The sequence below is a fragment of the Gopherus flavomarginatus genome, chromosome 3 (assembly GCF_025201925.1).
Source record: "Gopherus flavomarginatus isolate rGopFla2 chromosome 3, rGopFla2.mat.asm, whole genome shotgun sequence".
Taxonomy (NCBI): Eukaryota; Metazoa; Chordata; order Testudines; family Testudinidae; genus Gopherus; species Gopherus flavomarginatus.
Window position 1 is genome coordinate 145991578 of NC_066619.1, and position 72089 is coordinate 146063666.

Here is a 72089-nt window from a genome sequence, read left to right on the forward strand (position 1 = left end):
GATCTAAGCTAGTAATTAAGCTTAGAAGTGTTCAAGCAGGTCCCCACATATGTACTCTAAAGTTCAAAGTGGGGGGAAAATCCTTGACGGGGCAGTTAGGGATCTGGGGCAAAAATCTGTCTGGAGATTGGTCCTGCTTTGAGCAGGGGGTTGGACCTGATGACCTCCTAAGGTCCCTTCTAACCCTGATATTCTATGATTCATGAAAATGTCTGTTAGTCCAAATGTAGCACAGAGGATTGTTTGTCTGAAAAACTGTATCAGTGAGTATTATTGCTGTGTGCTATTCGTCAATTGTATTATTCATTTTTCACCTGTTTCAAAAGTCATAGTTGTCAAATCCAGGAGAAGAAACAATACCATGTGAGTTACGGGACCAATTACAGAGCAGGAATAATGACTAGCAAACAGTCAAAGTAATCAGTTAGTTAAGAACCTATGTGGGCTGGAGCCTGTGGACAAGTTCTAACTCAGTGATACTCACACCTCAGTGGCTCAGGAGCCAAATTAGCATCAGTGTTACCCAAAAGAGCCACAGGCAGGGGAATTCATTGTTTCATTGACTATAGTGCTATATATTCAGTCACATGGTGTTTTAACATCAAGTGTTGCAAAGTGCCACAAGAGACACATGAAAAAGTCCCTTGCAGCTAACGAGCCTGAGTCTGAGTTTCACTACTCCGGCTCCACATCATTAAGGTTAAGCGGAGCTATTTGTACAACAGGCTGGCTTTCATAGTGCTCTAACATCCATGTCCATAAATACATTGCTTTGAAGACAGTTGTACCCTCTCAGGGGCAAGGATAGTTAGTGGTACCTGTGACAGGTTCCCCCCGGGGTGCCACCTGGAACTGGGGTACCACTGAGCCCCCTGACCCACCAGCCTGGGCTGCCTCTCACACTGTGCTGCTGTGACAAACTGCAAAAGCCTCCAAGCGGCACTTTCGCCAGCATTCACACAGGTAGGGACACACTCAGCTGCAGTTACATACACACAGGTTCTTTAACCAGCCCCTGCATGGCACAGCTAAGGCACCTCCCAGTTCCTAAGGCATGCACCACCTCTGGAGTGTAAACCCAAACTTATACCATCCTGACTCCTCCCTCAATCTGGAGAAGGATATGCAACAGTTTTCTGCTCCAAGTTATGACTTCGACACACACTGGTTTTAGACAAAGCAAAAACAAGTTTCTTAACTACAAAAGATAGATTTTAAGTGATTATAAGTGATAGCAAACAGATCAAAGCAGATTACCTAGTAAATAAACAAAACCACAAACTGAGTTTAACATACTAGCTAGGTCAGATATGAATTAGCAAATTATCACGCTGAGTGATAAACAGGCTGGCAGATTCTTAAGGCACAAGCTGCCTTGGTTTTGCAGCTTGGGTTTCCCCAGGTTTTCATACATAGGCCAGAAATCCCTTCAGCTTCAGACCGTCACTTCCCCCCCACCCCCGTTCAGTCTTTATTCCTCAGGTGTTTCTAGGCGTGTTGTTGCAGAGAGAAGGAGGACCCTCCATTATGTCATTTTCCCCCTTTTATATCTTCTTCCCACTTGCTGGAAAGCTCTTTTGCTGTGATCTGGGTCAAACAGTTCCTGTCGTGCAGTGCTCCTCTGAGAGGTTTCTACTGTACACAGTTCCTGGGGTAATCCCTGTGCTTGTGTGCATTTCCTCAATCAGCCATTAGCATTGTTTGGCCTTTTTACTGTTGTACTTGGCAGGCTGCTTGTGGGTGTTTTCAACCTCATAACATGTTTCAGTGACACATACCTAGCCAAACTTCATAACTTCACATACGACAATAGCACATACAATCCAATGAGATATTAATGGTTAGCAGATCAAAACTTTTACGATACCTCACAAGGCATACTTTGTACAAAATATATCCTAACTACATGAAAGTGGTAAATATTGGGGGTCATATTTGGGGTCATACATTATCTGGAAAATATGTAGGAATAAAAGAATGCCTGTGCAAATTATGACTGGTGAACAAACAGAAAAAAAGGGTCACTTTTTGGGACAATTTATCTGCAACAAATAATTCAGCCAGTTCTACACATCACTTCTGAATTTGAGCCTTTGGTTCCAAATTTGTAGGTCGCCTCTAATTTGATTAAACAAAAATAAAATGTTGCTAATGTACAGCAGCAGACATTTTGTCTAAACACAGAAACTTTGAGTTGTTGGATGAGATTGGCAAAACCTCTCTTTTGTTCGACTGTTTTTCTCCCATTGTGGAAACAAGTCTGAATTTATTAAGAAATGTTTTAATTCTGCTTCTAATCTGTTGTTTTAAAGGGAGCTTTTTGCATGGATTGGAGTCAGACTGAAATCAGGAACAATTCAAGGAGTTTTCAAAATAAGCACAGAACAAAAAGGGCAAGACAAAATCCCAGGGTGGGTCTGTCATATGCAAATCAATAAACAAGAAGCGTTAATGGCTGATGATTGGTAGAATAGGCACAAGGGACAAGTGCAGGTCCTCTTGCAGTTGACATTAGCAAACTGTTAACAATGCACATTTCTTTGTACAGTATTTACATAGCTTAATGGAGTTTTAAAAGGTCACAATCCAAGCTGTAGACACTTTGGAACTGTGAATTACATACAATTGCATTGCTGAATTCTTAATTATATCTTTAAAGGGTTTACACCCAAAGGAACTTTCATAGCAAAGCGTAGATTGTCTGGCTTGACTTCCTCGTTATAGTTCCAAGTACATGGAACCCACACACAGGCTTCTGGCAGAGATGAAACTGAACCTGTGTCCTCTGCTTGCAAGACTGATGGACTAGGAAGTACTCACCCCAATAATGCTAATGAATCTCATTAGCATCAGGCATCTGATTCAATGTTAACTTATACAAAGGGGGCTGCACCATAGCAGAAAATTAGTGTTTGCATTAGGTGCACAAATGCTAAAGCAAGCCTTGTTTGATACTGGTTATTTTGAGGCTTGGCTAAAGCATGCCTTGCCATGTTTTAGACAGTTGTTGAAATCTTTGGTCTGGATAGAAGCAGGTAATTCTGCTGTAATATTCTATTTGAATAACTAAGACTTGGCTGGTGCATAAAACTCGAGCCATTCCATGTATGAACTGCACTGTGTAGCATATGTGTAATGCATGGAAGTCAGATACATACACTGAGACCATAGTTGTCAACACGGTTGAAACCTGAGATCTTCAGCGCCAAAAGAACAGGCTCCTGCCAGCAGAGCTAAAGGAGCTGCATTAGTCTGCTGAGCAAAGCAGACCACATATTCCCTAGGGATTGTCACTAGCAGGTAGCACGATCTCACACACAGGCTAGTGTATTATATATATATATAAACTGCTGTAAGGCCCAGGCATGCAAAGTTTGATATGTGGCCAGCCTGTGCTGTGCTATATACAATGTGTGTTGCCTTTCAGACGACAGGCTTGTTCCTGATGTATGAGTCAGTTCCAGCTGCCATCAGGGAGCCATGTTGCATGTGGGTGTTTTGTACAGCAACAGCTCAAAAGAACCAATTCAGTTCCCCAGCAGCTGTCTCTGTCTACGCACAACACTGCCTCAAGACTGAGCTAGACACAGAGGCAAACTGAAATACTAGTTGTAAAATATTCCAGGCCAGATCCTCTGTTGGTGTCAATCCACATAGTGTCTTTGTCTCCAGCAGAATTACACCAATTGACAGTAGCTGAGGATCTGGCTTTCCAGGTTTGGCCCATGCCCAAGCAGTGCTAGCCAACAGCTTGCATGATGGCAGCTTATCCCAAACACATCAGTTTCACTACTTATTAACTTTTTAGCTGACTCAGTTTTCACAATGAAATCCACAAAGGCATTACTTCACACAGACTATGGAAGACAACTTTGAAATCCCCCAGTCAATCCCAACTGTCCACAAACCAGTAGACATGGGGAATGTCTACATTGCAAAGAAAAACCCGTGGCACTGAGTCTCAGAGCCTTGGTCTATTAACTCAGGCTCATGGGACTAAAAATTGTAGAGTAGATGTTCCCACTTGGCCTGGAGCCCAGGCTCCAAGACCCACCCCCCTCACTGAGATTCAGCATTTCTACACCACTATATTTAATCCCATGAGCCAGAGTCAATTGACCCAGGCTCTGAGGCTGGGTTTTTCTTTGCAGTGTAGATATACCCTATGTAAACTTTGGTCCTGTCCCAGGTCACAAAAGTGGACAACAAATCATCCCCTCAGAAGCAAGACAACGTGCTCAACAGAATATGTTGTGTTAAGGGGCTGTATGACGCTCCAGGAAAATTTTGAAACTGCCAAATTGGTCGTATGAATTCAACTGTAAAGGAAATAATAGTTTTATAGTTTATTTCAGTTTCAGTTGGTTGTGATGGTGACAAAGAATCACCCTCTTAGGGGTTCTCTATATGGGAAAACTAACTAGAATTGCAGTTGTGGAATAAATTATTCTGCAATAGCTATTTCAGAATAGCTCCCTGGGTGAACACTCTCTTCAAGAACAAGTGATTTTATTCCAGAATAACTACTCCGCTTTGCAAGGGCACTAATTATTCTGGAAAAAAGTGATTTCTATTCTGGAATAGAGTGTCTAAATGGGGAGTTTTGCGGTTACTGGGCCTACAAATTTGCTCTAATTGAGAGCTTAACTGTAGAAAGCAAGTGACAATTCATAAAATGTCACAATAACTATAAGAACAAATGTTGATGGGGAAAAGATACAAAAGGGAGACAAACTGAATTAGTCCAAACAGAAAGGCCTCCTGATATAACTCAAGGACTGTGCTGAAATCATGCTTAGCAAAATCAGATGTGGAACCAGAAATTAATGAACAAAATGAACATATATTAGGCCTAATTAGTGGACAAATAATGAGATAGACTATTCCACTCATCACTCCATTTTGGGGTCTTTAAAGAAAGATTTTGAGAGGAAGAGATGGAAGAACAACCAGGGCTATTGAGCAAGCTACACTAGCATGGTTGCCAGTCCTACTTTTACTAGGGCCTTTATCCTAATCCTGAGGAATGTCCTGACCAGACCAGGCCAGAGAGAAACCCAGATGACATCATCATCCCTACTACCTCCAGCTGAATCCCATCTACCACCTGAGATAAAACGTGATCAGACTTTAAGAGCAACAACAGCAGCAGATCCAACCCATTTAAACTCACTCCTCTTTTCCTCCAAAGGACAGTTATTACTATCTTTGATACCATCCAAGAGACTGTCAAACAAGGGGGCTTTTTCCTTCTACAAGTTCTCTCCCACTAAGAGTAAAGGGAACAACAATGTTGTTAAAATGAAAGCCTTACTTAATACTTTACATGTCAAATATTTTAACTGTTTGTCCTTTTCTTTATCTTTGGTAAAAGGTTGAAAGGATTTTTAATGGTGTGTTTGCCATGGTACTAAGCAGGGTGTATACCAAACCCTGACCCTTATTTAACACTCTTAAATATTGGACAGTGACTGGCTTATGTTACCACGTTGGACAATTTATTCCACCTAAATTAATACAACAGGAGCTACTCCAGAATAGTTATTCTGGTTAATTTCCCTCTGTAGGCAAACCTTTGGGGAGTTCGGGTCCAGTTCCCATAGGAATTCACTGGGAATTGGGTGTCTAAATTAGAAACTCCCACTTTGGAAATATTCTACAACAATCGTAACAATAGTCAACACATCTATGCCAATCTAATCTGTTACAATGTGCTTTCCTGCTTCATCTCCTACACAAACAAAGCACATATGTAAGCTCTCCCTCCACTCCCCTGAGAGCTGGTGGAGAGACTATTTATCCAAGGTTAGTTAATGAGCCATGTGTTATTATATCACATCAAAGTCAGTTAAATATGTTTGATTTGTTTCCTTCTATCTCTTTACGGGGGAAAAAACCGAGCAAACAAATGTGTGTGGAGTACAGACATCTAGCTATGTTTTTAAATGACAGTGTTGAAAACCTAAATAAAATGGAAAAGTGGATGGGGAATGATGGACACTGACTGCTGCATACAAAATCATTTATCAGCTCCCCTAATACAGAATGGGCCAGCACCAACGCTAGGGTTGGGTTTCCAAAGACACTCAGCATTGACCCAAATCTGCCCCATTGAAATCAATGGAAAAACTCCCACTGACCACTGAGGTGTGAATTCAGCCAACATTGGGTGCTTTTGAGCATCCCACCTCTAGTCCTCTGGAAAACATAGGAAATAAGGTGGCTATTTCTTAAAACATAACTTCACACACACCAGAGCCGGGCTTCAGAACAAATGATCAGTATCGGCTCTCACTTTCACAGCTCCGATGTGCATCTGCTCTGGGCCAGTTCTAGGGGTGAGCAAGTAGGGTCGTCACCCTGGGTACCTACTTCCAAGGGGATGCTGTACATAGCAGTTGCATCTGAAGAAGTGGGGTTTTACCCACAAAAGCTTATGCCCAAATAAATCTGTTAGTCTTTAAGGTGGCACCAGAATTCTTGTTGTTTTTGTGGAAACAGACTAACACGGCTACCCACTGATACTTGTACATACCACTGTGCCATTGAGCTTTTTTTCTTCCTCCTTTCTTGCTTAGCCTTTGGGGGACAAAAGTTGGTGGTAGCCTGAAAATAATTAGTGCCACTTCTGGTTATCATTCTTCAAATCTGTACATCTCAACAGCTATTGTGCTATGTCACATCAGAGAGGAGATGGCACATTTTCCCATTATCATATATAATCCAGTAGAGAGAGATCTGTTCATCCAACTATTTGGCCATACTGTCTAAACAGAGCTGTCCAAAACAGACTCCTCTTTCTTTTATTTTAATAGACATTTTGTTCTAGATACATGGTGTGACACAGCATCCCATATTTTTCATGGTGATATTATGATAGGATTATGACATAGTTATGATGCATTTTATGCAAGATAAGTCATGTAAGGTTATGATTTACTGAACATGATTATCCTATTTGTATGTATGTATCATTTTTGTATCTGAAGTTAGGAATATTGACTATGTATCTGTATTACAAATGGGTTTACACCTGGGGAATGCCCACTAAGCAAACGGCTCTCAGTCTAGCTAGCTAGCTGGGAAGCCATTCAGGTTAATGAGCCATTAGGAGAAAACAAAAGGCCTTAGAAGAAGCTTATCTCCCACTAGAGAGCCTTCCTGAGGACGCAGCAAACAGCCTCCAACTCGTGGCTGCGGTGACACTACAGGCACATGTGACCAGGTCCACCTGGTGCTGGAGTCCATCTTGGGATATCAGTGTTTTTCCACTGACTGGCATGGGAACCAAGCTTTAAAACAAAGGGTTCCCACTATATGCAAAGGATATTTAAGGCAGGAGAGTGACATCATCATGGTTCTTCACTGACTCCCCATCCAAAGGGACTCCTGGAAACAGCTGAGGAACAAAGACTGAACTGGCAGAAGTGCTGGACCCAGGCTAAAGGGATTTTTAGCTTGTGAATGGAACACCTGGGGATTCCAAGCTGCAAGCCAGTGCAGCAACTTGCCCCTTAAGAATCTGCAGCCTGCTTGTATCATCACTTAGGGTGAAGATTTTCTATTCATAGCCGAGCTATGTAGTGTATTAACTTAGTTTGCATGTTTTGTTTATTTGCTAGGTAATCTGCTTTGATCTATTTGCTATCCCTTATAATCACTTAAAATCTAACTTTTGTAGTTAATAAACTTGTTTTTGCTTTGTCTAAAACCAGAGAGTGGGAGTCATAACTTGAGTCAGAGAGTTGTTATTCCTCTCCAAGTTCAGGGAGGGGGCACATTTCATGAGCTTACACTGTACATTTCCCTTTGCAGCTCAAGATAGCATAATTTTGGGTTTTTCCCTCCAGAGTGGGGTACGTGCCTGAGTAGCTGGGAAGTTCCTTAGCTAGAGCCTTCCCATGCAGAGCTGATCACAGCATCTGGATGTAACTGCACCTGGGTGTGCCCCTACCTATGTGTGCTGGTGAAAGTGCAGGCTGGTCACAGGAGTACAGTGTAAAGAGAGCCCAGGCTGGTGATTCGGGGGGCTCAGTGGTACCCTAGTTCCAGGTGGCAACTTGGGGGGAACCCGTCACACAGGGCTCATAAATAAATGCTGTCATAAGACTCCTCTGCTGTTTTGGAGAGCAACACACGTACCGCTTTGGGTATGTCTAGACTGCAGTCACTGGGTGTTACTGCAGCTTGAGTAGACATACGCAAGCTCGTTTTAATCTAGCTAACTCAGTGACCAGAGCAGAGATGCTGAGGCAGCATGGACTTGTATTAATTTAGATGGCATAGATTGGCTCAAAGACGCAAAGATGTTAACATGTCCATATCACAGGCCAGCATTAAACAGTGTTAAACAAGGTTTCGGGACTGGTATACAAAGCCCTCAGGCTGCCAAGAGCTATGGCAAACACACCATTAAAAGTCCTTTTAACCTTTTATTAAGCCTATTCTTTGCAACAGCGTTGCAAAACACCCCAGCAAATATCACTCTGGGAAGTATTATTGGGAGTCTTGTAAGCAAGACAAGAAGTAATTCTTTTGCTCTACTCCATGCTGATTAGGCCTCAACTGGAGTATTGCATCCAGTTCTGATCACCACATTTTAAACAAGAGATGAACAAACTAGAGAAAGTCCAGAGGAGAACAACAAAAATGATTAGATCTAGAAAACATGATCTATGATGGGTCGGGCAATCTTTTTGACCTGAGGGCCACATCAGGTTTTGGAAATTGTATGGAGGGCTGCTTAGGGGAGGGGGAGGGGGGCATGGCCCATCCCCCCCGCATGTGCACCCCCCTCCCCTCTTCTCGCCCCCTGACGGCTCACCCCCGGGAGTCCTGTCCCATCCAACCCCCCTGTTCCCTGATAGCCCTCCAGGACCCCTGCCCCATCCATACACTCCTGCTCTCTGTCCCCTGACCACTCCCAGAACCCCTGCCCCTGACTGCCCCCTGCCATTCCATCCAACCCCCGCTCCTTCCTCACTGCCCCCGGAGGCCCCTGCCTCCTTTCAACTCCCCTGTTCCCCGTACTCTGACCACCCTGACTCCTACCCACACCCCTGCCCCCTGTCCACCACCCCAAACTCCCCTGCCCTCTATCCACCCCGCCTGCTCCTTGCCCCCTTACCGCGCTGCCTGGAGCACCAGTGACCGGCGGTGCTACAGCCATGCACTGCACAGCACAGAAACCGGGTCTGGCTGGGATCTGCAGCGGCGCTGCCCCAGGAGCTAGCAGGCCCACTGCCCAGAGCATTGTGCCAGTGGTGGGGCAAGCACAGGAGGGGGAACAGCAGGGGCGGGACCAGGGGCTAGCCTCCTGGGCCAGGAACTCAGGGGCCAGGCAGGAGGGTCCCACGGGCCGGATGTGGCCCACGGGCCGTAGTTTGCCCACCTCTGATCTATGAGAAAAGTTTGAAAAAAATGGGTTTGTTTAGTCTGGAGAAGAGAAGACCGAGGGGGAACATGATAACAGTTTTCAAGTAATTAAAAGATTGTTAAAACAAGGAGGAAGCAAAATTGTTCTCCTTAACCTCTGAGGGTAGAACAAGAAGCAATGGGCTTAAATTGCAGCAAGGGAGGTTCAGGGTGAATGTTAGGAAAAACTTCCTGTCAGGGGGGTTAAGCACTGGAAAAAATTGTGGAATCTCCATCATTTGAGGGTTTTAAGAACAGGTTAGACAAATACTTATCGGAAATAGTCTAGTCCTGCCATGAGTGCAGGGGCCTGGACTAGATGACCTCTTGAGGCCCCTTCCAATCCTACACTTCTCTGATTCTATACAGAAAAGAAGGAAAAACCATTTAAAAAATTGAAATGTAAAGTATTGAGTAAGGCTTTCATTTTACCAACATGCCTTGGTCCCTTTCTCTTTAGCTGGAGAGAAGGGGGAAAACACCTTGTCTGACACACTCTCTGAGAGGGTAATAACTGTCCATTCGGGGGTCAGGGGGAGGATAAGTTAGCTGAGATGGGCTGGAGCAGTTTGTCATTGCTGTTTTTGTGAAAGTCCAATGTCATGTCTTAGAAAACAAACCAAGACAAACACACACACGAGGGAAGAGAAAAGAACAGCACAGATGGAAAACGCAGCTTTTGTCGCTGGGGTTGACTCTCACTTGTAATCTCATTGCTAGAAAAACACAGGTGCTGCACCTGGTCTCGTTAGCCACATCAAGCCCTGGCAGACTTGTACCAGCATCAGGCTGTTCAGGGCATTGAATTTAGCTGCAACATATGCAATCCGGGCCAGCTAAGCCAAACTCTTACTAGATAGAAGGCAAAAGGTGAGGGGTCAGAAAGAGAAGAACTGAAGTGGGAAAGAAAAAAGACACATGGGGATGAGTGACAGTCTCATGTCTCAGGTGCTGGCTGGGATTTAGCCAGCACTAGTAGAGGTGAATGTGGCAATGTCATCTGAGACCCTCAGTCTGGTCAGGACATCTCTCGGGATTATGACAAGAAGGTCTGGGGGTCAGTGGGGGTGGCAGCCAGGACAAAGACACTTGCTTCTTCCCCTTCACTTATCCTTCCTGTCTATTTGCATGTTTTCCTCCCAAATACTCCCTTGAAGGACCCCAAAGGGAATGAACAGTGGAATAGCCCTTCCCCTCATTATTTTGTCCACCAATTAGGCCTAATAGCCAACTTAATAATTTTGGTTTATTGATTTCTGGCCCTCACCTTTCTCTTGTTTACCAGACATGATCTTAACACTGTCTTTGAAGTATTATCAGTGGGCCTTTGTTGGTTGGACTAATTTAGTCTGTCCACCTTTTTCCATTAACATTTATTGTTACAGCTTATTGGGATGTGCTATGAACTTTCACTCATCTCTTCCAGATGAACTCACATTTAGGATTAATGTGTAGACCCAATCATTACAACAGGCTTTACGAGCCCAGCCAGAGCCCTGGGTAACTAGTCCTGGGGCTAGTCCGTGCTACACTGCCTGTTGCCACCGCTTCATTGCTCCCAAGCCCAAGCTAGCTCTGGTAAGGCGACACAGGCTGCAATCAGACTCTGCGATTGCAATCCAGACATGGTCCAGGTGACCTTTTGCAGATGCATTTTCAAGCATCTTCTCCAGATTTCAAGCTGTGGGCTTGATTCACCCCACATTACTTTGGTTTCACACTGGAATAAATGGCGTGACACCACTTAAAACTGAGATGACACGATAGTGAATCACCTCCATAGAAAGTCAACGTCTCCTGGGTTTATTGCATCTCTTTCCCAATTAAATGGTGCAGCGTTTGAGGGTATGCATTGCTGAAGCAGCTCTCGGTGCCGAGCCTGCTCACGTTATTTTTGCAGAGGAATTTCTTCTCCACACTCTTCTCGGGATCAGAGAAAAGGTATGAAAGCAAAGGTACAGCAGTGTCCTTATTTATTTTTAATCTTTTCCTGTAATTTATTATCTGGGACACTGGATTCTCCCCTGAGAGCAGAGCTTCTGTGCTGTGTGTATTCAAGACTGCTATTTATTCAGTTTGGCCCCCAGATCTGTGCTTGCAATATCTGATGTTACATCAAAGTTCTCACAGGCTCAGGGAGGTTGTTAAGTGGAAATTCCACTATTGTTCAAACAAAAAAATCTGCTTTCGGGGGGAAAATATCAGTAAAAACCTGCTATCTTTTTGTTTGGTAAGCACTGTATTTTTATCAACTAGCGTTGCGAACAAGGTAATGGCTTCTTAGGCTGAAGAGTGCTTTTGGTTTGTTGGGGCTGAGGGGTGATCAGGAGCTCTCACAATGCCAAAGGATATTACAAATACAATGAGTGAGAAGGGCTCAGCATAATTACCAGTCTAGTATCTGCAAGACAAGTCACTCCTCCCCTCAGCTTCCTGCCGTTTGCCCTCTAGGATTATTCAGACTTCAGCCTGAATTCCTGTCCTTCCCTTGAGCCCTGCCCACTGCCCATTTAAAAAAAAAACGAAACATTCCCTGCAGGAGGGTGTCACTTCCCCAGTACAGTAGCTCCCAGTAGCAAAGGGAACAGCATGTCATATGCACGCAGAGACTCAAGAGATTGAATCCAGTTCCTGCTTCTGCCACTCATTGTGACCTTAGACAAGATGTTGGATTTCTCTGTGCCACAGTTCTCCAGCTGTAAAGTAGGGGCAATCGCCCGTCTGTTGTCCCAGACATTGCCTGTCTGGTTTACAGTCATTGAGTTTAGGGCCAGAAGGGACCTCCAGCTCATCCAGTCTCACTTCCTGGACATCATGGACCACCACACCACTCAGCACCTGCCCACTAAACCTCACAACCACAATTAGACCAAAGTATTACAGCCAAACTCTGTGTGCCAGAGGCTGAGAACAGGAGAGACTGAGGGGAACCAGAGCATGAGGCCCCTACACTGGCAGCGAATTGATATACCCAGATGTTTCCATGAAGTGACCTGCACCCCATTCTGCAGAGGAAGGTGAAGGAAAACCCCAAGGTTCATGCCCATCTGACCCAGGTATGTGCAGCCCCTCAGCCCAATGGGGCCCTGATCTCAGTCAGTGCCCCTAAATGCACCAGAAATGCAAATAAATGATAATAATGCTCAAAATAGCACTTGGTTTTATTCCCCAGGTGGCTGATGTCTTGTGTATAGTGAGCCATATTGATGCTGAGAACCAAAATGGCAGAACTTTTCAATGCAAAAGGGCTTGTGTTTCCAGCAAAAAGTCCTCACTAATTCACTCGTGCCCCAGAAATATAGTGTGACTATCATACACCCTGCTGTGAATTTCTCTTTACCTAGGAATGCCATAATGATGGGGATAGACTACATAATACACCCCTCGGTAAGTAGGTCCTAGGGTGTTCATTCTGGGTACACATGCAAGCAGTTGCTGGCTGAATCTATCTTTCTATCAATATTTTTTTAAATACAAAGGCATCACCAAGAGGCCCGCAGGCAGTCTGGGAGAATAGCATGAAAGCCCACTGTTTTATTCTGGTCTCCATAATCCAAGAAGGAAGCTCATAAATTGGAGAGAGTTCAGGGAAGAGCAACAAGAATGATGAAAGCTTTAGAAAAGAGGCCTCAAAATGACAGACTCAGAACTCAGTGGCCAGAATGCACAAAACATTTGGGACCAATGCAGCACACAAAACTCCCACCAAACCCCGTAGGCCCCTAAGTTTAAGTTTTTGCAGTGAAAAGGTCCTGTGTTTCAGTCTCTGGGCATGAGCATTGTTGCCTCCCTGTAGCTGCGATTCATGACCCAGGTGGAGATAGGCATTCAGCTACCTAAACTGCGCTGGTAGGCACTTCTGGGCACACCTACCGGGTCAGCCTTCTCAGGCAAGTTCACACAAAACAGGTCAGGAGGAAGGAGAAGGACCTGTGGGGCCAGTGGATAGGGTACTCATCCCAGCTCTGTGAGACCCCTGGGTCTAGTTCTCCCCCTCCCGCCCCATTGTAGGCAGAGAAAGTGAGCATACATACCTCCAAGCATGAGAATGACGCTGTAGCCTGGTGGTTAGCACCCTTGCCCTGAACTTGAGAGACCCAGGATCCAGGCCTTCTGCTCTAATAGCTACTTAAAAGTTATATATCAAAACTGCAACAGTTTCAATAAGGGAGCTGATCCACATGGGATTAGTCTAAAACCCAGTGGCTAGGGTACTCACTTGAAAGGTACCAGCTCTCTATCCAGATCCTTTCAGCTGCAGGGAGGGCTTGAGCTGGGGTCTCCCACCGACCAGGTGAACAGCCTAACCACTGGGCTAACAGTGATGAGAGAGCACCTCCTTCCCCACCACCCAGCTTCTTGCTAAAATGGCGTGAGCATCTGACTCCAGGAGAGGGGCTCCTGGCCACAATCACTATCAGAGTTAGGCACCCAGGTCTAGGCTGCAGGGAGGCACCTATCTCTGTGAGGAGTGGGACTAGTCACACAACCATGTCACTGGCATGTCCCATTGGCTGGGTTAGGTGGCTCTACCTTCATTTTACTGGGCACTGAGGTGACTGACTCCCACAGAAAGGGCAGGAGATAAAGGAAGCCAGAGAGCATGTAGCAGTACTTATAAAAAGGGTGTGTCAGCCCTTCATTTTTCATCCACCCCCAAAGGCGTTAATCTCCCTTCTCCATAAATTCCCTTATTTCTCAGGCACATCCAACATTTCCTAGTGAGGCAGGCATTCGCCTGTGCCCAGCAGTCCCCAGACTCAGGATCTTTTCTTCCGAGATAACTACGTCTCTTCCCATCCCTTTCTGGAGCTGTATTTCTCATCAGCCACCCAGTCTTCTTACATGATATCTCACCTCTTCTCACTGGAGTGAGTTGGGCCTGACTTATATACACCACAGTCCCCTCCTGCTCGCAGCAGCCTCTAAGAGGATTGATTAATTGGAGTCAGCTGCTTGGGCTTTTTTCTTCCCCTGTTTACACTGTCTCATCTCCAATTTTTAAATCCAGAATGGATGTTCTTCTAAAATATATGCCCTAGTTCAAACAGGAATTGTTCTGGGGGAAGTTCTCTGGCCTCTGTTAGAAAGGAGATCAGGCTAGGTGATCACAGTGATACTTTCTGGCCTTGGAAACTATAGGTACATGACATTTGAGCTGGGATTCCAGCTCCCACAAATATACTCACTCTAGCTCACGCAGAGCTAACACACTAAAAATGGCACTGCCTGGGCTACATGGATATTTGTAGTGCACCTGCTCAAGTGGAACCAGCACAGGTATAGAATCATAGAATATCAGGGTTGGAAGAGACCTCAGGAGGTCATCTAGTCCAACTCCCTGCTCAAAGCAGGACCAATTCCCAGGCAGATTTTTACCCTGTTCCCTAAACGGCCCCCTCAAGGATTGAATTGACAACCCTGGGTTTAACACACCAATGCTCTAAACCACAGAGCTATCCCCCAACAAGAACTTTTTTTTTTAAAAAGTCTTTGAGCCTAGCCCCTGGATTTCACTAGCAGGAGCAAGTATTGATTTAACCTCAGGTCTCTAAGTGGCCATCTCAAGGATTGAGCTCACAATTGGGGGTTTAGCAGGCCAATGTTCAAACTACTGAGCTATCCCTCCTCCGCACTCAACTGTAGACATGCATTATGAACTGTTCAATATAGAGAGAGGCACAAGGGAAGGTTAGCCAAAAGCATCACAAACCAACCCAAGATCCAGTTCCAGGGAAGCTGCCATGTAGTTTAGAACCAAAAATAACATTTTATTGAAAATATTATAGGTAGAGCTGGCAGCAATGCCTAGTGTTAAGGTCGCCCAACACTTTCCATTATAGCACCCTGTTGTCAGATGCTTAGAACTTTGCCAAACTTGGAAAAATAGTTTGTGATCATGGAGTTAAAGGCTGTACTATTATGCACATGCATCAGGGAGCCAAAATTAAGATTGCATAGGCCACCTTAATTCTGACAGTTTGTAACTTTTGAATGCTTGACCCTGTCACCTTATTGTTCTTTTAACGTAGTTTTTTTATAAGTTACACATATATAAAATCTAGTATAAGTAAATTCTCACAGTTGCAGAGAAAAGCTTGAAAATGTGACTCACAGGCACCCTAATGGCTCTAAAACAGAAAGCAAGAGAAAAGAAACCAAAATGTATTCTTTTAAAAAAAAATCTCATAATTTGTAAGACAACCTCATGATTTGGGGTGGACCTGACTTGTGACTTGTGAACACTTGAGGTTGGCAAACTGCACAGGACTCAGAAAAGGAAACTGACTAGACACAAAAGTAAAAACTGACCTGATGATTTCCATTGTTCAAGCCAAATGAGAGGCAAAAATAGCTACACTGTTAAAGTAATATAGATTTTAAAGCCCTGTCAGTCTGAATAATTGAATTTGTTACTAAGGCATGTGAAGAGGTTTTTTATTCCTTTTCCATATAAGATTTTTAACCAGAAAGTGTCCCTTGGAGTGTTCTTCAGTTTCAAATTGACCTTCTTCAAGTCTGAGATGGGATGAAACATGATGGTGAAAACAGACTTTGCAGAACGTCCCAATCTTGGTTGTTTGCCCAGCTATACCCTAGAGGATGGGAGGGGAGAGGGGGGTGGGGGGTGTGAGAGAGAGGGAGTGTGTGTGTGTGTCGTCTACACATGCGCGCTCAAACATTGTGAAGGCAGAGAAAAATGGAAAACTCTACAGCATTTTTAGGTGGGTTTTGCCTATCCAAAGAAAACATTTTGTAAGCTGATGTCTTTTCATTCTCATATCAATGCACATGGACGATATCATGCTGTGCCACGCACAACAGCAAAGGTAAAGCGATGCTGTTTCTGTAGAGCGACAAAGCCATGGGGACCTGGTTTGTCTGTTTTGTTTTGATTTCTAATGACATGAGAAAGTTAGAGGGAAGCAAATTCACTGCAGCTCTGCCAAAATGAAGCCATGGAGCAGATAGAGTGGAACAATGACCCTACAGCTTGCTCCCCTCATACCAGTAACCTCTCCCTGGCAACAGTACTTGGATCCAATCCCCACACTGCTGAAGGAGGTGCTGGAGGGGAGCTGCTCCATGACCACGCTGCAGCACAAGAGTTCTATAGGTAGGGAGACCAGATGTCACGTTTTTAAAGGGACAGTCCCATTTTTTGCGACTTTTTCTTATATAGGCACCTATTATCCTCAATCCCCTTCCCATTTTTTCACAGTTGCTGTCTGGTAACACTATTTATGGGCCATGCTCCAGAGCCAGAGGTAGTGTAGTCATCAAGTTGACTGTCCTGCATTTGCTGGAAGGAGGCCAGGATTTTGCATGGAGCAGCAGGTGCCCTGCATGGAACCACAGGGCTGGAAAAAAGGTCTTGGGAGCTGTTCAGGCTCCTCCCGGTTAGAAGCTACACCTGCTGCTCACCTCTCTCGCCAGGGAGAGGGCAGGACAGTTGCCATACATTCAGCACTGAGAGGCTTTTGCAGTGCTTTGGCTTTGGGTTTTTCTATGGAAGGAGAGGAGGTGGGCCTGAAGGATGGGTGAAATTTCCCCCAGGATCAAGTGTTTGCACAAAGTTCTCTTAATCCTTGCCTCTCTGAGGGCTGAGGGCGTGAAAAGAGGGATTGCAAAGGAAGGCTGGTGTCCCCCAAATGGGCTGTGGAGGGGGTATGCAGAGGGAGAGTTGGGGGCACAGGCCGGGGTCAGGCTGAATATGATTATTTGAATTCACACTTAGAACCTCGCATAGAGGACGAGGATGAACATGGACTTCAATAGCAGTCACAGGGGGGCTGTGCTGCAGGCCCGCAGCCTGAGCATAATGTTGGAGAGCAAATTCTGCACCCCAGGAAATCCCAGAGGATTTGCCAGCACAAAACCTTTCCTCATACAAAACCTGCTTTCTGCAGCGAGAGAGAATGGGAAGGTTCACCACCTTGAGAGGGCAGATGCTGGGAAATGCAGAAAGGCTGCTGGAGCAAAGGCCAAAAAAATAAAAATCCCTTCAATGGTTTTCACTTTAGGGGGAGATGAATTTTGTACATAATCTGACCGAGATGAGTTAGGGAAAGGTTTGGGTTACAAAACACAAAACAGTACAGAGCTTTTCAAGGTGTGCCAAAAGTGGTTGTGGTTTTGAAACAAGATTCTGCTTCAAAGAGAGAGATTACAATAAGAAGCAACTTACATAGCTAATCATAGTTACAGCTGGCTGACAATTTTTCAACAGAGCAGTTTCCCGTTGAAAAATGGAGTTTAACTGAAATCTAAATATTTTGCAGGAACATGTCAATTTTGACAAAAAAAATTTATGGGGGGAAAAATCCAAGTGATTCATTTTGACGTTCTCATTTTATCTTGATAATATCAAAAATGATTCATTTCAATAAGGAAAAAATGTTTAATTTTGATTTTATCATTTTGATTCACTTCATTGACACTTTGATTTGATAATTTAATACAAGATTGAAGTTAATATTTTCTCTTTCATATTTTCACATAATATAAAAGTCAAAACAAAATCTTTCAACATTATTGAAACAAAAATGATTCAGTGTTTCCAAACTGAAATTTTTCAGAATTTCCATTTTTGGGAAGTTTCCAAATTTCTATTTTTGTTCCAACTGGGAACTTTTTTTTGTTTTGAAATGTCAGAAGTTCCCACAGAACAGAAAGTCCAGCCAATTCTATCCATCAGTGTATGTTTGGCTTCTGGAATTTTCAAAACATTTACCAGATTAATACACTATGTTCTGCAACAACTCCTATAAAATATTCTGCAATAATAACCCCAAACTGTACATCTTGCTTTAGTGCTAGCACAGAATTTGGGATCATTGCTGTGAGATTATACGTTGCAAGGGATAAGGTCAATATTTCTCTAAGGCAATTGCTTTAGATCTGCTTCTTCAAAACTTATGCTGAAAAGTATTTACATAAATTGTTCTCACGGTTTCAGTCAGGATATTCCTATGGATAAGAATTTCTCAGCATGAGTAAGATTAGCAGAGTAGTCCCCTGGTGAGAAACAGAGGTGGTCAAAAAAAGGGGGTGAATTTAGCACACACACACAAAAATCCCAAGCAGAGCAGGAACAGGCTCTGAAAGTGTGTCTACACTGAAATGAAAGCCCACACTTGAGCCTGGACTCAAAGGTAACCCCCCTGGCATCCACACTACAATTGTGCTAACCCAGTGTCCCATGATCCTGGAGGGTCTGAGCTCAAGTCCAGCTGGGACCCAAGCTCTAATCCCTATTGCTTTGCAGTGTAACTTCAGCCCTGCTTGACTCAGGTCCCAGGAATCATCCAGAAGTATCCCAGAATTCCATGGGACAACTTGCTTAGGCCTCTGTAGCCCAACAGTCTGCAGTCCACTCTATTGAAAACAGAAGCCACCCCTCCTTTGCAAATGGCAGCAGTTCAGGACAGATTAACCCATTCTTTTCTGATCACCGATCTACAAGCTCACTATCAGAGACCCTCCTGGATTTGCAATGGAGAGCGAATAGATCAAGCTTTTTGCAATGCAAGCTGCTTCCTGCTAACATGCAGAGCAGGCGGTAAAGTTTTCCTACAGAGCCCCATGGTCCTAGGGCTAGAGCAGCCACATTTCAGGGGGAGGAGGGAGCACTAGGGACTCTGGGATATGGTTACTTTGACTCAGGTCTGCGCACTTCAGTGTGGATGTCAGGGCCTTAGGTTTGAGCACAGCTTAGAAAAGTCTTAATCTAGGGTTAAAATACAATGTAGTCACTCAAGCCTAGGGTTCCCTAAAATGGGTCATCAGATTCAAGTCCCACTAACCCTGGGTTTACATCGCAGTGTAGACAGACCACTTGGTGAGCAGTACTCTTGTTAGCGGAGCTTTGGCAGGAAAAGACGACTTTGACAGAGAACACACACAAATTTTCCTTTGGGAGCTTGTGCACCATATTCTTTGACATCAACAGGGGTCATGGTGCATTGTAAAGGACAGAATATAGACTACAAACATTGGTACCTTCCGGATATAGACAACACTTTTTTAATTCAAAATTGACGGCTTGGTTTCCTGGGTTTTCAAGAGTGGTTTTCCATGTCTAAATAGGAGGTGACTTGGAGGTGATTTTAATACCGTGACTGCATCTACAACAGCCTGTACAATGAGTTGTCCAACCCTCTCTTTTCTTTCCTCACCTAGCCCCTTTGCTCCATCCATACCACTGCCTTCCCAGCTGCCTCCATGCCATACTACTTTGATCTCTGGATCTTCAGTCATGCGCCTCTTACCTTTGGAATCATCCTATTGTGCCATACTCTCAGCCTTCCAGTCTCTCTTTAAACACTCTTCTCCCAGGAGCCCTATAAACCTAATCTTTCCCTCCAGTTAACTGCATCTCAGTGTAACCCTGAAGGAGTCTGCATCACTAACCATCCACCTGATCACACTTACTGAACCTTTCCCCTTCCTTTCCTCTCACAATTAGTATCAGATTTCTCCTGGCCCAGCTCAGCCATGATCCGCTCCCCAATAGATTTTATGCTTCAACTTTCTCACTTGATGTTGTGTTGTGTGAGGAGACACAGTACCTTGCTACTTTCACCACCACCTTCCAGTGTTTTGTGTGTGAAGACAGTTAAGGTCACAACAGAATGTTTGTAAGCAGGATTTTTGCCTATGCTTAACAGCAGTGTACGAGCATCTCAGGACTGGAAACTATTCCATACTGTGACAAGCTGTACCCTCATGATCACCCTTTTTACAGGACTATAATACACTTCGTACAAAATTCTTCCCTCATAGGTCATGTTTTCTAGACCTTTAATCATTTTGTTGCTCTTCTCTGGATTCTCTCCAATTTTTCCACATCCTTCCTGAAATGTGGTGCCCAGAACTGGACACAATACTCCAGTTGAAGCCTGATCAGCGTGGAGTAGAGCCGAAGAATTACTCTTTGTGTCTTGCTTACAACACTCCTGTTAATACATCCTAGAATGATGTTTGCTCTTTTCTCAATAGCGTTACATTGTTGACTCATATTTAGCTTGTGAACCACTATGATCCCCGGATCCCTTTCCTCAGTACTCCTTCCTAGGCAGTCATTTCCCATTTTGTATGTGTACAACTGATTGTTCCTTCCTAAATGGAGTACCTTGCATTTGTCCTTCTTGAATTTCATCCTATTTGCTTCAAACCATTTCTCCAGGCTGTCCAGATCATTTTGAATTTTAATCCTATTGTCCAAAGCACTCGCAACCCCTTCCAGGTTGGTATTGTCTACAAACTTCATAACTTTGCCATTATCTAAATCATTGATGAAGATATTGAACAGAATTGGACCCAGGGTTAAGCAGCCATTCTTTGGGAGGAAGAAGGGTATGAGCGATACATTTACATCTTGGCAATGAAACAGCTGGAAATTCCTGTGCAAACAGACATTCTGTCTCCTGAACCTCAGCTGGAGATGATTTTCAAAGAGGAAAATACCTAAAAGTAGTGAGAACAGAGGACACAAATATCTATTCCTTCATCTCTATTCACTGCATCAACAACACTTGAAAGACAAAGGAAGCATCATGGGACTGGTGCAGGGCTGGTGCAACCATTTAGGTGACCTAGGCGGCTGCCTAGGGTGCTCGGATTTGGGGGGCACCATTTTCTTCGGCAGCGACCGTGGCGACCGGATCTTTGGCCGCCCCAGTTGCTGCCGGCATTTAGGCAGAGGGAGCTGGGGCAGAGGGGCATGGAGAGGGCCGCCTGCAGCAAGTAAGGGGGGGGCGCATGCAGGGGAACTCACCGCCCCAGCTCACCCCTGCCTCACCTCCTCCCCGAGCACGCCGTCGCTGCTTCACTTCTCCCACCTACCAGTCTTGCGGTGCCTCAGTTGATTGGAGCCACAAGCCTGGGAGGCGGGAGAAGTGAAGCAGCCATGGCATGCTCGGGGAGGAGGCGGAGCAGGGGTGAGCTGCTTCACTTCTCCCGCCTCCCAGGCTTGCGGTACCAATCAGCGTAGGCGCCACAAGCCTGGGAGGCGGGAGAAGGGAAGCAGTGACGGTGTGCTTGGGGTGCTCGTGCGTGGAGCAAGGGTGAGCTGGGGCAGGGGGATAGGGGGTGGGGAGCTGCTGCTGGGGGGGCACCTCAGGGCAGGGGCACGGGGGGGGCTCAAGATGGAAGTTTCGCCTAGGGCGTGAAACATCCTTGCACCGGCCCTGGACTGGGGAATGATCCTGGCTAAAAGATTCCACCAATAAGACTGCTAGAATATGTGGTGAGAGATCCTTTGCTTTGAATTCACTGTCACTTGTTAAGTTAGGCATTAGTTGTGTTTTGCCTTTTATTTCTTTGTAATAAATTCTGACTGTTATGCTTTATCAATTGTAAATACTAAAAATCTATCTTTCTGTAGTTAATAAACTTGTTTTATCTAAGCCAGTGTGTTTAGATTGAAGGCTTTTGGGAGCTTCCATTTGCAATAAAACTGTGCATATCATTTTGTATTAATAAAATGATGGACTTTTATGAGCTTGCATTGTCCAGGAGGGTGCTGGACAGTACAAGATGCACATTTTGGGGGAAAATCTGGCACTGGGAATTTTCTGGTGTTGCTCTGCAGTATAATTCAAGAGTGGCAGGCTGGTTGGCTGAAGCATTCTTGCAGTATAGTTGGGAGTAATTTACATGCTGGGGGCTGAGTTTGAGCAGATGAGGAGTGGCTGCTGTCAGAGCAGAACAGTGTAAAAGGCACCCCAGGTTGGAGAACTGAGAGGATTCAGCTGTCCAACAGTCCAGACAGTTTCCTAGAGAATGTCACACAAGTTATTAATGTATGTGCTCAGCAGGAATAAAGCTAGTCTGAATTATTATAGAGTATTTACACCAGGCAGGAGAAGTTAATAAAAGATAGGCTACTACTGTTTTCAACTCTATGGGACAAGCCAGGTAAACACATATATTATGCTGAGAAGGAATTCTTAGAGGGAACACAGGTAAATGTTACAATTTTCAGGAAGGAGTTTTTAAAAACCTCATCTCCTTAAAATTCACAGCTCTGTTATGTATTCAATCACTAACACCTAATCCTGTGTAACTCAGGAAAGAGGAATGAACTATGGAACATTTCCCATGAAAGTCGTAGCCTCCCTAGAGTGAAACACGGGGACTGCTCTTTGAATACATTATGTGCTATGGAATCCTATTGAGTTGTAAAGTATGCCATGTGATAATATTCAGCTAAAAAGGGAAAGGCTTCATAACATGGGGTTTTAAGGCATTTCTCAATTGTTAAGCAAAATCATTTCAACACATGATAGAGGAATTTCCAGACTGGACCAAACCTGTCATCCATACAGTCCAGTATTTTCTCTCCGTCAGTGGCCAGTACCAGATGCTTCAGAAGAAAGTGCAAGAAGCCATATAGCATGCAGTTATAGGATAACCTATCCTGTAACTTATCAGATGGGTAGCCATGTTAGCCTGGATCTGTAATAGCGGCGAAGAGTCCTGTGGCACCTTATAGACTAACAGACGTGTTGAAGCATGAACTTTCATGGGTGAATACCCACTTCGTCGGATGCGCAGGACTCTTTGCCGCTTTTATCCTGTAACTGTTAAGTGGAACTCTAATGCCTCATCCATCCTCATGGGAAAAGGTTGCAAACAACTTCTAGCACTGCAGCACAGACTAATTGAGCTAAAGGACTCAAAACACTTTAAAGTGAAAGAGAAAAATCCAATCAATTTCCTCTCAAAGTCATTAGAGGGAAAGTGGACTTCGAGGTTGCTGGAAAGGTCATGGGAAAGTATTGAAAAATGCCTGGAGGGCAGAAAGAGTGAGAGGCTTTGGACTGGCTCTTCTCACTCTGGCCCTGGTTGGCTGTGCTGTTGGGGATCCGGAATGTGTACTGAACAAGGTCTGCATGCCACTTAGTCCAAACTTGGGCCCTATGGGCAAAATTCAGGCTCTAATGAAGGGAGTGGGAGTTTTGTTTTTGCCTTCAATAGGAACGGAGTTAATGCATACACTGAGCATTTCTGAAAACCACACCTTCTTCGAGTGATTGCACATGTCCATTCCACTGTAGGTGTATGCACACCTCATGAGCACCTGTCAGAGATTTTTCCTCCTGCAGTACCTGCCAAGGCAGCGTGATCACTCTGTGGTGCCTCACGCCACTGCATGCAGGTATAAAGAATTCACTGTGCCCGACGCCCCTCAGTTCCTTCCTATCACCAGTGACAGTTGTTGTTGGAGCTGCAATCTTTGTATCTACATACCTTCCCTCCATTAGTGTATAAAGTAGGGTACCAGGCTCGGTAACAGACTGATACTCTGTTCTACTGGCTTCAAGGCCTGTCATTCATATAAAGTGACCAGCTCACACCCCAGCTGCCTTAAGTGTCTGGGATAGATGCATATAAGTAATAAATGTCATATTTGATGAGGGTTCAAACTCCACTCAAAAAAGCACAGGGCTGCCAGATTCAAGTACCTTTTTCTGAAGTCTGTGCTTTGTCCACCATCTGAACCTCCCTGCGTAGTGTTGCCAGGTGTCTGGTTTTCGACCAGACCACTCAGTTAAAAAGGGACCCTGGCAGCTCTGGTCAGCACCATGGACCAGACTGTTAAAAGTTTAGTTGGCACAGAGCTGGGAGGCTCCCTATCTGGCTCTGTGCAGCTTCTCGGAAAAAGCAACGTGTGCCTGCAGCTCCTAACCAGAGGCCTGGCCAGGGAGACACGTGCACTGCCCTTGCCCCGAGCACCAGCTCCAAGCTCCCATTAGACGGGAACCACAGTCAATGAGAGCTGCGGGGCGGCCCATGTGGACAGGGGCAGCGCACGCAGAGCCACTTGGCCACATTTCTGCCTAAGAGTCGGAGGGACATGTTGCCACATCCGGGAACCACCTCAGGTCAGCGCCACCCAGAGCCTGCGCTCCCTCCCACAACCCAGCCTTCTGCCCCAGCCCTGAGCCCCTCATTTCTGGCCCCACCCTAGAGCCTGTAAAAGTAATCATGATGCAAAGACCATGCAGAAGCATGGAACCACTATCTTGTCTACACACTAGGGACTGAAATGGTGACTTCCAGAGCTAAATGCATGAATCACTACAGCTTGAGCTACTGAGATGCAACAGGTCTGTCTCTTCCATGGAGCAGGCACAGAAGAAAAGCATAAAACACATACAGACCAGTGTGTTACCAGGCCCTGTGAACTAGGGTGAACTTTGCCTTCTGTGGACACAAGTTGGATAGCATTAACTTTTGTATAACAATGCTTGATCCTTGTCCAGTAGTGAAGTTAGCATTCTTTCAGTAGTCATGTAGTACCTTGTATACTTCTATTTTTCCAGTGGGGAACACTGTCTCCAGGGTGGCCAGAATATTCTGTATATATAGTACCACCACATTAGCACTTTTCAGCAATGTATAGGCCACCTCAGCACTTCCCTTCAGGTAGTAATGTGGCATATGTTGCTTGTGTCTGCTATGGCTTGTTTCCTTTTCAAAAGGAGAGAAATCTTTTATTCTTTCTTGTTTTGTTGTTCTCTTAATACCAGTATACATTATTTTGACTGATAGTACCTGTGTGTATGGGTAGACCAAACATGGATAAGGGACTTTATTCTGTCTGTCAAAAGTACCTGAAACAACATTACCTTAAAAAAAAAAAAAAAAAAAAAGAGAACAGAGGCCAGAATGGCTGCAGCCATAACACAGATAATGATGTCTGTGATCATGCGCAAAGCAGGACACCTGCCATATGCATCAGGGCTGGGTTGTTCAAAAGTACCTAAGAATTAGGCACTCACTCACCCTTGAGTTTTAATGGGAGTTGGACAGGTATTTGTTGCAAACGAAAACGCCATGATTCTCAAAACAGCAGAACGCATACCGCTGAGATACATGAAGTTTTCATTAATCATATTTACAGCTGTGGTTGCGTCAGATGATGGGCTCCTTTTCAGACACCTTGATTCCACATGAACTGTATCTGCATAGAGAAACAGCCTGTTCTGTTCTACAAGCAAGAGTCTATAGAAAGTTGACTGTTACATGAGCTATCGAGGTACTTAATTTTAAGTGTGTATGCTTGCCTAATGGTGACTAACCTCTAATGGCCTGAAAAATGCGTAAACCTGACATATCCAATAAAATCAGGGTAATTATACTTTCTGTACCAGGCATTTGAGAACATGAACAATGTGTGTTCAGGAAGAATAAAGTTTCATTGAAACTGTAGGGGATATAATGGGACTTAGTATTCATGGGGTTGTAACAAAATATTTTTTACAGATCTCCACTGATTGTGAAATTATCTCTACTGAAGAAACTGGAGAAATTGGATGTACTCTACACCAAAGACTAAAGGAGCATAAAATATGCACTATTGCAGTTACAAGGCACATAAAATCTTATTGTATCTGTGATAAATATTTGTGCTAGGGCAATTTTACAAACTACTTTCTGTGGGGAATGGTTAAGGAAGAGGAGGATGCCTTATTTATCAGTTTTAAAGTGTAGCAACTCCCAGGACCAGTGACAAGCAGGCTGTAATGTATCTGCCCTCAAAAATATTCAATTAATTATATAATCTGGCATTCAAAAAGCTCTTTTATTCTTGTTAAGCTGTTATCAGTAGATAGATGCAACGTCTCATGGGCTGCATAAATGAAATCAGAAGAGAGCCCTAAAGGGATGCTGTTAAGATTAAAATCATATATTAAAAGAAAATTCCCCCATGAAGAATGGAGGTTGGAGAGCCCAAAGCTCAGAGTTTGATGGAGAAGCTAACACAGCATTAAGTTGCATTAAACTTTTTGCAAGTTCTTTGTGGAACTTGAAGGGGCTATGGGCCAGATAGGAGAGGAGTTAGGGCCTTCCAGTGGGAGTTAGGCACTGAATCTGCTTAGGTGTTTTGAAAATCGCACAGGTACTTAACTGCCTCTTTAGGTTCATGTTTACTTTTGAATATCTTGCTTCATGTGCACCCCCCGCAAATAACAAACCATGGTTGGAGCAGGATCCAGGCCTAGAGGTCAGACCTGAGTCAAGGATCAGAGCCAGAGTAGGGGGGCAGCACTGCAGCAGGCTAGGGCAGGGCAGGAGTGAGGCAGAAGCAGGACTGGAGTGATGCTGTGAACAAGGCTGGACTGGAGCCCGGCTGGCACAGGAGCGATCGCAGCTGTAGCCACAAGCATTGAGCCACCGGAGATTGTTGCTGTTGGGCCTAACAGCAGGTTTGGTGACTTCCTTAGCCAATCAGGTGGAGTCATCAATCGAGTGGCCCTGATGTGGCTCAGGTTGCCCTGAGACTGAGCAAGAACACCTGCAAGTCCTCATTCCTGACACCCCACCACACCATACTGCACCTGGTCTTCAGCCTCTCATGCTTGCCCTCCCCTCCATAGCTACAGATCCCCTCCACTACAGCAGGTGTTCTAGCAGGGGTTGTTGTGAGAGAACTGGATTTGACATAACTCACAGCTGTTGTTCGATGTTGTTAGATGTTGGCTGCATGCATGAGTTCTCTGTCTGCTGACCCTGATCTGTGCAGATAGTTGGCACAGCAGACCTCGAGCGAACTGCCCAGTAACCAGACTTGATTCATAGTAAAGGCACTTGGTCAGATTTATTGTCAACAAAGCACAGTCCTAATGTCCTGGGTCAATGGTTACAGTTATACTAACACATGTGTTCCAGTTGCAATGGACTAGCTCAGTTAATGGTGGGACTTTCCATTATCTCCTAGGCCACGCAAAGACACTCCCTCTGAGACTTCATTTTATACCCCAATACAAACAAGACACGTATTGCCCTTCTGACATAGTTAGTTACTGCCCCATGACGTGAGTTGTTACCAACCATTACCTTGTACATGTTGGTTTGACCAAAACATCTCTATCCATCACACTGTCATCCTGACCTTATCCCTTGTTATCTTTTGAAGGGGGGTGTTTGTACCATACTTGGTATAGGGGTGTTCTGGTTCCATCCTTCTGGAATGTGTTTGCGTGAGTGTCCTGTGCCTAGGACTTCTTAGGAATGTGTGTTTTTGCAATACCAGTCCTGTTCTTGCCAGTCCATGAGCTCACAGCCTGTCTTTTGATAACTTTTGCTTTATATTAGCAAGGCTTGACCACTACTTTAGTTCAGGCCTAGGCCTCATACCAGGCCTTTGATATATGGGCTTATGTCTCAGTCTCTCTTCCTACTACAAGAGCCATCTAGTGCACTTAACCCCCATGAGCTGGAAGTGAGGACACCACATAGGAATAATTTGGCCTCGCTTAGGCAAACAGAACAAAAACAGCTGCAAGCTATGGTTTTACTGACTGGGATAGACAAAGTGAAAGGACACATTCATAAGGAGGGTGGAGGTAGTATGGAAAACTGACCTTGATTCTGGTTGTCTGTGTTTGTAAGTTTCTTGCTGAAGCTGCTTTGCTGATAAGCAGAATAATAAATGATTATTGGCTGTTGCTAGGGAACTGTTAGTCTATTAGGGGCTATTATCAGTTATGTGCTTTGTCTGGAGAAACCTATAAAGAGTTTAATTAGAAAGTATGCTTTGGAGATGTTTGGATTTCCTATGAGCAAGGAGTCACTGACATAAAAGCTTCCCAGCAGCTAGGCGGAAGGCTGACAGTTGGACCCCTGGTGTTGTCATTCAACACCATCTCAGACTTTGGGTAACTAAATTTATTTGGGGTGCTCTAGACCAATTGCTGTTTTAGAACTGTACTTTGTACTTAATAAAAACAAGGATTTGGGGGTGGAAGCACTTTTGTGTGTACCAATCATTTATCAAACAGAGGTGCTGTGATTTATTACCTGACATCGCCTGGAGAATGAAAACTAGTTACCAAACTTTGGGTTCAGATAACCACGGATAGCAGGGTGAGGAGGAGCACTGATGCCACAAAGATGGCTGAACCAACTCACCACACAACCGAGGACAGCACCACGCATGCCAGGCTCCTCCTCTGAAATCTGTGGTTGCAGATCTCCACAAAAGGTTCCATCTGCCAAAGGAAAACCATCAGACCATAATTAAGTTGACTGGGCAGACAGCACATGGGAGCCTGCAGGGCATGAGGCTCATCCGATGCCGTTAATGGTGACAAAGCCACAGGACTGCGGTAATTCAGTGTAAACCAGGGTCACAGTTCACAGAAACTGCACCTCTCGTAAGTCCAGCAAGAGCACACATTCTAAACGTACGCCTCCTCAGCCTCACCATTCTTGGGCAGACGCCCACACCTCTCTCCCTGCTGATGGGGCTTTTCCAGGCTGCACCAGAAGCACCGCCACTTTTTTGCCATCTTATGTGGCAGAAGGTCCCACCCCCGAAATGCCGCCCCCGACAGAGGCAGCGGAAGGTCCCACCCCCGAAATGCTGCCTATGACTGGGGCAGCCGCGGTCGCCGCTCCCCAAATGTTAGCGCCCTAGGCTACTGCCTAGGTCACCTAATGGGTTGCACCAGCCCTGGGCTGCACAGTTCCCTGCTTACACTGAGCTCCTCACCAAGTCAGACTGCCTAAACAGGCCAGCTTACTGGCTTTGCTTTCTCCTCAGAGGCTATAAACAGTGCAATTACCCACACTTATAAGGTACCATACAGGTATTCCTAAGTGTGGCAGGGTGGACTAGGTCTGGAGACCCCCTGCTGGAGGCCTCATGGCCCTGCATCACCTTGCCCTAAAATAGAGCAGAGAGAAGTCCTCCGGGCAGCCAAGAGTGATTGCAGAGGAGCAGCCAATCAAAGAGGCTGATGGAGCAACCCATAAGGGGCCAGAAGGGCTAGATAAGAGGCAAGCAGCAGAGCAGAGCTTTCAATTGCTGTGTGGAGCTCAGTGAGGGAGGACTGGGTGCCTGGCTGGCTAAATGAACAGCAGGACCATGGACAGCTCACTGCAGAGCGCTCACCAGACAGAACCAAGCCCGGGGAAGGCTCCCAAAGAATGGGTGCCTGGCTGGCCAGATAGAGTAGCAGCAGGACTATCAAAAGCTCAGTGTTGGCAGTGAGCCTGGGAGACTGTGGACAAAACCTGCCCAGACCAGGCGAGGGTACCGAGATGGGCCCTGTTGGTCTGGTTGCAGACTAAGCCCAGGGAGGGCTGCTGAAAGGACACCAGCTGAGGGTGTCTGAAGACTTTATTCCTTGACTTTAGTATATTTCTTGACTTTAGCAAAGCTTTTGACACTGTCTCCCACAGTATTCTTGCTGACAAGTTAAAGAAGTATGGGCTGGATGATTGGTGGATAGAAAGCTGGCTAGATTGTCGGGCTCAACGGGTAGGGCTCAACGGCTCCATATCTAGTTGGCAGCCGGTTTCAAGCAGAGTGCCCCAAGGGTCGGTCCTGGAGCTGGTTTTGTTCAGTATCTTCATTAATGATCTGGAGGATGGTCTGCACTGCACTCTCAGCAGGTTTGCAGATGACACTAAACTTGGAGGAGTGGTAGATATGCTGGAGGGTAGGGATAGGATACAGAGGGACCTAGACAAATTAGAGGACTGGGCCAAAAGAAACCTGATGAGGTTCAACAAGGACAAGTGCAGAGTCCTGCACTTAGGACAGAAGAATCCCATGCACTATTACAGATTAGGAACAGAATGGCTATGCATCAGTTCTGCAGAAAAGGACCTAGGGGTTACAGTGGATGAGAAGCTGGATATGAGCCAACAGTGTGTCCTTGTTGTCAAGAAGGCTAATTGCATTTTGGGCTGTATAAGTAGGGGCATTGCCAGCAGATCGAGGGATGTGATCATTCCCTCTATTCGACATTGGGGGAGGTTTAGGTTGAATACTAGGAAAAACTTTTTCACTCAGAGAGTGGTGAAGCACTGGAATGGGTTACCTAGGGAAGTGGTGGAATCTCCTTCCTTAGAGATTTTTAAGGTCAGGCTTGACAAAGCCCTGCCTGGGATGATTTAGTTGGGGATTGGTCCTGCTTTGAGCAGGGGGTCGGACTAGATGACCTCCTGAGGTCCCTTCCAACCCTGATATTCTCTGATTCTATGAAGAAGGCAGTGCCGTGGGGAAGAAGCCTCAGAGCTATGGCTCCATACCAGGACTGTGATAAGAACTCAAGACTGTATACCCTGGAAGGGGGGACAGCATGTGTGGCTTGGCTGGAGGGCTGAGTTGCTGAAGACCTGCTGAGAGAACCATTGGCTGGGAGGCACTTACGAGAGAGTCAGCTGCCACCTTGTTGAAAAACCTAAACCAAAAGCAGGCTTACACCCAGTCAACCAAAGGGGCCGCCCACAATAAGCGCATGCCACCCCATGAAAAGACTCATTGCAGGCATATCAGCTGGAGAATGGGGGCACTCATGAGAGGTGGGTTATACTAAGCAAGCACATTTATTCTTAAGGTAAAAGTATTGCAGAGAAAACATATTTAAAGAACAAAAGAACCTATGCACACACACACACAAGCTAATAAGTTCACCAGAGATCATCCTCAACTCCAAGAATGGCTTTGGTAGGCGATCAGTCCTTCAAACTCCATCAAGGGGTTTTTCCTGTGGTCCATAACAGCTCTTGATCAGAACAAGCACTCCCAAAATCTGTAAGTCACTCTCTTATTCAATTTGTCTCTTTGATCTTGGGACCCTGGGAACAGATAAGCAGCAGGCAATTGCCCTCTCCTTGGGGTATAACTTCAAAGAACGAGGTTATTGCAAAACCATAGGTGGGGGTACAGTGTGGAAATTTCCATTCACCTCTCTCTACATATTCCAGAAAATCTACTTCACATGTATATTCCGGAAAGATCTCTGTCTGCCACATGGTCCAATGTAGTTCTTTGATTGTCCAGGCCCACAGTAATACACAACCTTTGCATTTAATACAAAGGACTCAAAAAATAAACCTTAATTGGATATTTTGGGGTGTATCAAGCATGTTGCAGGAAATTACCATATCTGTCACAACTTGTATTGTGAACAGAGACCCCAGCTACATTATTATTATTTACATCACAGCAGTGCCTAGCAGCTGAAGCTGACACCAGGACTCCACTTTGCGGGGCCTTGCACAAATGTAGTGAGAGACTGTCCTGGTCCTGCAGAACTAACAATCTAAACAGATAGACAGACAAAGGGGAAGGTGTATGTCCAAGGTCATTATCAGAGCCAGGAGTAAAACCAATCTCTTTTAAATCCCACTGCAGAACAACTGGCCCCACTGCTTCTTGGAAATGGCTACAGAGCTCTGAGTTAGAGGACAGAGTTGTCCTCTAACTCAGGACAGAGTTGTCCAAAACTGCTGAGATTTTTTTCATACAATTTTGCAGTTTCATTTTAGGCAATTTCCCAGCCATTGTATTTTTACACAGAGATCAGCATTGCACAGCAACAGCGAAAGGCCAAGTTTAGATAAAGTGCATACTCATTTGCAAACACAGAAGGGGCAGCTTAAGTTGATTCCAGACTGGCATCTCAAGTGAATTCAAAGCAATGGTGGCTGCCCCAGAGCAGCACACACCCACATGAGTGGCAGTGCTCCAGAAAACACAATAGATTCAAGCAGAAGCAGGAGCAGCAGCATAGGTGGTCCGGCCTCCCAGCCTGGTTCTCCACTGGGATTCCATCTCACTGCTGTAACTGTGTAGCCAAGACATTAGCTATGCACTCCATCAGATATTGCACAGAACATAGGCTTCAAATACACATTAGTGGGCAAATATCCCTCAGTGTCTGTATAGCCTCGTGTGTCAGTGTTGGTCTTGATTTTTCCATGCTGTCTTATTCATCACAAACTGTAATAATCTCCTCCCCCTTCCCCAACCCCAAGTACTATGGGAGGATTTTTTTAAATAGCCAGACCACATGCAAGAACTCCTTGTAAACCATCCTCATTCTTTCAAAGTTACTCTATGAGAATGCAGGAACGCATCCTCGTACTAGCCAAACTACATCTAAAATGAGGCAGGAGCCCAAGCCACAAATGGATTTTTAAGCCTCACCCATTTGGTGAGGAGGTTGAAATCAGAGGGGTTGTTCAGCCATATGGAAAGACAGACACTGTTGCAAAGTTCATACCAGGATGCAAATGGTTGAAACTGACTGCTTCTTCTCTATGGCTGCTGCCTGCAAAGTTCCAGTGAAGTTCTAGCAGAACTTAAAACTGCTTCCACCACAGCAGGAATCCTCAGGAAAGGCTACTGCACTTAAGTGCAGGGGCGGCTCCAGGTACCAGCACTCCAAGCGCGTGCCTGGGGCGGCAAGCCATGGGGGGGCGCTCTGCTGGTCGCCACTAGGGCGGCAGGCAGGATGCCTTCTGCGGCTCGCCTGTGGAGGGTCCGCTGGTCCCGCGGCTTTGGCGGACCTCCTGCAGGCATGCCTGCAGGAGATCCGCCGAAGCCGCGGGACCAGCAGACCCTCCGTGCTTGGGGCGGCAAAATGTCTAGAGCCGCCCCTGCTTAAGAGTCTACATCTCCCCTGAGCCTCACTTGCACCCTCACTGCTCCAGTGCCAGTGACTCTGACCCATCGTATGTAAGTCCTCAAATACCCTAAAAGAATCCACTGAGAGAACTGGGGGTCAGTAATGTCTGAGGGGTTTGGAGGAAGCACCAAGAGGAATGGAGAGAAGCCACGTCAGAGTCGTGGAAGACATTTAACAATGTAGTGGGGTATCCAAGATCAGTCCATTGGAAATTCTGTTGGAGCAGCATCATAGGGAATATAGAAGTCCTGTCCATTCATTGGACAGTCTCAGACTGCAGCATTCCGCAGCCTCTTCAGTTTTCTTATCTCAGCCTAGAAACTAGGGCTCCAGTCTGTGTTTCTAAGAGCCCAATCTGGAAGGTGCTGACTGCCCTCTATTCCCAGTTATGTCAAAGTGTCAGCACTGGGCAGCAGGCCAAATTCCAGCATTAGCTCCAGTCTCTAGCTAATCTTCATATCAAAAGGTTTCCCAAGCTGTCAAAATTATTAAAACCTCCAAAATGAAAGCAATCACCAACTAGAAGCTCAATTTAATTATCCAGGTTTTGGCCAAGAGCCTTTTGCGCTGCTTTCCTGCTGTAGTTCACCCATCAAAGTGCCATTTCAATTGCTATCAATTCGCCACAGAGGAGTTCTGCTTTGGGATCCTGATGCAGAGAAAGCCAATACACTGTTTTCCCCCCCAAGACAAGCTAATATTGAACATTCCTACCGATTTTATCGGGACGATAAACACAAAGGGCCAAATCTCCGGGTGCAGCTGATCTGCGCAGAGATAGAAGAGCCCAACGGCTGCTCTAATTGATATTACCAGCACTGCAGACAAGGATGGCAGTAGTACATCGCTGCCAGACCTTCTCTCTGCCAGCAATGCCACTTTTCCCCAGCAGCAAGGAGGGAGAATAATGTGAGAGACTCTCTGAAGGCTCTGGGATACCAGAGAAACATCCTTATGCTGGGTTGATCCTCCCTGGACCAGTCATGCCAGCTTTAGTGCAAAATTCCACTAATGATGCAGTGCAGAGCAGTCAAACCGCACTGTCTAATCTGGCCCAGAGTTTCACAGCTCTTAAGAATCTGTACTATCTTCTGCCTGTCCAAACCCCTCTGATAAAAATGGCATAACTGGGATTTCAGGTGAACCTAGGACGTTTAGGCCATATGGAAAGGCCCATTATTGTGTTGTTCCATTCCAGCAAGAAGGGCACTATATATTCTGTGCAATTTGATGTAGGCAATAACCTGAGAGATCTTGTGTTAAAAGTTCTCCAGTTTTCTATCACAGTACATCCAAAGTTGCTATCAACTAAGTTTGACACTACACTAATTAAAGAACTTGAACTATAATTTCCACTATAATTTATCTGGGCCCCAAGATGGTTCAAAATGATTGAAAGATATTCAGAGAATGTACTGAAACAATCAGTGAAAAGATCATACAGCTTATATTTGGTACACAGGTGAAAATGTTTAAAATGCTCAAAAAAACCCGCTTGTATTTTTTTTTTAATTATGCATGAAATTGTTTATAAAGCTCAGAAGTCTGGTCTGTCTATTGCATATAATACACCAAAATTTTCCTCGTTGATCATGCAAACAGATAATGTGCAATAATCAGCCATCTCTCTATTTAGGTACAATTACTGGGGCAAAACATCACCCTATCCCCTAATTTATCTATCATCAACAATACTCATGGTTCAGTATATCTATCAATGTGTTCCATTTTAACTCCAGGCAAAGTATTTGGATGTAAAAATGCATAGTATTTTAAATTAAGTTTGTCCTAAATATTCATATAAACCATGTGTTTTCATGGAAAATAGCATATTTTCCTTAGTGGCAGCATTGCAGAAAATTAGCACAATATCTTTACATTTCACAGGGAGGTTTTGATGTCTCAAATGATGAGAAATTTAATTTCAAATAAAACAATGACAGTGCAGGAACAAAATAAAGGGTGCTTGTACCTAGCACCACCACATTTTCCTAGCAACAATAATTAATATTTATGTAATACTGCAAGCATAGCAATGAACATTCTCTACCACAGGGGTCGGCAACCTTTCAGAAGTGGTGTGCCAAGACTTCATTTATTCATTCTGATTAAGGTTTTGCGTGCTAGTAATACATTTTAATGTTTTTAGAAGGTCTCTTTCTCTAAGTCTATAATATATAACTAAACTATTGTTGTATGTAAAGTAAATAAGGCTTTTAAAATGTTTAAGCAGCTTCATTAAAAATTAAATTAAAATGCAGAGCCCCCCAGACCGGTGGCCAGGACCCAGGCAGTGTGAGTGCCACTGAAAATCAGCTTGCGTGCCACCTTCAGCACACGTGCCATAGGTTGCCTACCCCTGGTCTATTATATAGATTTTTCAGGAAATGATTTCATTATTGTCTCCTAGACTTGTTTTTTTCCCCAATATAAACTTTTCAGCATCCCGTGCACAAGTATTGGAAAGTTGACGTATTGAGCCAGTCACTTACACCACATAAAGAGACAATATATAGCTTGGAGGCTTTGGATTTGACCAGTTAACATGTGTATTCCTGCTAAACCAATATGGCCATGCACAAGGATGGTGACAATGATCAGGAAATCCCTTGTCAATCATCTAAGATTCAGCTTTATAACTGGTTTGCATTGTCATATGCATCTAACCTCAGTCAAGGAGTTCACTCAACCATTTATACATGTCGTGGGGTAAATACCATGAATGTGCTCAAGCATGGTTGGACTTGTACAGTGATAAACGATCCACTGCTGAATCATGTCAATGGTACCTGTAAAAGAATCTGATGACATCCTGTAAACTGGCAGACTCGCCCCCACAGCGCCTCCTGCTGGTTGCTTTGGGAATTAGCTCAGGTTCCAGCCTGGAGCACCCTCTGCAGGCTGGTGATCCACCTTGTTTCCTGCTACAGGCCCCGTTTTCCTCCCTGGACCCCAGTGCCCCTTTTACGTGGGGTTCTGCCCCCTGGCAGCAACCACTTTTCCTTAGGGGTTTCCCCTCTCTGGGAACCCCCCACCCTCTATCCCCACTTTGCTTCAGTGTAGGCTACTGCCAGTCATTGTCTAGCCCCACACCCTGGGGCAGACTGCAGTATCAGCCACTCATCATCAGCAAAGGGGTTTGGACCTGCTGCCTTGGCCTACCCCTGGGTTGCACCCTACAACCCCAGTACCTCCTGGCCTAATTCTAGGCCACAGTCTGGGGCTTTCCAGGCAGGAGCTCCCCAGCTCCACTGCCTTTCCCCAGCCCTGCTTTACTCTAGGTACCTTGTCTCAGCTTCCAGCAGCCAGGCCCTTCTCTCTCTGAACACAGAGAGAGACTGTCTGCCCTTGGCCTCCTTGGCCTTCTTATTAGGCCCTGTCACTCAGTTTGGGGCATGGCCCCCAGCTGCAGCCACTTCCCCAATCAGCCCAGCCTAAAAGGCTGCTTTCCCCAGCCCCAGCCCTTATCCAGGGCTGTTTTAACCCTTTCAGGGCAGGAGCAGAGATCCACTCTGCTACACATCCCCAGTGACTCTGGGTTCCAGGTCACCTACTTTAGGCATTTTCTAGACAAAGAGTGCATAGATTGCAAGAAGACACTTTGCTCAGTCATTAGTATTACAGGCGAAACAAGATCATGTATAATATACCACTTCTAGTACCAGTCCCATACCTTTACCCAGCTCAAGAAAGAGACTTTAGTTAAGATCTGGCCTCTGTGTCCCTGTATCTTGACTAATCCTTCCTGCCATGTGCAGCATATGTAAGAAAAAGGAGCAGTATATCACCATAGCCCATAAACACAAGAAAGATCAAATAGTCCAAGCAGAAAATGTAGATGCAAGACAGTTAAAAGAATTGAGAAAGGATCAGAGCATTGTCAATCATATACAAGGACAAGATTATGTGTCAGTTGAAGTCTGGTACCATGAAACTTGTTAGAGAATCTATGCAAGATTTTTGACAAAGTCAGCAGATAAGTATAAACCTACTTGTACTGAACAGATATACAACAATGCCTGCATATTTTTCTGTGCCACTATCATCCACTCGAGTCTCATCGTACACCAGGAGATATTGCAGAGGACAAAAAAAGTGCCCAGATTTTAATCAAACTTGTAAAAAAGCATGAAGGTCTTGATACTTCAAATTGCAGGAAGTGATTCATTGCAAAGGCAGAGGTTTCCATAACCATTCAGGCACAGTCATGGTGGAGACAAATGGAAATTTAAACATGGCAGTATTTTTCTAATCTTTATGTTGTAATAAATCTTGAATAGTAAAATATAAATTGATAACATCGTAGCAAGACTCGGACATTACAATTGCAATCAATGTCCTTGTGGAAAACCTTGGGGGGGTGGCGGGGGTTTAGAAGCCATGCATGTTTTTGTATTGCAAAGTTGACAGACTGAAATATCGTCTGAAATGTGACTTCCTTTAGCTTACCTTTCATACACCATATCACAAGAATGTTAGTGAGATGGGGTCTGCTGACACACTGTCAACAAGTATGCTGATTGATAAGGAAATCTATTAATAAATCAATCAGAGGCAGCTACAGATATGGACACAACTGAGTGACGAGGAGTGAATTCATTCTCAACCACAGGCTTGATAATCAACCAGCCCATTGATCATCAAGAATAAATACACCGGCTCCTGAAGTGCAGTCAGCTAGGACTCCACACAATGCTGCACTAAGCCTTTGGGGACATCCACCAATCCTGGAATGAGCAGTCCCCAACCACCAACATCAATCGGTTTCACCGGTGACAATGCAAAGTCTGTCAAGCCATTTCATCTTTACAATTTAGTGGCCTGTGTTACTGGTGCACCAGATGTATCGACACTGGCTGGCTATGTTGATCTTCCAGATGATGTGGACTTTAAACTCATATCACTTTGCCAAGACATTGTTGACCTTGCATCCAAAGGTTGAAAATAGACCCCTAAATCCCTTTGCCTTGGATTGACAATTAGACACTTGACAGGATCATCTCAAGTGGTTTCCATACTAAAACTGTAACATTGTGTATCTTAGAATGCAGTAATTAGCCATGACACTGGCCTGCTCAGGTACAGTTCATTAAAGCGTCAGTTAAAGGTTCCACCGGGCTTTGGAAACAAGGCTCCAAGTATTCTAGCCTGGGACAATATTGAGTTTGGAGAAGAAATCCTATCGGGGCATAGCACCATCCACCATACAAATGGAATAATGCTGAAGAGACACATTACTGAACCAGCCCCAACATCAGGCACACAGCCACTCCCAAAAGGAGTGTGTTATCTTAAAACACCCCACCCTCTGGGTTTACAATAAAGCAGAACCATCAGAACAAGAGCTAAATTCCTCAGAAGCTGAGTCGTGATGCACATGCCCCATGAGAGGCTGACAGATACAGATCAAACCTGGAATCAGCCCTGAGAACTGAATTAGCATGCATTTTTATGAAGGCTCTCAGTGCTGACTCACATACATTTCGTGGCTGGACAGGTTTCCATACTGCTTGTCAACATGACTGTACTCTAGATGGTAGCTATCCACTATTTTCCAGTCTTCGAGGCATCACCAGCTGAGAGGTCTACTGTGTACACTATTCTGAAATGAAGTATTTATATAACTGATCAGCTTGAAATTAAGCATGTAGTTTTGATCTTTGACCAAGCAATATATGCTAAAGCACAATAAATCTGATGGAAAGACTATGACCACACAAGATGTTTGAGAGTTTGCAGCGTGGCTAATTCCATGCCTGCATGCCATTTCTAGGTGTCCTTGGCAAAAGATTTGTGAATGTGGGACTTCATGACATCTTGACATAGTTAGAAGTTGTCGCCCCAGCATCAAATCAATCAGTGGTGTTCTGAGTGGCCACCACTGTAATCACAGTATGATAGACACAAACTTCTGTATGAAAGCATGCTGTGTCTGAGATTTCAGACTTTCCTTAAATCATCACCACTGGACAACGCGGACAAGAACCTACAGGTCATCAAAAAAAAAAGTGAAGCTACTATTCCTCACTGAATCACTGAATATTCTGTGTAGAGCTCATGAATTCACCAATGAGGCCATGAAATATGAAGAGAACCCCCAACATATGCCTTCTGCAACTCTTACATCAACATAGTGAAAATCTTGCTCCTCTTTGTGAGAACACCACCCAAATCTGACTGAGGAGTTGCAACTTTCAACTATTCACTTCATGATGCTCAGGTTCTTCTCTTACAATCAGGTGAACTATGGCCAGTATCCTCCATCACACTGTCTAGAAATGGTGAAACTGCCCATCACATCTCCAGAATGTTACACAGAATGCAACACTCAAGGAAAGCCGGCAGTCCAACGTCAAAGTGGATATAGATTCTCTTCTATCACGTGAACAAGGCTGCAAGAAAGATTGAACAAGGAAATTGAACAAGCCTGCAATAAAGATTCAAAAACAAACAGTGGTTTGGTTGGATTGACACAAAGCAGTTCATTGTTGGATCTTGTCACAATATGGGAAAGTTGTTGTAAGAATGAGGAAGTGTGAAATGATGGCAGACCTGAAATATGCAAACTGAAAGATCTAAATAGTGCACTGTCCCAACATTCTGAATTCTTGTGCTATCAAGAACTTTCTATTTTCATACTTCTGCTTATTGTGGCTACTGAATGTATAATCAATGCTTCTCATGCTCCTCCAGATGGACTACTGTGTTTAAGTTCAGGTGTTGTTGCCTCCAGTGACCTTGGGAAAGATGTCACACTTCAAGACTCAATATTCCATGTGCTTGAGAAACTTGTGTGCCATCTGTATGGCCAAGCTCCTCCACATGAGGTTAATGTTACCCAAAATAAAGTGTTCTGCCCAGCATCATCTTTGTTACCTAAACAGAGCCTGCCACCAACATGTGATGCTCTACACACCAACAGAGCAAGTGAGCAAATTACCAGGCTGCTATAATGAGGCACTCTCTTGCCAACAGGATGAATGCTTCTTCCCCTGTTGACCAGAGATGGCATTTATTAAAAAAGAGCTTGCCATCACCTGCATGACAAGGAGTTCAACACCAGATAGCCTGTTGCAGGCCGGGCATTATGCCTGCAAGCATGTGAAACATCAAACCAGGAGGGGTTCCTGTCTTGCTGCTGGGCTTTCCTGCCCAGACTTGTGTCAAAGTCAGAAGTGCAAGAACAGTGACAAAAAAGCCGCTGATCCCATCACTCACAATGACGACATGTTTGACAAGAGTGACTTTGATGAGTAGGATGCCAGGATTGTCAAACTGGGAAGTAAAAATGTATTTTTCTGTGGGAATGAGCGCTCCAGTACCACCAGCAATACACATAACTAAAAAACAACTCTGGATTTGAATAAGAAAATACAATTTTATTTATATCAATAATTAAATAAATTCAAAACAATCCTGATAACCTGTCACTTCGAAAATTTGAGACATAAATGTCTTATAGAAGGGGATTCCAGGAAAAAGGCTTGTGGTTTACTTTTTTCAGTGCAGTTGCTGAGGAAAATATGTTGGTTCTCAAGGAAAATAGTAGGTATTTACATAGAAAAATGAATCAGATGTATGAAATGTATCATTTCAGGCACATAGGTTGGTGTGCAAACACTTCTCTTAAGGGTAAATGGCAACATAGTCCAGCCTGTAGTGAGAGGCAAGTATTGTCAAGAAAAACAAATTAGGGAGATAGGACGATGGGACTTACTACCAAAAGTTAGACATAGTAATTTATTGCACATTAACTGTTAGACTGATGATTGTGGAAAATAATGATGTTAAAACACCCCAGTAGGGAAAGAATTTTTAATCCTTTAGCACATTTTATTGTCCACTTATACTTTAAAAAAAATTCACCCAAATTGGCTATTTGCAATTTTTTTCTTGTGTATGACTTCTAAGTTCCTCAGTTCACTCAGTCTTGCCTTTATCATACTCCCATATACATTTCAATCATTTTCCGCTAGTTCGGGGCCTTAGAGGGCAAATGTTAATGAAGTTACAGACAAGAACCGATTGTCAGCATGGTGTCAAAATTGGTAACTTTGGGTGTGCCATGACAGAAAACTACAGGGTTTCCCGCAGAGAACTTTTAACATAAGGTTATTGGCTATCTAAATCTGTTGAAAGTAAGTAGTGCCCCACTACTGGAACAAAACTAATTTTCTAAATACAATAATAGGCCTTCCCATACATGAACAGGACAAAGATGTTCAATATTTTCCCTGCCTCTATTTCTTACATAATACCTGAGGTACAGAGGGAAGAAGGGCCTTGGAGAATACCCTATGCCTAATGGGTCACCACCTGCATCTCAGAGGTCCTTGAGGTGAAAAGGACAATAACTTCTGCCAGGATCAGTGAGCATTCTGCAAGCAGCATTTTGGGCCAAAGGAGCTGGGCCATGAGAGATCTGCTGTTCCAATACCAGTTTAAAAGTCATAAACCTCCACTAAGCACTACAAGTGCGGCTCTTGCCAACTCGACAGAAGCTGGATTCTGTGCATCCTTCATGCTGCATTGAAGGAATATGTTACAAATGCACTAAAAAATTAAATATCTGCTCTGTAGAGGTGATCAGTGGTTTCCCCACCTCACCCCACCCCTTTTCTAACTGGTACTCATTCATAGACAGGTCTGTGATATAAGGTCTTGCAATCATAAGGGGAAGTGTCTTACCTGCTCATTTCTTTTCTCTTTACTGGCATATATAGCAATCCTTTTTATTCTTGGGAGCATGTGTCTCAACTGCTCTTCAAAAACATATACTAATTACCTTTTTGACCAAATATTTTAATGGTTTTGTTCGTTAGTCTTTAGTATTGGGAGTCATTTATTCAGGTCTGACTGAATTCGTCTGGAGGGGAAAGTGGAGGACGCTGCTCTGACTGCCTCCATAGGCGCTGGGGAGTACACACAGTAACTCTCCCATAACGACTGCCAGTATGGGGCCAAACTCTCATCCGGTGCAAGCCAGCATTGTTCCAGCCCAAAGAGCAGGGCCACGGTGTATAAGGAAAAAATGAATGAGTAGGCAAAAATATTGTCTTTCACTGTGTATTTGTTGTGCAAGGGGTGTGATGTCAGATTGTTCTAAAACCAACGCCACAAAGTGGTTAAGTCATGGCCAGCCTCTTCGAGGCAACAGAAAGAAACATTCTAGGCACCTTTTCCTCAAAGTAGCCAATTCTTACCTGGTCAGTTCTGTTGCACAGTGACCAGAACAGTGGTGTGTGAGGCAAGGGAGTCTCTGATTGATTCATGAGCAGATAGCCCATGGCTGAGAAGCTACCCAGAAAGTTATGCCTGTCCTCTCTGACTTGAAGTCACTCACTGTGGTAAAGGAATACACAGAAGAATTAAGAGTTCCTGAGCAGCTTGCTACAGGTGAAAACCCTTTGTTAATAGTGGTAAGGTGGCCTTATTCCTGTAAATGGCAGTCAGGTTTCACCCTACTTTTATAAACCTCTGCCTGTCTTCAGCCTTCTTCTGTCCCAAGCTCTATCTTGAACGTTAGCACCATAAACCAAGACACCAATGACTCCATTGGAGAACTGCCTGACCTTTCCCCAATATCCCAGCCTCGTGAACCACAGAATCTCACCAACCACGTTCAGGTGTCTTCCATGTAGATATCAACACCAAAATTGGACAAATGGACTTGGTCAACCTTCTACAAATCTGGAGACTAAATTTATGCTAGTGGAGTGTGTTACAGCACTTGGCTTCTAAGGGAAGAGAGTAAATTTTCCATCCCCCGGTTCAGCCCACTCCCTTTCAGGGACATCAAATCTCAGTGCTCCCAGAGCACCCTTCCAAATCTTGCAGGGAACAAACATCTGGCCAAACAAGAACCATCCCTGGGAATTATTTTATATCCATATAGTATAGATAGATATTTTGCAGGCCTATATGCAGTACATTCATTAGGAGTCAGATTTCGAGTAGCAGCCGTGTTAGTCTGTATCCGCAAAAAGAACAGGAGTACTTGTGGCACCTTAGAGACTAACAAATTTATTTGAGCATAAGCTACATTTTCAAAATCCTTAGGCCCCGAAGACCCATTTTCAAAAGTGATTTAGATTCTCAGGAGCCAAAGTTCCTTTCACTGAGACTCAGGTTCCCAATCACCTACATCTCTTTTGAAAATGGGACTTAGGCACTTCCAAATATTGTACCCTAGAGCTGGATGAATACTGCAAAATATATCTCCCCAGAGGATGGTTTCAAACGTTTAAATAAATTTGCTTTGACTGTCTCTGCATTGTGAGTGCAGTAGAATATTCATGGAGAGCAAATTTCCAATGTGTAATCATAAGCATTCCTGTTGGCAATCGGGCTGTGAGAGTTCTGCTCATCCAAGGGTTCTGTAAACATATTCAATGATCTACATGTCCAGTGAAAACAGCCCCCATTTTGAATAACAAATGTTCACAAAGAACTGCTTGCTAACGGGGGACAGACAAAAATTCTTGGCAAAAACTCTACTGAATATCTGATTATTTATTTCTATGAAATGAAGGGCTTTGTGGAACAAAGCAAGCATGTTCAAACCTGTGACAGTGTGGTTCCAAGTGGACACTCAGAGGTTTTGCATGGTTTCCACCTGGGATCATGCTAAACTTTTGCAGTATTCTCTGCTTTGGCTCTGTATCACTTTGCTCAGTGAACATGGGCCCCTGTCGCCTAAGCCTGGGGGTGAAAGGCTTAGAGTTATAGGGTATAAGGTCAGAAGGAACAACCAGATCATCTAGCCTGACCTCCTGGCCATCACAGGTCACCAGCACCATCCAGCACCCACAAACTAAACCCAACAACTGAAATTAGAGTGAAGTATTACAGCCTTCAGGAGACTAGATTATTGTGTGCCACGGGCAGAGAAATGGAGGGACCAAGTGACATGAGTGCCCAAGGACCCTGCAAAGGCAGGGAACTGATTAAATAAGATGTGCCCAGATAATCCCGGAAGTGACCCGCACCCACACATTGCAGTGGAAGTTGAAAAACCCCCAAGGTCACTGCCAATCTGTCCTTCCCAGTCCTGCATATTGTGATCAGTCAGACCCTGAGCATGTGAGCAAGAACCAGCCAGCCAAGCACCTGAAAAAGAATGCTCAGTGCCACCTCAGAGCAGCTGCCCACTCCATCCAGCATCCCATTGTAACCCGCGCATCTTCTGAGTGTGGTGTTGTTTCCCAACTAGCGGCAGCGAGACCACTTAGAGAGAGTTAAAAAATGAGAGTGTTCTGCAGCATTAGCAAAGAGCCAGTTGGCTTTTAGCTCATGTGGTAGAGGCTCATGCACTAAGCTCCAGTAGTCCCATCCCACCCACCTACCAGAGTCTGTCGGCACTACACCATCACCAACCACAGCCACCATTATTGCTGAGTTTTTCACATGTGTGTTCATGTGTATATGCAGACTTGTATGTTTCTAGACTATCTGGGATTATTTTAGAGTTCTGTTAGAATATTTTAAATTGCAGTAAATAGTATTATTTGCATATACCACATTTCAGAATTTTTTAATCAAATAATTTGCAAGTGGATTGAAGTTTTCCTAGAAGCCTCATCTTTTAGAATATATGGATCTTTGCAATCATAAAGGTGTACAACCTTGCCATGGCAGATCTAAATCCTTCCCTTTGCATTTAACTCTTAGCAGACCATGTTTATATTCTCCATACCACCTCACTGCAGCAGAAGAAATTGAACACCATGTAGCTGTACATAATCTCATGGAATTCTATCTCCATAAGTAAAAGATCTTTAACTTGCTGATCACTTTCTATGAGTTATCTGTTAGCACTGAGATTGAATTACAGACATGCAGCCTGCCTAGTGGACTCAGGCAGCACACAGGAGCACACAGGCAATTTGGCCACAGGGCTGAAAGGAGCTGTTATAGACTGCTAGGCAGTTTACAGAAGCAGCAGGGTAAATTCAATTACTAACCCTCTCACCCACTGCATTTCAGGAACAGTGACTTAAATTGACAAACAAGGAAAATCACAGGTAAAGCTGAAAATCTGGATGGCTGTTCGACGTCGCTGAAGATTACACTGGTTGGTTGGTTTGGCTTCTATTTTTGTGATGTGCATTATAAATCTAAAAGGTAATGCTGGATATTTATTTATTATGTATTTATTTCTATTTCTACATAATCATGAAAAGCCCTTATCCTTGCCTTCAGGCAATCTTGACAGATATTTAAATACAATCCTTATTAAAAATGAATCCAGTGATTTAACTTCAACTCTCACTGCCAGAAATAACAAACCAAGACAGATAAACAAGGAAATACTTCATTTCATTGAACAACAGCCCTCACCATCCCCCCTCCTCCTCCAAAGCCTGGGGGAATAGATGGTGTTTTGCATCATACCTTAAGAGTCAGCAGCTCCTGACTATTATGGATCAAGATAAGGAGTAAGTTCCTAAATCAAGGGCCCCTCCTGGGCAATACCCTGCCAGCAGTCTCCTCCCAGTTAAGCCAAGAGGGGCCCAGCTTTGGTGATTCTACAGACTGCAACTGGGAGAAGAGATAGTGTCTGAAGAGAACAGCCTCTAACCCGTTTGGAGATTTGTGTGTCAAAAGCCAAGCCTCTGTCTCTGCCTAGAAAATAATTGGCAGCCAATGCACATCCCAGACCACTTGTGGCATATGCTCCAGGTGTGATTCCCTACTTTACAAGCCAGCAGCTGCGTTCTGCCCCAAGGTCGTCTACTGGGTGCACTTACGGCATAGCCCCAGTTAAAGCATAGTGTCACCTCAAGGCTGGATTTCTGCAACGGCATGGGTGATGGTAGCAAGGTGCTCATCTGAAAGAAATGGTCACTGTCTCCTGGCTAGACACAGGAGGGGGAAAAGGCGGGGCAGGGACTGTCTTTTTGTTCTCTTTGTACAGCACCTACCACAATGGGGTATGGGTCCATGACTAGGACTCCTAAGTACCATGGTAATACAAAATATCATGGACTTATTATTTATTATTTGTGTTACAGTAGAACCAACAGGCCTCAGTCAGAATCTGGTGCCCACCGTGGTAGGGCAGGAGAGGGCAAACTACAGCCCGTGGGCCGGATCCGGCCTGTCAGTAATTTCAATTCGGCCCATGGGGTTGCCAGCCCCATGGCACAGCAGGGCTAAGGCGGGCTCCCTGCCTGCCCTAGCCCCACGCCGCTCCCAGAAGCGGCTGGGACCACATCCCTGCGGCCCCTGGGAGGGGGCAGAGGGCTCTGTGCACTGCCCTCACCTGCAGGTACTGCCCCCCGCAGCTCCCATTGGCTGGGAACGAGGAACCACAGGCAATTGGAGCTTCGGGGGTGGTACCTGTAGGTGAGGGCAGAGTGCAGCGGAGTTGCCTGTCCCAACTGAACCCCAAGAGCCACTGCCAGACATACTGGCCACTTCCGGGAGCGGCACGAGGCCAGGGCAGGAAGGGAGCCTGCCTTAGCCCTGCTGTGCACCATTGCCATCCCAGAGCCGCTCAAGGTAAGCGACGCCAGGCCAGAGCCTGCACCCTGAACCCTTCCTGAACCCCGTACCCCATCCCCCTGCCCTGAGTCCCCTAACCCCCTGCCTTGAGCCCCCTGCTGCATCCCAACCCCCTTCCCTGAGCCCCCAACCTCCTGCAGCACCCCACACCCCTCCTTGACCACAAGCACCTGCCCTGATCCCCTCCGGAACCCTGGACCCCTCCTGCACCCCAACTCCTTGCCCTGAGCCCCTCCCACACCCTACACTCCTTCCCACACCCCAACCTCCTGTCCCAGCCCAACATTCATGGCCCTGCATGCAATTTCCCCACCCAAATGCGGCTCTTGGGTCAAAAAGTTTGCCCGCCCCTGTACTAGGGGGCTGTACAGAGCCCCAAAGAGCTTTCAATGTAAATAGAATCTAGCCATAGACTGTGGACCCAAGTTGTAAATGATGATGCACTCTCTGACTTCAAATGGACAGATTGATTCATTGCCTTGTCAGCCAGACTTGTCTTAGAGAGACAAGGTGGGGGAGGTATTATCTTTTATTGGACCAACTTCTGTTGGTGAGAGAGACAAACTTTGAGCTACATAGAGCTCTTCTGGTCTGAGGAAGGCCCTCAGCTAAACACAAGGTCAAACAGATGGTTTCACTTAAGTAGTTAGAATATGTGCTAAGGGACCATTCAAGGTGAAGTGGCCAGTAACATCCCTACAGTCACAGGACAAAAACGGGGGTTAGCGGGCTACAGATTGTTGTAATCAGCCATAAATACAGTGTCTCTGGTCAGTCCATTATTTTTAGTGTCTAGCAAAGTTATGAATTTAAGCTCCCAAGCTTGTCTTTTGACAGAACCAACTTCCTCCGAAAAACTCCACAACATCATCAACTTCCCTCAGAACACTGTCCTTGCCACCATGGATGTGGCTTCCCTATACACCGGATTCCCTCACATTGACAGCATAGCTGCCTGCCTGAAATATTTACAAGGAAATGGCCAACCCTCAGATATCCACCCCAAACATACCACCAACTCATCCATTTCACCCTCACCCTTATATTCAACAGCAAACACTTTGTCTGAGCCATGGGAACAGCCATGGGTCCTAGGACGGCTCTCCAATGTGCCAATCTCTTTATCGACCACCTTGAAGAAGAATTTCTGGACAAATGCACCACAAATCCGATGTTATACCTGAGGTACATCGATGATATTTTCATCCTCTGGACAGATGACTAAAACTCCCTCCTAGATTTCCACCACAACTTCAACAACCACCACTTGTCCATTAAACAAACACTCCCACACCAGCATCAACTTCCTGGACACCACAATCAGCTTTAACAAGGAAACCCTACAGACATATACAAGAAACCCACAGATCAGCACACCTACCTTCACAGATCCAGTAATCACCCCAAACAGCAAGAAATTTGTTCTCTACAGCCAGACACTCATATACCACAGAATATGCTCAGAGGAGAAAGTCTGGGATATACATCTCAACACACTCAAACCTACCTTCAATAAACAAGAACACTGCACTAGAGAAGTAGATCGTATCATGGAATGGGCCACCCAAATACCCTGAGAGAACCTGCTTCAATGCAGAAATAGCACTCCCTCCAACTGCACACCCCTAGTTGTCACCTACCACCCCTCAGTGGAACCCATACAGGGGATCATCAAACAACTACAACCCATACTCTAGAGGGACACCATCTTGAAAGAAATCTTTCCTGAACCTTCTCTTCTAGCCTTCAAACAGTCCCCAACTTCTCCAAGCTCATCATCAGAAGCAAGCTCCCCACAGACCAGGACATGTCAACTCAAATCAGCACCAGATCCTGCCAGAATAACAGATGCAAAACCTACAGATATATCTCCTCTGCTACAAATATCAACACCCTCCACAACTCATCTTTCAAGATCCATGGTGTAACAGGGTGGTCATCCGCTCCTGCCTGAGAAGGATTAGAGCCAGCCCTGTAGAGAGCTGGGGCTGTGGAAGGAAAGAGCTGGGTTGATTTGGGGAAAGCAGCTGCAGCTGGGCCACACCCCAATCAGAGCCCAGCTGGCCCTATAAAGAAGCTGGGAGCCAGAAGCTCAGCATTCTCCCTCTGCCTGTAGAGGGAGATGGGCCTGGCTGCAGGGAGCTGGACACAGGGTACCTGAGTGAGTAGGGCTGGGGAAAGGTTGAGGAGCTGGGGAGCTCCTGCCTGGAAAGCCCCAGGCTGTGGCCTAGCATTAGGCCAAGAGGTACTGGGGGTTGCAGGGGGCAGCCCAGGAGTAGGCCAAGGCAGCAGGTCCAAACCCCTTTGCTGATGATGAGTGGCTGATGCTGCGGTCTGCCCCAGTGAACAGGGGCTAGACGGCGACTGGACAGTCGCCAATACTGAGGCATAGTGGACTGGGGGTTCCCCTGGGAGTGGGAGACCCAGTTAAAGGGGCACAGGGGCCAGTAGTTGGAAGGCGGATCACCGGCCTGCAGAGGGCGCTCCAGGCTGGATTGAGCTAATTCCCAGGATAACCAGCAGGAGGCCCTGCAGGGGTGAGTCTGACCCGTCTACACATGGGTTCTATACATGCCTGTCACAACATGTGGTGTACCTCATCTGGTGCATTAAATGCTCCAATAACCAGGATAAGGGCAAAACCGGACCATCACTGCGCTCTCAAATGAACTCCCACAGGAATATGATAAAAGACAAAAACACCCTGTCACCTGTGGGTGAACACTGCACAAAGCCATCACTCTGTAGCTGACATATGAGTCCTCATCCTCAAAGGAAACCTGCACAACACTTTCAAAAGATGAGACTGGGAACTTAAATCCATAACTTTACTGGACAATAAAAATCATGGTATAATAAAGACACTGGATTTATTACAACAATCTGTAAATAACTAACCCATCTTTTTGTCCTATGAGTACACGGATGTTAACAGGCCCGTTCACCTTGAATGGTCCCTTAGAATATGTGTCAATTACTTATGCTAAACTCTCTCTTCAACCTTGTGTTTAGCTATGACACTTTGGGTATCTTTCCCAAACCTGGAGATGACCTCTATGTAGCTAAAAAGCTTGTCTCTTTCACCAACAGAAGTCGATCCAATAAAAGATATCCTCTCACTGATCTTGTCTCGTCAAGTATCCTGGGACCAACACAGCTACAACATTTCTGTCTCAGGCCTGGTCTACGCTATACAGTTAGGTCGATGTAAGACAGTTTACATTGACCTAATGATGTCAGTGTACACACTACAGCTGGAGCTGTGAAATTCACAAGAAAGCCATCTTCCAGCTCCCCGCCAGGCTGCTACTGGGTCTCCGTGCAGCTGGGTTGCCACCCAGGTTCCCCTGGGGTCCCAGGTCCATGCTCCCCAGCTACCTTCCCGGCTCTTGGCTCCCCGCTGGGAGCTCAGCAGCCAAGCAGACTCCAGACACAGATCTCCCCACCAGGAGTCTGGCTGCTTCCCCCTGGGCTCTCAGTTCCCTGCAGGGAGCATGGCAGCCAACTGGACTCTGGGTGTGGATCTCCCCACCGGACATGAGAAGCCCTGATCAAATTCCCCCCTACTCCCAGCTGGGAACAGGATGATGAGAAGCTCGGTGGGGCAGCTGGGCTCCCAGTGGGCAACTGTGCAGGGCTTAGAGTCACACACACACACACACTGCCCCTTTTAATCGGTGGAAGCGCTCCCGGTGAGGATGTGCACCACCACCAGGAGGGTAGTGTGGACATCAGCCAGTGCAGTCATTACTGAGGTAGCTGTAAGTCAATCTAGCATAGGTCAATTTAAGACTGTAGTGTTGACATGCCCTTATTTAGATTTGACCTCAGCCAGCTTGCCCAATTCCAAGGCCTAGCCAACGCTGGGTAAGCCACTTAACTATATTGGCTAGGAGGGCAGAAATGACACACAAAGAAGGGCGGCACCAGAACCACTAACCCTGCCAGTAGCTCCATAAACACACAGAACATGAGTGCAAGTGAGAGGCAATGCTGTGGAAAATCTCGAGTATGGCCTTACATTTTAACTGCCTTGTACTGGGCCTGATTGTCCAGCCATTAAATACACATAAATCTTGGCAGACCATGCTCATTATGTGTGCTAGGGCAGGAGTATTATTTTTTAAATTGTTTCCTTGGTTACAAACGCACATTACAGAGCCACGTTCTTATCTGAATTACTCCACTGTAAATCCATTGATTTAAATGAAGTCTCAAGAGATTTACACCTGTAAACTGAGCTCAGAATATGACCCATAATTTGTGCTTCTGGTTTTCTCAGTCTATCTCACTCTCTCTCTCTCTCTCTCTCACACACACACACACACACACACACACAGATGGTGTGGGGCAAGCAGAAGAAGGAGAAATTTTTAGGAGTTAAGGTATGAAGTTTGTGATTCACTGACGCAAGAAGCCATGCTGCAGTTTTCAGAGCCATTAGTCAGTCCATGCCTACTTAGGCCAGTGCCGTGAGCTTACCATCCAACCTGGATAAATGTCAGCAGCTCTGCTTTAATATACAAGAAGGAATATTTTGCTTATATTTAGTTTTTTAGTCTAAACTGGCAAAATTATCACCAGAACTTGAAAATACTGGCAAAGCCCTTGAGCTAGCTCCATCCCTGTTGTAACACCATTGATTTGCACCAGGGATTAATTTGGCCCTCAGTGTAGTTATTGTCTTACAGTATAGTAAAGGCACGTGTGTTCTCCAGACAAATTAAAGACATTGTGCCCACTATGAACACCTTACAGAAGACACATTTCCCTGCAAGAATGCCTTGTTCTTGGGACTTGACTGCTCCTGGTGGGTCTCCGCAGGAGGAGGGAGTTGGCCAATAGCAGCCAAGTTAGTGGTGTTGTATTATGATGCAGCACAATGAGTTTCCTGGAGGCTGAGTTCTCCATATCTCTGAACATGCTGCCCTGCTGTGCATGATACACACCAGCCAGAGGTGCCGAGAAGTTAAGTGATTTGGCCAAGGTAATACGGGAAGTGGTGGAGCAAGGATTAGAACACAGATCTCCTTACCCCCAGATCTGTTCTGTAACCCAAAAAACCAGCCTCTCTATCTCTGACATAGGGTTAACTGCCTATGCAGTCAGATTTGATGTCATGCTTGGATCTGATGCTGGAGGAAGCTGGAATAACAAAAGCTGAACTCCCATATGCCAGCAATGACTAATTCAGTTAAGTTATTTACTTTGTATCATGTTTTAATGTGATTAAATATAAAAATATTAAAAAGTCATTAACTGGGGAAAACAGTCTTTTAGTTAAATTGCACACTTTGAATAAAAATCTGAATCAAGATACTGGATCAACTCCCCCCAACACACACACAAAATATACAGTGCCAACATAGTCTGAACACATTTCTTGCAGAATTTTCTGAGCATCCTCTTCAGAAGGACACAACCAGCCTTTTCCAAGGTGAGGAAAGTGTTCACATCAGCCCCTTCAGTAACTAAGAGCGTAGAGGTCACACAGCTCCCTGGCTGCTTTAGAGGGGTGTTTATTGGTGAAGTTACTGCTGCAATGAGCAGAGGACCTTTGAAAAGGTATTGGGGAACAAACAAATCAGCACACACCCTGAAACAGCTCCCATTGCAGTGAATGATAAACAGTCCTGTTGATTTCAGGTGGAGCAGGATCGCTGCCAAGGAGGGAAAGCAGTTACTGAGCTGTGCTGCTCTGACTACAGAGCATATGGACTTCCTCTAAAAAGGTGACCACCCTACAGAGACTGATGGTCTGATTGACATAAAGCAGCATAGCTCTACTGACAATCTGACCCTGAAGAGCAAGGGGAGCATGGGGCAGGTGACACCCTGTTAATGGGTGCAGTACATGCTCCTCTGCCCTGCTGTCTGCCTTCCCCGCCTGCTGCACGCTCTAGAACCACTGCAGGTGCTAGACTCACAAACACTCTACAGCCCGAGGGGAAGGCTGCTTATACCCTCCCCTCTCTGGCCCACATGCATAGGGCTGGGAACAATCTCACAAGTAACGGAGGAAACAAAGGGGCATTGAAAGGCTTGATAATTAGCCCATCAATAGGTCTGTGACAGATTGCTGAAGGAACAGGCCATGTGAACACTAGAGAGCTTACCACGGCACAGCTGTACCGATGCGGCTGCGCCCCTGTAAGATTGCTCTCATGGCTGCTCTGCAGATGGGAGAGAGCTCTCCTGCCAACATGATAAAACCACCTCAACGAGCAATGGCAGCTATGTCAGCAGGAGTCAACATAGCACTGGGCACACTACCAGTTATGCTGGCAAATGTATGTTGCTCGGAGGCATTAGAAGGGAGGGGTTCACAGCCCTGAGCAACGTAAGTTTTGATGACATACGTGGCAGTGTAGACATGGCCTTAGTGTTAGGCTTGTGGGAGACAGTTACTCTCCCTCCCCGTATTCCAGCTCCTTTCTAATGCAGTCACACAGACTCAGCTTTATAGCGCTCCCACTAACCTTTCATTGTTTCCTAAGCTCATGGTCTCCTAAAGCTCCCTCTGAAGAGAGGAGCAAATTAGAAAAACACAATGTACCACAAGTGATTGGATTGTGACGCTCGCTCTCACAGTTCTACATGTGTCATGGTATAATTCCCCAATCTGAACCTTAGAGTCCAAAAGATGGGGTACCACCATGAATTCCTCTAAGCTTAATTACCTGCTTAGATTTAATAGGCAGCCACCACCCCAAAATATAGTGTTTTGGGGCACTCTGGTCCCCCCAAAACCTTCCCTGGGGACCCCAAGACCCAAATTCCTTGAGTCTCACAACAAAGGGGAATAAACCATTTCCCCTCCCCCTCCTTTCTTCCTCCCAGATCTTTCCCGCCCTGGGTACACTAGGAGATCACTGTGATTCAAACTCCTTGAATCACAACACAGAGAAATCAAGTTTTTTCTCCCCCTTCTCTCCCACTCCCAGGCTTTCCCTTCCTGGGCTATCCTGGAGAGAGAGACAGATTCAAGCTCCGTGAATCTAAAACACAGAGGAAATTCACCTTTCCTCCCCCCCACCTTTTTTCCTTCTCCCACCAATTCCCTGATGAGTACAGACTCAGTTCCTTTGAGCCTTAACAAGGGAAAAAATTAATCAGGTCTTTTAAAAAGAAAAGCTTTTAATAAAAGAAAGAAAAAAGTAAGAAATCTCTGTAAAATCAAGATGGAATATTACAGGGTCTTTCAGCTTATAAACACTAGAAAGAAGTCTCCCCCCAGCACAAATACCAATCAAAATCCGTCCAGCAAAATACACATTTGCAAATACAGAAAACAATCAAAAGACTATAACAGCCTTTTCTACTTAATACTCACTATTCTGAATATATAAGAGACTGTAGCAGGGAGATTGGGAAGAAACCTGGTTGCACGTCTGGTCCCTTTCAGGACCCAGAGAGAACAAAGCAAAACCCAAAAAACACAGTCAAAGGCTTCCCTCCACCGAGATTTGAAAGTATCTTGTCTCCTGATTGGTCCTCTGGTCAGGTGTTTCAGGTTCACTGTTTGTTAACCCTTTACAGGTAAAAGAGACATTAACCCTTAACTATCTGTTTATGACAGCATGTAGGGCACCTTTCTGTTTGGTTAGCACTTCCCTGCCAGGCTGCTTTTGTAACTGAAGTCAGATAAGCCCCCAAAGAGCAGGGACTCTTATATTTCTGGGCAACAGAATAAGAGCCACTTCCAGTACAATGCACAACCAAGAGAAACATTTATTCAGCCACCACCCCCCAAGCCCAAATACTCAACACTGATGAAACCAGCACCCTATGTTTATGATTAAGGAGCTTGCTACTCCTAGTTATTTTTGACACATTTGTTCCAGTGCCCAGGATTGAGTCATCACAAGAACAGAGAGGATCCTTCCACAGCACTTCTGACTAGAAATGGTTTCTTGGCGTACTGCCAATGTAAGCCATGAATGTAACACACAAGGTGTTTTATGTGCAACATTTACAGCAGTGTGTTTTCCTATCACATGGGGGACTTGCATTACGTAGTCTCTTTGGAAATCCTATTCCCAGATGTTTTGAGGAGGTGATATTTTGGTGTGGGCAAGACAGCAGAAAGTTTGCGCCATAGAATTGACATAGCAGGAAGCACTAATGGGAGCTCTTGTATTGAGTGTTTCACCTTCCTGGATGCGATAAAAGACCTATAGTGGGAATACAGCAGGAAGGGATGTCAGAAGCAATTCCTTTTCAAACAAATGAGGGATGGGCTGAGATTTGCTAGCCATCAGATGCCTTAAGGGGTCTTCATCAGTAAACACCAAGCAGAATACATCTGATCCTTTCCAAGTTGCCTCAGTTTCTGTTTCTTTAAGAGCTTGCAAAACCAGAGGAGAAGAAAGAGGGGATTTTCATCCATTTTATCAAGGTGAATAAAGGAAGAGACAGTCAGATCCACCAGTTTTTCAGAGGGGACCTAGAATGAGCACACTGGAAAGACAGAAAAGCTGCCACATAGTCTCTTGTAAAAGACATCGGCCATGCTTAATCAAAGCTGACACAATATCAAGACTTTTCAAGGCAATACCTGCATTAAAAGATAAGTATTCAGATGCTGTCAGATTCTGCAAACATCTTCAGGTGCCACCAGGTAAAAAAGAAAAAAAAATCCTCCATCAACACAATGTGATTTTGATTCTACTGCACATGATACCAAACAACTCTGTCTTTGTACTCTGCTGCTGGAGGTTTCCAGGGAGAGGAAATTACCCAATACTACCTGCAAGGGAAGAGGCTCACAAGGACAACCAGGAGAAAGTTAGAAAGGGAAAAGACCGAGAACCCAAAGCAGAAGTGAATGAAAAAAGATACATGACCAAATTCTGTGCTCTCTCACAGACCTTCACCCTGCTTCATTTCAGCAGGGTTGAATTTGTGTGTCTGAGAGCAGAATCTGCCCCACTGACTCCAATCATTTGCTAAGAAAGTGTATGTGAAGACAGGTAACTCCTATGAAGACTGAGCATAGTTTGATATAACCCTTAGCGCACCCTTTGACCAAAGTCAATGTGAGCACCAGAATCCGTCTTGTGTCTAAGCCACCCTCTCTCCCAAATAAATTTTACTAAACTCTCTGGCGCTCTCTGATGACTTGGAAGCATTAAAATTAACAAGGTATTGTTTCAACGCCAGTTTTAAAAACAAGAACTACATGTGCACACTTTTAAACACACATTGTTAAAGAGACTATTCAGTTAATATTATTGTTTCAGGTGCTGCATGCCAGGTAGTAACCTGGAGGGACTCTGTGTTTCTAAAGCTAAATTGGCTCTTAATTAAGAGCAGGGTCGGCTTTAGGCCTATTACACCAATTCCCCCAGATCGAGCCCCGTGCCTAGGAGGGCCCTGCACCCAGTGAGAATCTCTACCCTGGCTAGAAGTGCCTTTTTAATTTTTACTCACTCGGCAACGCTCCGGGGGTCTTCAGCGGCTCTTCAGCGGCACTTCAGAGGTGGGTCATTCAGTGCCGCCAAAGACCTGGAGCGAGTGAAGGACCCGCCACTGAAGACTCAGAGCACTGCCCAGTGAGTACAAGCCCCACGTGTTTTTTTTATATTTTTTGTGTGTGTTTTTTTTTAAGTCATCTCTGCCGAGGCCCTGTCGAAACTGTTCGAATTGGGCCCCGCACTTCCTAAAGCCGGCCCTGATTAAGAGAACTATTTACAGAGGTGCTTCAGCTGCAGATAGTTTTCCAGCCATGTGCACACAGACTGACTTCTTGGTGCCTCATCCAAATACTTCCCTCCTGCAACCACTGTCCCTCCCTCCAAGAACTCCCACTAACTTTGATGGCTGGATTGGACACAGTGCTGTTTAGCCAAAAGCTGGGATCTTAGAATTGAGGTTGAATTTTTAGTACAAGTGAGGCTGAAGGAAGAGTTCTCGTTTCCATTGGTTTGACGTTTGCCATCCACAGAGAATCTGGTGGTAGTGGTTTGTGGGAAGCACCTGACGATCTTTATGTTCCATCTCCCTTTCCCCAAGAAGCAGCACTTCGTTTTCAGAAATCTACTGTTTGTTGCTCAAAACAAGATTAACTAGATTGTGGAATGTAATTCATGTACTTCATAAACATTTGAATTTTCTAATTATTTCCACAAAAGGCTGAAATGCTGGATTCACACACTTGCTGGGGAGTATTCAGCAGGCTTTAAATTAGACTCATTGCTGATACTCAGATGTTAGATTTTCTACATTGTCTCCTGTTATATAGGAAGAAGGTACTTGTGTGGCTCAGACAATCCTCTGATTCTCTTTCCTGCTCGTGGATGTGGAAAACTGATCACGTCTTTGCATGCAGGATCATCTAAATAAACTGGGGAAGGGACTCACCTATACTTTAAAAAAACTATCATTTAAAAAAATATTCTTTGTTTGTCTCATCCATATTTCCTGTATCTAAAAAAAAAATTCACATACCAGCTCAAAATCTTTAAGTGAAACCATCAATTCACTTTATGTTGTTTATAAAATATAGAAGAAGAGTAAAGTGTTGTCTCAGATTCTCTGTGTGCCATCTTTCCACTAGGGAGCTGTTTGCATTTCCCTGATTCAGAACAGGCCTGTACCCACCCTTGTTGCTCGGAAATTACAATAATTATAAATATAAATTTGAAAATAAAACAAAATAAAATAAAGTAATTATCTTCTTTAAATATTCTAATGTCTAAAGAAAACAATAATGTATTCATGTATAAATAAAACATGATATTAGTCTATGGTAGTTTTAAAGCTCAACAATAAGATGAGATTTCCTGATGCAGATCCACACAGTAGCTGCTGGCAGGGCATGTCCTGTGTTTTGCCCAGCTGTTTGATTCTATCTCCCTTAGACATGTATGCCCTGCAGTCAAGGGCCATGTGGCTGCTAGTCCTTCCCAACCTGGGGCGTCCTGCTCCAGCACTTGGTGCTGATCTCTCCAGTGTCGGCATACAGGATGTGCTGCAGCGTGCATACTGATTACATTGGAGGGTTGTGGACACTGTCTTGGTGTTCTTTGCACTGACGCAATTAGAGTTTGTCATTAGTGACATTTTTCACCCTAACCTTACAAAAACCACAGAAGCCAGGGCCTGCAGTAAGCTGCAGCCTGCTGCTGTTTGTTCTTCCCCCTGCAGGCTGGAGCCCCGCCTTGCAATTGGTCTCTGCAGCCACACTCACATCCTCGTGCAAGGGCAGCTGCTCCACACACCTGAAGGCTGAGAAAAATCACTGTCACTACTGTATGGAGGGAGAGGTTCCACCGTGAAGCATATCCAGATGTTGTGTCAGGAGAAGCCTTTCTGCAGGCTCGGCCGCACTGTCTTGAAAGCTTTGGCATGGAAGTCCTTATAACTAGCCTGTTTCCAAAACACATTAATCGTCAGCTAGAGTTTACTTTTACTGGTGATGCACATCAGAGGAACATACGACTGTACGAGACCACCTGGGTCACTGAGTCCATCCTCTGCTGTCTCTGGCAATTCTGTCATGCAATCCTGTTCATAAACTCATCAAACTCCATTTTAAGACTAGGTAGGTTCTTTGTCTCCCCTCTTCTTTATAGGAATGTTGTTCCAAAACCTCACCCCTCTGATGGGGTAGAAGAGGTCTCACCACTGGCGTACTGCCTCACAACTGGGTATGTATAGCACAGGGATGGGCAACCTATGGCCTGTGGGCCGGACACAATCCAGCAGAGCATATCAAAAGCCTGGGCGGCAGGGCTTGGGTTGTCAGCCCCAGGCAGCTCTTTATTTGTGATTTGGGAGAGGGTTGGGTGTTCTTTGCTGATTTCCGCCCCCCCCCCCCCCCCCCCCCGATTTCTAGAATTCTGATACATGTTTTATGCACTGGTTTCTTTCCTTGTTCTTAAATAGACAATACTATACAGAGAAATCACCTAACTTAAAATATAAATCAATGCAGGTGACTCTAAATCTCATTAAAATATGTAGACTCTGTCTGGCCCAGGGAAGACTGTGCTTAGGTTTATGTTGCCCTCTTGTGTAATAAGGTTGGGCACCCCTGGTGTAGCAAATTCTCCTCCTCTAGTCAGTGGCGGATTAATGATTTTGCCTCCCCTAGGCCCTGAAATAATTGCCGCCTCGTCCACCCCTAGCCCCGCCCTGACTCCACCCTTTCCCCGCCCCCATTCCAACCCCTTCCCCAAAGTCCCCACCCCAACTCCGTCCCCTCCCTGCCCCTATTGGATCCCTTCCCCAGATCCCGCCCCGGCCCAGCCCCTTCCTCGGTGTGCCGTGTTCCCCCTCCTCCCCCTCCCTCTCTGCCCTGCGAAACAGCTGTTTCACAGAGCAAGTGCTGGGAGGGAGGGGAGAGAAACAGGACGCAGCGGCACGCTCACAGAGGAGGCGAGCTGGAGCAGGGGAGCTTCTCCATGGGTGCTCAAATTTGCCATCCCTGCGAATTTGCCGCCTTAGGCCTAGGCCTTGTCGACCTAGGCGATAATACACTGCTGCCTCTAGTGATCTCTGCTGTCACCATGTTGCCCCTGTGGTAGTCTGCGTTGTCTCATTGCTCTGACCAGGTCATGTTTAGTCCTTGCAGCTTCCGAGGTAACAGAGTCCAATCAACTCAACTCAAAACAACTCTTTGCCCCTATCTGAGCCCATCCCTCCACAGACTAGTTCTTCTCTTCCTTGTGTCGTGGTGTCTCCACCCCACCTTTCCCAGTGGACTGGTAAGGGAAGCCAGGCACTTTCACTCCTCTGGGCTCCAGGCCCTTTCACTCCTCTGGGCTCCAGGCCAACAACCCCATGACGAGCAGCTAAGCTCTGCTCACTCAGGCTCCTCCCTGGACTTTTCCTACCTTTGCCTTTCTTCAGGCCCTTTTCTGCAGCCCCTCCATAGGCTTACTGCACATCTGCCTGGCTCCAGGCCTTTTCCCCTGCTCTCTGCTCCCCTCTCTCCCTGCATCTCCCACATTCATCTGGGCTTCCTCCCCTTATGCTCCCACCCAGCTGGGCCTCCTCTTCACTTGGGTCAGACCCATACTTCTGGTGCAGCCGGGAGCATGAATTGTTCCCTGTTTCTAGTTAACCCTTTCATGACCTGTGTGGAGGCACACACCCCATCCCAGATGATTAGAAACCTTCTTCCAATTTCCAGCCTAAATGCATTCATGGTCAATTTATACCCATCTGATCTTTCTTGTGCCCCCATTAGCATACTCTAATTGATGATGCAGTTCATATATAATCACAGAAGTAGCCATGCCTATCATTTCTGTCTAAGAACGTGTATATGTTCTTCTCTATACACAGTGACCTGAACATATTATAAACAGCGGTTTACATGAAAAGAGTGATTTAATATGCTGCTTGTTGCCTTTGTTTTTGCAGTGTGCTTTTCAAATGAGAGGATGAACTATGATCTCTGGTCTGTCCTTCCACTTGTTTCTAGACTTTTTTCCCTTAGTGGCAAGCTTGTTAAAGCCATGAACTGTCAGACTCAATTATTCACAATGCATCTTAATAGGCTTTGTAGTTTTTCTTAAAAGAGAAAAGAAACAAAAAAAAAATCACCACTGGGTCAATTGTCCTTTCTTGAAAATTGGTTTTGTGGAATTCATCTCCCCCCAGGAGATCTGAGGCACTCCTGGAACTGCTGAATAATTGACGAATGTTTTCTCTTGGGACAAAACACAAATGAAAGAAAATAATGCTGTAATCCCTGCACGAAAACACACTTCAGTCACCACCTTTGGTGTAAGAGGCTCATGTGTCCCTTTAAGATATATTTTGAGATCCTTTTCTCTCACGTCGCCATTTGTGTTAGCGCTAAGAACTGGCTGCGTCTCTCCAAAGCTCATGAACTAAGCAGGGATGGGTCAGCACTGGGCTGAGAAGCCTCCAAGAAAAGTCCCAGGTGATATAGAAAGTGATGCTCATGGTTTACGAGCTGCTACTTTCCTCATGAAAGGTAAGTCTACACTGCACATATCTTACAATGGCATGTAGAGTACATACACAGCTATAAAGTAGCGTAGACACTTACGCGCTACTTAGGCATGTACAGTAAAGACACACCGAACCTTTGGAATATGTTCTCTAGTCTACACCCTTCGTCTGCACCTCCTCCATCTACAGGACTGGTTTTAGCAGCACACTGTCCTGTTGCAGGAATCTTTCCCCACTGCTGGGAAAGGCTCCAGCAACAGGGAACTGCTCGAGTCTTTCCCCAATGCCTCCCTTGCCAGCATAGGCGCCAGCTCCGTGGGTGATCTGGGGCTGGAGCACCCACGGGGGAAAATGGTGGGTGCTGAGCACCCACCAGCAACCCCCCCCCATCAGCACCTCCCCATCCCCGTGCCTCCCGCCCACCGCAATCTCCTGTTTTACAGCATGCAAGAGTCTGGGTGAGGAGGAGCAAGGACGCAGCACGCTCAGGGAAGGGGGCGGAAAGAGGCAGGACAGGGGTGTGGCATTGAGGAAAGGGGTGGACTGAGGGCAGGGGCTAGGGTCGAGCACCCCCCAGCACAATGAAAAGTCAGTGCATGTGCTTGGCAGAGTGTTTCACTGATGGGTGTTAGCAACCCACTACAGTGTGGATGCAGCCTGCTTTTCACTGCCACCAGTAGCTACACATACCCTCTATGCCACTCCCAGTGATGTGCTATGTAAATGTAGCCTAAGCATCGCTGGTATGACTGCACAGCGTGGTACTAGGTGCTACTGTGCTGACCGGCAAGCCACTTTTGGATGGCAGGTAGAACCAGGGTCCTGACGGAGACAGAGATGATTAACCTTACTGTAAAATCAATACTTTTTCAATGAAAAATGGCTTTTTGAACAAAATGTATCTTTTTAATCTTTGACAAAGATTAAGTACCATTTTGGGGTTTTGGTCAAATTATTCTGCTATCAGTTTTGCTTTTTAGTTGAAAACTCATATTTTCCACAGAAATTTTAAAAAATTCCCATATTTTTCATCTCTAGTGCGTGAACCCTATAGGCCCCAATCTCTCAACTGGATCTGTTAACCCAGACCAGCAGGGCTCCTCTAGGACACAGGAAGTCAAAGGCAGTCTGTAAGGGCTCACCCTGCCTATATCCACCAAATCTGATAAGATTAGGGTCTAACAAAGCAACAAGATAGCACAAGACTACTACCATATTTAAAACGGAAGCACTGTTTTCTGAAATAGCATAGCTGAGTTGTTAAACTATTAGCCACATGCTTCTGTATAAGGGCACCAAAACACTTGGTTTAACAAATTTAAAGAGACACTACAAAGGTGACATTTATTTTATCAGCATCAAAACATCTCGTTCGAAAAATATTAGATTCTTAGAACAGGAATATATCACTGGTTTTTGTATTACTGTTTTCAGCAGAATAAGAGAAATGCTTATTTTTCATATCCACCAAAGTACACTATATTGTAACTTTATCATGTCATATTGTACCAATTATGGAGACTCATTGAGTATTTCAGGTGAAGCCTCCACTGAAGTTAAAAGAAGCTCTGTCTGACATATCAGGTTTTAGAACTAGGTACACAATGTTGCTGTAGATGTGTTGGTCCCAGGATATTAGAGAGACAACATGGGGGAGGTAATATTTTATTGGACGAGCTTCTGTTTGTGTAACTCCAAAGCTTGTCTCTCTCACTGAGTTCTTCTTCAGGTCTGGGAAATGCACTCAGGCCATGGCTACACTGGCGCTTTACAGCGCTGCAACTTTCGCGCTCAGGGGTGTGAAAAAAACACACCCCTGAGCGCCGCGAGATACAGCGCTGTAAAGCCTCAGTGTAAACAGTGCCGCAGCGCTGGGAGCGCAGCACCCAGCGCTGCAAGCTACACCCGCAAGGGATGTGGAGTATGTGCAGCACAGGGAGAGCTCTCTCCCAGCGCTGGCGCTGTGACCACACTCGCACTTCAAAGCTCTGCCGTGGCAGCGCTGCCACAGCAGCCCTTTGAAGTTTCAAGTGTAGCCAGGGCCTCAGAGCTAAATACACATTGGAACAGATTATTTAGCATAATTAGTTAACACATTTTTCAACTGACCATTCCAGGTGAAGTGCTCAATTAACACCTCTCCAGTCATAGGGGGAAAAGGAGAAAAAGCAATCACTCTATCTAACCTCAGTCCTCATCCTGAAAGGAAACCTACAAGAGACCAGCCTAGAAGTTTAAATTCATAACTTTGCTAGACACTAAAAACCACAGACTGAATAAACACTCTTGGATTTATGGCTTATTTCAACAGTCTGTAACCCACTTACCCACCAGCTCTTTCCCTGCCCCCTTTCGCCCTCTATGACTGAAGAGATGGGAACGGGTCAATTCACCTTGAATGGCCCCTTGAAATGTGTTAACTACTTATGTTAAACAAACAATCTGTTCTACCTTTCATTGATCTGTGACACTGAGTCCCTTTTCCAGACCTGAAACAGAGCTACGTGATCTCAAAAACTTGTCTTTCACCAACTTATGTTGGTCCAGTAAAAGACATTGTCTCATTCACCTTGTTTCTGTACAACTAAGGCCTTGTCTACACTATAGTTTTGTTGACAAAATCAGGTTTCATCAACAAAACAGTGGAAGTGTACATACAACTAAGCTCCTCCCACCAATTTAACTCTCATAGAATCATAGAATATCAGGGTTGGAAGGGACCTCAGGAGATCATCTAGTCCAACTCCCTGCTCAAAGCAGGACCCATCCACAGACAGATTTTTGCCCCAGAGCCCTAAATGGCCCCCTCAACTCACAACCCTGGGTTTAGCAGGCTAATGCTCAAACCACTGAGATATCCCTCAGTGGTTTGAGCATTGGCCTGCTAAACCCAGGGTTGCAAGCTCAATCCTTGAGGGGGCCACTTAGGGATCTGGGGCAAAATCAGTACTTGGTCCTGCTAGTGAAGGCATGGGGCTGGGCTCAATGACCTTTCAGGGTCCCTTCCAGTTCTATGCTTGTTCTCCGGCTACACCAACATAATAAAACCACATCGACAAGCAGCACAGAGCTTTTTGCAACAAAATTAGAGAGACACAGTGTCAGTGTAGACATTGTGCTTGCTTATGTCACTCTAAGTAGCTTCAGAAGGTGTCCCACAATGCCCATCGTAACTGCTCTGGTCAGCAGTTTAAACTCCACTGGCCTGCAGCCAAGTACACAGGCACACACCCTCCTTTAAAGCCCTGGGAATCTTTGAAATTCCACGGTCTGTTTGCTCAGCTCACATCGCATCTTCCCAGCTGACCATGCTGTCTTTCTACAGCAAACAGACTCCCGTGTAGAGTTCACTGGAGTTCCTGGATCTGTTGGGAAAGGAGCCTGTGCAGTCGCAGCTCCAATCCAGCCATAGGAATTTTCATACCTATGAGCAAATTGCTCATGCCATGGATAAGGAAGGGCATGAAAGGGACAGCCAGCCATGCCATGATAAGATAAAGGAGCTGAGGCAGGTGTACCAGAAGGCAAGGGAGGCCAACTGTTGTTCTGGTGCAGCACCAAAAACATGCCGCTTCTACAAGGAGCTTCACATCATCCTCAGCAGTGACCCCACCTCCACAGCCAAGAGTCCCCTTCAGGGGGACTGGAGGCAGCAGCCAGCTGAGTCAACCCCAAGGATTAAGTGGTGGACAAGGAGGTCAAACTGGAGGAGGGGGTGGGCCAAGCAACAGGCTCGGCTGGTGGCATGGCAAGCCAGGACCTCTTTTTGACTCCAGGGTGGTCTAGCCAGTCCCAGCAATCCCGCTCTGGCATGCCTGAACCAAGAGAAGAGACCTCTTGTAAGTACTTATTTTGCTTTGATACTGCACAGTTACATGAAGTAGAGGTGTCCTATAGTTTGTTACATGGTACACATGGGAGAAGGGATTGAAATTAACAACTAGGTACTGTTTGCATCTGCTTTGCATTCCCCTGTGCAGCTAGGCAGTGTGGGCCCCGAGGAAAACTTTCTTAATGCACACCAAGATCTCCTGGAAATCCTCCATAGAGATCTCTAGAGAACTTTCCTGCAGAGACGCTGCAATTCTCTGCTGAAGGTTCCTTGGCAGAGATGCCTTGTTTCTTTCCCCATTGTAGGAAACTTTGCCGTGCCAATCAGCAATTACTGCTGGAGGAACCAAATCAGCACACAAGCAAGCAGCATACAGACCGGTCTGAAGCTGCTCGCACGCGGGAGAGGTACACTTGCATGTTTGATTACCCTCAGTAGTGTGATTTCAGATTCAATCACCCCCGCCTGTGGAAACCAGTGCCAGTATTCAGACTATTTAGTCCCCATACATTTATACTGGTATCCTTCTGAAACCACCCAGACTCTTCATCCCATCTTGCACCTTCTCCCCCTCCCCAGGCCAAACTCATCCTGTTTAGTGCTCTGGCCACGCTGTGTGCTTGCTAAGGGAAAGTGAGAAAGAGGTGTATGTAACTTATGATTCAAGACTGTGAGTGCACACACAATACTAACTCTGTGTATTGTTTCTTTTGCTTCTACAGATGTGCCCTTGAGGACCAGCTCCTACACACCGACTGAGCGCCTCCATCAGATAAGGAGGACATGTTTTGGGAACTGCTGTATTCATCAGATCAGGTCGATAGCAAGCACAGAGTGTAGAGAGAGAGACAATAAATGAGAAACTACAAATGGATAGCCAGGAGAGGAGACGGGCTCAGGAGCAGATAATAAAGCTCATGGAGGACCAAACAGAGATTGGGCTGTAGGTGGAACATATGTGCACTTGACTCCCACTGTGGCCCATACAGAACCTCCTTCCCTGCCCTCCCCAAACTCCTCACACACATTCCTGGCCCATCGCAGTAGCCCTTGCACACCATATCTAGGAACATTTTCCATAGTGACAGCTGGGCTTACACTCAGCTGTGAGATCTTCACTTCAGAGAGTGCTGCTCACTGTCATGTTCCTTGCAAGAAATGTTAATCTGTGTATTGCTGTTTAATAAAAATTGAGTCTTACAAAGACAGTGATTCTTTATTTGTGATCTACACAGGATGGTTACAACAGAAATTCAGACAGTGGCAATCACCACATTTTCAGACTATAATTAATGCTTAGCAGGAATCATTACAGGGGTCATTCAAGGTGGCGAGTAAACAATGCTTGACTCATTTAAATACAGAAAGATGCATTACTGGGTTCATTGGTTCAATGAGCCTCCCTGATTCAAAGAGCCCCCTGCTGAGCCCCTCTAATAGCCCTGGTATCTGGTTGCTCAAAGTCAGCGGCCAAGCAATTCACCTCAATGCTCAATCCCTGGGGAAACTTTTCCCCCTTGGCTTCAAAAAATGTTATGCAGAGCACAGCAGGCTGCTATGACCATGGGAATACTTTCCTCATTAACATCCAACCTGCCAAAAAGGCAGCACCAGCGATCCTTTAATCTGCCAAAAGCACATTCTATAGTCATTTTGCACTTGCTGAGCCTGTTGGTGAAGTGCTCATTGCTGCTGTCAAGGTTTCCAGTGTATGGCTTCATGAGCCACAGGAGTAAGGGGTAGATCTCCCAGGATCACTATGGGCATTTCCACATTCCCTATCAGAATCTTCTGGTCTGGAAAGAAAGTCCCTCTATGCAGCTTTCTATACAGGCCAATGTTCCTGAAGATGTGTCCATTACGCACCTTACCTGATCACCACTCGTTGATGTCAGTGAAACAACCCCTGCAATACCATAAAGAAGTAGTCCTTTCTGTTGATGTACTCTGTTGCAAGATGGTCTGGGGCCAAAATTGGGATATGCGTGCCATCTATCACCCGGTTGCAATGAAGGAGTTCCGTTACCACTAAGCCATCCACTATTTCCCATACATTGCCCAGAGTCACAGTCCTTTGTGGCAGGAGGCGATTAATAGCCCTGCATACTTGAATCACTGCAACCTCAGCAGTGGACTTCCCAACTCCAAACTGATTCACAACTGCTTTTGTGAATCCTTTTAATCACTGTGAAGGTTGTGGCACCCTGTGATTATAATTGTCACAAATTGGACATGGATGTCACAGATATTCTAGGAAATGGGTATATATCTCACACACAAGATGAAACAAATCACATTCATAAGCATGTAAATGCTGTCTCCAAATTGCTCTCTTTCCAGATGACTCAACAAAGCTCTCTGTCCTATATACAACACTGGCTTGAGAACGTTTTTCATACCACAGGCAGTGACTGAGAGCACAGATATTGGTAGGACATTTAACGTGATAGTATGACCGCATTGAGAATACTGTTGTAAGTTTTGCTTCCCTCACCTAAATGTAGGGCAGCTGACCTGTCTCCTCAGCCGAGGAAAGATTAATACCACACCCAAAGGCTTTTCTAGCCCTTCATTCAGAGCATGTTTTTTTTCTTTAAACACAATAAAACTGTCCTATGAAATTCCACATTCATATTCTGTCAGCTTTTCTGCAGGGGCCCAGAGGTCCCTCCCATTCTTCTTCTCTTGCCCCTGTGCCAGGAGCTCCTACCACAGGATCTGATCTCTTTGCAGCTGCTTTTCTTTCCAAGGAAGCCACTTGCTCAGTTTTATCCTCTCTTGCTTAGTTTCAGCTGTGGGGCAAAATCCCTCCCGTGACACTAAAGATATAGGAGAGCCTGGAAACAGTCCACAGCAATGAGTTAACAATAGTTAGAAGTCTGATGAAGCTTTCATATTATGAGCTATTGAACAGATTGGTGTTATTGAGCCTGGGTAGAGAAAACCACAAGCAGATTTTAATGAGGTGTTTAAGTATCTGAATATTTGTATTGATTTACCATGAACATAAAACAATGAGAGAGGCACATAAATGGGAGACACCAAGTAACATTAAAGGAAAGATAAGCGGAAAGAGAATAAGAGATTATATAGTGAAAATAAGTGCTAGAACAAAGCAAATCATTCACAACCAATAACAGATGTATTTAGTCCCTTTATGCTTGTGGAGTATCTACAAGCATGATTTCCTCAAATATATTCATCATGAGAGATCCTCTGATGAAATTGCTGATGGCTTTTAAAGCTCCGTAGATTGTTCACGTGGTTCTGAGTGTTCCATATTTGCTGTTTGAGTTATGGTGGTGCTGAGCCTGTGAACATACTGCCACATGCACGTTCTTTGACTCAAATTGGACTGCATGCAGGAATGGGTGTGTTCAGGATTGTCTACTGGCTCGGTTGTGATTGGTTAGCTGAAACCTATGGTGCTGTTTCTGTTCCCTGATGGGTAAGCTGACAGCATTCTGGTACATGCAAATGTAAAAATTGTGGTGCTTCTTTGTTTGTTGCAAATACTCATCTATGTAACTTTGTAATTTTATTTTCTGCCAACGTTCATGCCAAGGACTGTTTGTACAGCACCTGGCACAATGGGTAGCTATTCCACTGTGCAAATCACCACTGTTTCCTGCTGGGAGTGCTGGAAATGGATCACAGTGCATCAGGGGGGTGGGATCCCCCTCCATGATGCAGTTTTCTTCATCCCATAATTCCAAGGGCTTCTGACTGCATTTCATGCCATTTTTCAACCACCTCTTGTAAACTTTGCTCCTGCTATCTCTGCCTGAAAGCATGGATCCTGCACTACTCACCAGTCTTGTGATGAGCATTATGAGCACTGATCCTGCAGTATTTCATGAGCTGCGAATCTGAACAGTAATCCATGCTGCCTGTCCTGCTGTGCGCCATGGAAAGAAACAATTCAAGATTGATGTTGGCATTCATAGAGCAGCTACACCCGGTGGATCGTCACAACTGGGTTCAGGAAACAAGCAGGAAGTGTGGGATTGGATTGTGATGCAGGTAAGGGATGACGAGGAGTTGCTACAGATCTTTTGGATGTGCAAAGCAACCTTAGAATCATAGAATATCAGGGTTGGAGGGGACCTCAGGAGGTCATCTAGTCCAATCTCCTGCTCAAAGCAGGACCAATCCCCAATTAAATCATCCCAGCCAGGGCTTTGTCAATCCTGACCTTAAAAACCTCTAAGGAAGGAGATTCCACCACCTCCCTAGATAACCCATTCCAGTCTTTACCACCCTTCTGTTTCTTAATATCCAACCTAGACCTCCCCCGCTGCAACTTGAAACCATTGCTTCTTCTTCTGTCATCTGCCACCACTGAGAACAGCCTAGCTCCATCCTCTTTGGAACCCCCCCTTCAGGTAGTTGAAGGCTGCTATCAAATCCCCCCTCACTCTTCTCTTATGCAGACTAAACAATTCCAGTTCCTTCAGCCTCTCCTCATAAGTCATGTGCCCCAGATCCCTAATCATTTTCGTTGCCCTTCGCTGGACTCTCTCCAATTTGTCCACATCCTATCCGTAGTGGGGTGGACCAAAACTGGATGCAATACTCCAGGTGCGGCCTCACCAGTGTCGAATAGAGGGAAATAATCACTTCCCTCGATCTGCTGGCAACGCTTCTACTAATACAGGCCAATATGCAGTTAGCCTTCTTTGCAACAGGACACACTGCCGACTCATATCCAGCTTCTCGTCCGCTGTAATCCCCAGGTCCTTTTCTGCAGAACTGCTGCTTAGCCAGTCAGTCCCCAGCCTGTAGAGGTGCATGGGATTCCTTCTTCCTAAGTGCAGGACTCTGCACTTGTCCTTGTTGAACCTCATCGGATTTCTTTTGTCCCAATCCTCTAATTTGTCTAGGTCCCTCTGTATCCTGTCTACCTCTCCCCTCATCTTAGTGTCATCTGAGAACTTGCTGAGGGTGCAATTAATCCCATAATCCAGATCATTAATAAAGATGCTGAACAAAACTGGTCCCAGGAGCAACCCTTGGGGCACTACACTTGATATCGGCTGCCAACTAGCGATGAAGCCTTTGGCTCTCTTGGCTTCAAAAGGAGGTAGATAAGGTTGATTTTGGTTCTAAGCAGGATTTTGAACCTTATTATATTTGGCTTTGTGTATTGGCCAAGAAACTTTCTGATCAGAGGCACCAGTGATAGTGGTAACCGAATGCTGTTCCTACTAACAGGCTGAATTCTTTCTTTGTCAAGGTGGTGTGAGCACCTGCTAGTTTATACTAGTTTGATCCTAGATCAAAAAGCAAAAGGTCAAAGTGGAACAAAAAAGTAGATGAAGCATTGTCCATGTTCCCAGATAACATCATTTTCTGATTAAAATTAGTATACACTTGCCTTGCAAGAGCTTAGTCATGGTTATGAAAGCCAATCTAGTAGCTGTGCTGTAATTAGTTCGGGAAAAAGATAAAAAAGCCATTAAATATATATTCAGCATGTTAGCTCATGCATTTACTAAATAGGATAAACAAAGATAGCACCATACTTTCCTGTACAACAGCATGGCCACCAAAACACAAGTCCAGTGAATGGTTCCAGTTACACTAATGCCAAAATCTTTAGAACTACTACAATTAGGAAACTATTGACCTTTAAGAGGAGTTTTGGAATTTTCAGAGAGTTATCCAAACAAAGATGTATCTCTTAGGCTACGTCTACACTACAGCATAAAATCGAAATAACTAAAACCGGTTTTATAAAACCGATATTATAAAATTGATTTTATGCATCCATACTAGGGCACATTAATTCAGTGGTGTGCGTCCATGGTCCGAGGCTAGTGTCGATTTCTGGAGCAGTGCACTTTGGGTAGCTACTGTAAAATGATGAGGCCAATAACTTCGATTTCCATCCACACTAACCCTAAATCAATATAGTAATATCGATTTTAGCGTTACTCCTCTCGTTGGGGAGGAGTACAGAAATCGATTTTAAGAGCCCTTAAAATCAATTTAAAGTGTGTTGTAGTGTGGACGGGTACAACGTTAAATCAATTTAACGCTCTTTAAATCGATTTAACTGCGTAGTGTGGACCAGGCCTTACAGAAGGGTATGTACCAATAAGTTGAAAAAAATGCTATCTGACCATTTTTGAGCAAACCGAATTTTCATTTTCATGGAATTTCAGTTTTACAATGAAATAAAGAAACATTTGTTATTATTGTTGTTGTTTGTGGGGAGGGGCGGGGTGTTGGAAAACTAATTTCAACCACAATGAACATTTCCCAGGAAAACTTTAATTCACATCACATCAATTTTTCAATGACAAATGAGTTTAATAAAAAAAAATTTCCACAGCTGTAATATGCAGCTAGAGATGGAAAGATTCCCATTTTCTTCAATAAGCTTTGGATCAGATCTCAAGAGGAGAAATTCTGGTCTTAGGTATAACCTGTGTAATTGTAGAGTAACTCCCTTAACTTCAGTAGGAGCTGCTGAGTGCTCTGCATATTTAGAATTCAGGCCACAGAAGGACCTAAACGTGGCCTAACCTTAGGCTCTCATTTTTAAAAATTCTTGGCCTAACTGACTACATAAGATGCAAGGCAGTGGAGGAGAGTGGAGAATCAGATCCAATGAGTCTAGGAGAAAAAAATCCATGTTTTTTATTTTCAATCATCAATAATAATTCAGTCACCTTTTATATGAATGGTACACAGTTTATTAGCCCTGTAGAAACTATTAAAATTGGAAAACAGTAACCAAGAGGAGTAAACCTGCCATTTCAACGTTAACAGTTGGAGGGAGTTTTTAACCAATGTTTTTTCTAAACAAAAAAAATTAAAGCTTGAAACAAATTTTTGAAATTGATATTTCCACACAAAAAATCAATTTCAATTAAACCCCGTTTTCCCTCACACCGACGGTTTAGTTAGAAGTTTTCTGACTAGCTCTGCACACTGATATTTCTCTTTTTATATACAGCTTTTTTCAGCACAAAATATTCACTGGAATAAAAGTCCTTTCCAGCAGCCACACTCTTCGAGATACTGCACAACTATAATTTAAAAGGCTTCATATACACACATCAAAGCGGTTCTATGATTTACATGAGTCAAGCTGGGTTAGTTTGTTGTGTCATCTCAACCCCAAAAGGTGTGTGTGTGTATATTATACATATTAGGGGTGTCAAGCAATAAAATAGAAAAAAATCGTGATCAATCGCATGATTAAAAAAATTTATCATGATTAATCACATTGTTAATACTGGAATATCATTTATTTAAATATTTTTGGATGTTTTCTACATTTTCAAATATATTGATTTCAATTACAAAACAGAATACAAAGTGTACAGTGCTCACTTTATATTTATTTTTATTACAAATATTTGCACTATAAAAAAATTTGTATTTTTCAATTTACCTAAAACAAGTACTATAGTGCAAACTTAAAAATGTATAATTATGCACCTAGGAACATAAGAACGGCCATACTGGGTCAGACCAAAGGTCCATTTAGCCCAGTATCCTGTCTTCCGACAGTGACCAATGCCAGGTTGCCCCAGAGAGAATGAACAGAACAAGTAATCATCAAGTGATCCATTCGCTGTTGCCCATTCCCAGCTTCTAGCAAACAGAGGCTAGGGGTACCATCCCTGTCCATCCTGGCTAATAGCCATTGATGAACCTGTCCTCCATGAATTTATCTAGTTCTTTTTTTCAACTCTGTTATACTCTCGGCCTTCACAACATCCTCTGGCAAAGAGTTCCACAGATTGACTGTGCATTGTGTGAAAAAATACTTCCTTTTGTTTTGAACCTTCTACTTATTAGTTTCATTTAGTGACCCCTAGTTCTTGTGTTATGAAGAGTAAATAACACTTCCTTATTTACTTTCTCAACACCAGTCATGATTATATAGACCTCTATCATATCCCCCTTTAGTCAACTCTTTTCCAAGCTCAAATGTCCCAGTCTTATTAATCTCT